Genomic DNA, 72,089 nt, shown 5'->3' with positions numbered 1-72,089 from the left:
AAGAAGAAGAAAAAGAATAAGAAAGTACAAGAAACAAAAGCCGTAGAAGTAAACCCGGTGAATACAGTTCCACCAAAACCTCCACCTAGGGTAGGTGATCCGGGTGAATTTATTGTTCCTTGTCTACTTAGTGATTGTGTCATGTATGATGCACTAGCAGATTTAGGTGCAAGTGTGAGTGTTATGCCTCTTTCCTTATATAAGAGATTAGGTGTAGGTAAGTTAAGTCCAACGGATATGAGTGTTCGACTCTTTGATCAAACCATTAAGCACCCAGTTGGAATTGCTGACAACCTACCCATTCAAGTAGGTAATTTAACCTTTCTAGTCGAATTCATTGTCATTGACATAGAAGAGGACCCAAACATTCCTCTAATTTTAGGTCGACCATTCTTTGCGTCCACCGGGGCGTTATTTGATGTAGGAAATGGAAGAATGACACTTAGTAGTGGTAACAAATCGATCACCTTTATGATTCGAAAGTCTAAATCTCCACCAACCAAAACCATTGAACCAGCAAAAACGATTGGTAACAACCATGTTGTTTTACCAACTCCAACGGTAGTGCTTAATAATAATGAAACGCCTAAGTGTGGGGAAAATGAAGTAACACCTAATGATGACATGATAACAAAGAACCCCGTTGTTGATACGAAATTAAATGATCTCGTTATTAATAGTTCAATGAAGAAACTTATTAAACGGATTCGCGATGCTAGAACCAAGGGGAATTTTAAGTTATGTAACCGGTTAGTATCCAATCTATCACCTAAAGAAAAGGAGAAACTAGTTGAAATTGTGGATATTACACAGGAATCCGACCAATGGCTTAAAGAAAAAGTCACGGATATGCAAGTTGATTATGGACCAAGAGAAATTAACGATGAAGTTAATCACAATTTTGACACCACGGCTACCTAAGTGTGGGGAGATTCAAATGTTCTAAAAAGAAAATGCTATCTAGAGTTAGTTGTTCTGTTCTCGTGTAGTTCCGAGAATGGAACCCGATTGGTCTTTTCCGCTAGCAGACACTAAAGAACTAGTTTTCTCCCTCCATTCTGAATTTTTGTTTTGTAGGTTTTTTTTTATGAAATTAATATGCATTTTAATTTAAGTTTTTAAAAACAAAATTTACTTTAATTCATTAAGTTGAAAAAATGATTTCTAAAATTCGTCGTGAGTTGAAGACTAGGTCATTAAGCCGAAATTACTTTACCCGAGGGCGGGGCGACAAATTTTGTTATCATTATTTTTAATTTTATTGATTTAAAGTATGCCAAAAATATTATACTTTATAAATTTTTGAAAAGTGGGGTTATAAACCAAACTTCAAAAATATATATATATATATATATATATATGTTTGTATTTTATCTTATGTACAAAACAGGGTAAAACAGCGCACTTTCAAAGACTGTCATGAAGTTCAGCAAAAGCTACTGATTTTGACAAGACGCAAAAAAATCAAATGTGAAATAACAATATGTTTGCAAACTCGGTATTTTTAATCACTTTTCTACGCTAATCACCCTCATGAATTTAAATTATAGTCTGATTTCATGCAAATGAGGGCATTGCATGATCTTAAGTGTGGGGAAGAGTTATAAATTCTCTCAGATTTATACTTGGTTTATTTGCCAAATTTTGTGAAAATTTGAAAATTTTTTAATTAAATGAAGTCAAAATCATGTTTATACATATTTATGAACGGTGAAAACTAGGTGATAATACCGAAATTATCGTTACATCGGAAAGGACATAAATTGAGAAACAACCTAAAATGCTTGAATTCATTTAAAATGGAATAAAGGAGAATAAAAAGGCAAAGAAAGAAACTAAGTGTGAGGAGAATGTACCAAGTTATTCAATTAAAAACTATCTATCACATATCTTTGTACAAGATTATTGCAGGTACTTTTGTTTTGGATGATACTAATCAGTTTTACCCGGTTTACTGTAATATATTTGAAAGAAAGATGGATCTACACGATGAATCAATTCCATCATTAAAAGGAAGTAAAGTCTTCCGAAAAAGACACGCGCTTCTTGATTTAGGTCAAGAAGTTGTCGTCCAGACCAGCTGTAGGTTGACGAAAAACCTAGAAAAGTCATCACTAAAATCAGCAGGAAATCCACGGACCTCAGCATCAAACAGGGTCGCCAAGTGGTCAGATTTATCCTAACCATGAGAAGGATTTATCTCGTACAATGGGGAGGCACCGTGCAAATTAGCTTGATAAGACTAATGAATCAGATCCCCAGAAAAGGATAATCTCCTTAAAGATTAAAAATCAGCTTTTAAGACTGATATTACTCAATCCTTGAGATTGACCTTAAAGATTGAGAATTCAAACTCATGGAATTCAATGATATCTAAACTCGAGCTTGAACGAGAAAATATTTTGATCAAAAATACAAACCGATTTGTTTTCTGAAAACCCATTTTCAATGCGTTCATTACCATTGAACGTAAAATCCTAGGAATTCACATGGAATTCATTAGGTCACCTGAACCAAATCGGGTGTCAACCGTAAGAACGGTGGTTGCATAGCATGGTCGGAGACAGGACCTTGTGCCAGACCGAAAAATTATAGGATGATCTTTACTATCGCTCCTACCAAGGATAGTTCTAGCATCCGACACGTTAAAAGACCATAATCATCTGCATGTCATGGGACATTACCTTAACAGTTTCTTGTTCATCGCTTTCCTTTACAACCGGACGGTAGTTTACCGAAAGGTAATATACGGAACAAGTAAACTGGATGTGTGCTTTCCGATACCGGGATAGCAGTGGATTACACGAACCTAAATGTTTTTAGCCAAAATATTGATCCACAAATATATTTTGCAACACCGATGGTGGGTCAAATCAGAAAACTTGTCTAGGGTAAAATCTAGCTTGAATTTTTAAAAGATCAAATGTTTTCATAAAGATCCAATTTCCTAAAGGATCTACATTTTTATAGTCATGTGGGACTGTAAACCGCCTTTTAAATGTACACTTTGCTTTGGAAACCGAAAGTAAATCGGCTATTTGATTGCAAGTGTCGTTGACCTAAACCCAAGGCAACTGTGGATGACACACCCACCTTTAACCATGGTTCTATTGTTAATATCATTGTTTATACCGCTCTATCAAAATCACTGATGTACAAAGTGTGAAGAATAAAGAAGTGATTCGTGTGATGTATTATATTATTTCAAGACTGTATTGCTTGAGGACAAGCAACGCTCAAGTGTGGGGATATTGATAAGGCTAAAAAGGAACATATATTTCATAGCAAAATCCCCCAAGAAAGACAAGATTTTAGTTGCAATTGTTCCATTTTCAAGTGATATTCGTTTATATTAAATAAGTGCGAAGACAAAAGGTGAAAACGACGAATTAAAGACACAAAGGTCCAAAAAGCTCAAATATACAAGATACAAATAAAAAGGTTCAAATTATTGATGAAGAACGTCTAAAAATGACAAGAGTACAAGTTGCGGAACGCAAAGTACACGATATAAAATAGTACGAAAGGACGTCCGAAAATCCGGAACCGGGACCCGAGCCAAGAAGAAACGCCCGACGCAATGGACCAAAAATATCTAGTCTACTATGCACATAAATATAATATAATATATAAATAATTATTAAAATTATTTATATTTTATATATATTTAATAAATATGTCGACGAACAAGAAGACAAAAGATATGTGAGCTGTCCAGCGTGGCAATGCGAGTCGCATGGCAAATAGGCATAAACCCATGCGAGTCGCATGGCAGTAAAAATTTGGCCAAATGCCTATAAAAAGGCAGTTTATGCACGAACTCAAACACATCTTTTTCTTTTCCTTCTCTGTAAACATATAACATAAATAAATAATTATAATTTTAATTATAATTTTAATAATTATGATTTAGTTTAGTATTGTAACAAATGATTTACGGGTTTTAAGTCAAGACTCTGCCCGTGTAATACTACGATATTAATACCCACTGTAAGTTATGTCTTTCCTTTTTAATTTAATGTCTCGTAGCTAAGTTATTATTATGCTTATTTAAAACGAAGTAATCATGATGTTGGGCTAATTACTAAAATTGGGTAATTGGGCTTTGTACCATAATTAAGGTTTGGGCAAAAGACCGACACTTGTGGAAATTGGACTATTGACTATTAATAGATGGGGGGTATTGTCTAATTGAGTGACAACTCATTGGAGTCTGTCGAACCTATCTTCAAATTAATTATCCTAATAATTAATAATGATTATGGTTGTCCTATTTAGCGACGTTCATATGGAATCTATTATAATCATTTAATTAATTATTCGGGTTGGGTAATTGATTATTCAAACTGATCAAGTGGGTAAATTAATATTCATATCTAATCAAAACAGGGGTGGATTACATACAGTGATAACTGGTGTAATTGTTGACAGAAGTGATAACTGCGTCACAGTTTAAATCCTTAATTAGTTGGAATATTTGACTTCGGGTATAAGGGTAATTTGACGAGGACACTCGCACTTTATATTTATGACCGATGGACTATTATGGATAAAAACCAGATAGGTATCAAATAAACCATGACAAAGGACAATTAACCCGAGTAACAATTAATTAAAATCAAAACGTTAAACATCATGATTACGGAAGTTTAATTAAGCATAATTGTTTTATTGTATTTTTCATCGCACTTTTATTTTCTGTCATTTTATTTTATTTATCGCAATTTATTTTACGCACTTTAATTTTTGTCATTTATTTTTACGCTTAAAATCGACAAACCGGTCATTAAACGGTAAAACCCCCATTTTATAATAATACTACTACTTATTTATATATATATTTTTACAAATAAACTTAATAATATAGCGTTAACTTCACCAGCTCCCTGTGGAACGAACCGGACTTACTAAAAACTACACTACTCTACGATTAGGTACACTGCCTATAAGTGTTGTAGCAAGGTTTAGGTATATCCCATCCGTAAATTAATAAAACTTGTGTCATATTTTGTAGTATTTTGTATTAAAAATTCAATAGTATTTTATACCCCTCCGCTACCACATCACCTACAAAACAACATTCTTGTTAACAATAAAAGGTTTCACAATTCTAGCGATTAACCACTCATAAAGCTTCTAATATCAAAGTATTATTAGTGATTGAACCTCTTAACCACCTCAAAATATCTAAAATTTAATCCGATTTATACATTCATCAAAGTGTTAATGATCAATCGCGTATACACAGAAGATTCTGCATTCATCATGAAATACTCATGATAAAATAATAATACTCTATCGTCTTAAAATAATTCTCACATTTGACTTTTAAAAATCTTTATTTTCAAACTTTGACTTCAAATTTTTATTTATATGATTTTGTGTGTATTGTTGCTTGTTGTAAATAGTTCCATATATCAGCATAAAAGCATGCTACAGTTTGCTCAAACAAACGTACATGAGCAAATATTAAGACGTGTAAGGAGTGCAATCGCGTAGGGCCAAATATTCAAAAGGGCTTAAAATATTGCCCAACATTACCTAGGTTCATTTGATTTGATATTACTTTTCCTACTATTGTTATTTTAATTGATGCCGATATTTTTTTGTATTATTGATGTCATAACCCGACCTTAACCATAAGGACGAATACAATAACATATGATTTCATCGCGAGGTATTGACCTCTATATGCGACATTTTTCAAAAACTGCATTCGTTTTTACAATACAAACCATAGCTTTTATTACAAATACAAGGTTTAAACAACTTAATAATGATTATCGTTTAGCGATAATCTTAGACTTACAAACTTTACATGTGATAATAACAATACGACCTCCAACATATTTTACATTACAAATCCTCCGATATGCAGTTTTATTTTTGACACAAATATGCATACTCAAGATCTTGCTTAAATTCAAGATGTTGCAGCGGAAGCTTTTAGTTATCACCTGAGAATAAACATGCTTAAAACGTCAACATAAAGTTGGTGAGATATAGGTTTAATGCCGGCAGCGTTATAAATATAGACCACAAAATTTCATATATATACATTTTAATAAAAATATTCTAAGTTGTTGAGCACTTGATAACCATACTTAACATTTAATCAACGTCGCATATTCCCTTTATTATGAAATCTTACTACACCGTACCAAGTGTAGTTACCGAAATGAAGTACTGTGCAACCGTTGAATACTGGTCATCCAGTCCGGTTGGGGTTGTCAGGCCCGATAGATCTATCAACAGGATTCGCGTTTACAATACCTCATGTAAATAATAGTTACCAAGTTACAGGGAAGTATGCCAGTGGTATAACTCAACGTAGAATATATATTTTTAATCACTTGTGTCCATAACGTAAATCATAAAATGCATGTATTCTCATCCCGAAATATTTAGAGTTTAAAAGTGGGACTATATACTCACCTTTTCCTTGAAGGTATTTAACTCGACTTGGTCTCCGATAGATATCACGAACCTAACCATATATATAATATATCAACATATTTTCTTTTCAAGTAATCATTACATATATATATATATATATATACTTATAATACTTTTAATATTTTCTTAGTCCGTAGTTAGCAGTCTGTTGTTAATGGTCCACAATTAGTTGCTCAATAAAATAAATAAAGACCCCATCGTATTCGTATTGATCAGAATTAATCTCGACCCATGGTACCATGTTGTCAAATGACGTGTTGCGTACATAAAGTACCGTGTTGTCAGATGACGTGTTGCGTACAATCATGAGGTCTTATGATTAATCTTCTCGTGTTGTTTACGGGTGGTCCTAGAATATATAAAATCAAATCATAAGTAAATATACATTAAATATTATGTTAATTAGCCAAGATATGATTAATCCGATTTTGTCATAATATGATATATTACAGGTTTTGAAGTGTTTTAAAAATTAAATTAGAAGGATCTATTTAGTTTGCGAACAGGTTTGAAATCATTCAAACTATGTTCTTGTTAAAAATTTTATAACACAAAATAAGATAGCTATATAAATATGAATCGAATAAGATTATGAATAAGGCTACTACCTCAAGTTACTTGGATAAAGCTACTGGAAAAGATAGAAAATAATCTTGATCAAACTTTCTTATGATGATTATAGGTTGTTCATGAAGCTAGTTCTTCATGAGTATTTGCTGAGATTGTGAAGAACACTTAGAGTTCCTAAGAGTGTGTTTTTTTTTTTTGTTAGAGAAAGATGGTTGTAAGAATGAATTGAAAAACCAAGGTGATGGTGATACTTATAGGACAGTCTGGTTGTTGAGGGAACAAGGACAAATTATTGTGTTGAATTTTTGAGTAATAATGTATGCTAGCTTACAAATAAGATTCCCTCTTATCTAGGGCAGATCTAAAGTTGATAAGGATATTGATTTAATGTGTATTTACCAATAGTAAATACGTATGGATGATGGGTATGATACGGTAAAAGAAGCTCAAAATCGGGCTTTTATTTTGGCTCTGCCCCTTGGACCCCGCCAGGGGTTGCCACCCCTTGGACCCCGCTTATCCGGGGCGCTGCCCCCGAACCCCCGTCATAATCAAGATAAGTTCAAACAAGTGTGCACTCCACACTTCCCCAAACTTGTTCGATATTTATCAAGATTGTTTTGGTTACAAATTAATCCCATTACACTTAAATCATATTGGTGACATAAATCACAACACATTATAGATTGTAAGTATATATGTCAAAGAACGTTACATATAGTTATCGTTTTGAAAACTTAAGTTAGTGGTCTCAAAGTATACTTATAACTCATTGTTGTTAGTTCACAATGAAATGTTAAACCATCCTTAAATCATGTTAAATATGTATAGATATGTACATATACATAATCGTATAATTATCGTGTGTTATATAGTTCGTGATATCATCGGTCAAATTGGACGGTCAAACGTTGTGTAAAACTCTTTTAAAAAATATAAGTCTCAACAGTTTGGATTGCTTATCATGTTAGTAAGGTTTAATTTATGTAAATATTAATCTCATAAGTATAGAACGATCGGAAAATTCCGGGTCGTTACAGTACCTACCCGTTAAATAAATTTCGTCCCGAAATTTTAAAATTGTACCTATTTTGCGTTCTCGGGAAACAAATGTGGGTACTTTTGTTTCATCTGATCCTCTCGTTCCCAAGTAAACTCGGGACCCCTTCGAACATTCCAACGAACCTTAACGATTGGTATGTTGCTCTGCTTGAGTTGTTTAACTTCACGGTCCATGATTTCGACTGGTTCTTCTATGAATTGTAGTTTCTCGTCGACTTGGATTTCTTCAAGAGGAATGGTGAGGTCTTCCTTTGCAAGACACTTCTTAAGGTTTGAAACGTGAAATGTATTATGTACTCCGGCGAGTTGTTGTGGTAATTCGAGTCGATAAGCTACCGGTCCAATGCGTTCGATGATCTTGAACGGGCCTACATACCTTGGGTTCAGTTTACCTCTTTTTCCAAAACGTATTACACCTTTCCAAGGTGACACCTTTAACTTAACCATGTCACCGATCTGAAACTCTAATGGTTTCCTTCGGACATCGGTGTAGCTCTTTTGGCGACTACGGGCTGTTTTCAATCTCTCCTTGATTTGTACTATCTTCTCAGTCGTTTCGTGTATGATCTCGGGACCAGTTAATTGTCGATCTCCTACTTCATTCCAACAGATAGGGGATCTACACTTCCTTCCATACAGTGCTTCGAATGGTGCAGCTTTAATGCTCGCATGATAACTGTTATTATACGAGAATTCTGCTAATGGTAGATATTTATCCCATCCGTTTCCAAAATCGATCACACATGCCCTGAGCATGTCTTCAAGAGTCTGAATTGTTCTTTCACTCTGCCCGTCAGTTTGTGGATGATATGCGGTGCTCATATCCAAACGAGTTCCCAGGGCCTCCTGTAGTGATTGCCAAAACTTTGATGTAAATCTACTATCACGATCGGATATAATGGAAATAGGTATTCCATGCCTTGAAACAATTTCCTTTATGTATAATCGTAATAGTTTCTCCATTCTATCCGTTTCCTTTATAGGCAAGAAATGTGCAGATTTGGTGAGACGATCAACTATTACCCAAATGGTGTCATAACCCCAGGCAGTCTTAGGTAACTTTGTGATGAAATCCATGGTAATACCGTCTCATTTCCATTCTAGGATTTCTGGTTGTTGAAGTAATCCTGACGGCTTCTGGTGTTCTGCTTTGACTTTGGAACAAGTTAAACATTCCCCAACATATGTTGCAACGTCTGTCTTCAAATTAGGCCACCAATAATGCGTCTTAAGATCTTGATACATCTTTCCAACTCCAGGATGTATCGAGTATCTTGTCTTATGTGCCTCATTCAATATCAACTTCCTTAATCCACCCAACTTTGGTACCCAAATACGGTTTGCAAAATATCGTATTCCATCTTCCCGTATAACGAGTTGTTTCCCATACTTCTTCATTATTTCATTTCCTATGTTTTCTTTAGTAAGAGCTTCTCGTTGAGCCTCTTTGATTTGTGAGTTGAGATTCATGTGAATTTTTATGTTCATTGCTCGTACTCGAATTGGTTCCCGTTCCTTTCTGCTTAGAGCGTCGGCCACTACATTCGCTTTCCCAGGATGATAGCGAATCTCACAATCATAGTCATTTATCAGCTCGACCCACCTACGTTGCCTCATGTTCAGCTGTTTCTGATCGAAGATATGTTGAAGGCTTTTATGATCGGTAAACACAGTGCATTTAACCCCATATAAGTAGTGTCTCCATATCTTCAATGCAAACACTACTGCTCCCAGTTCTAAATCATGCATCGTATAATTCCGCTCATGAATCTTCAATTGTAGGGATGCGTATGCTATAACTTTCTTCCGTTGCATAAGGACGCAACCAAAACCTTGTCGCGAAGCGTCACAATATATCTCAAAATCATCGTTCCCTTCAGGTAACGATAAAATAGGTGATGTAGTCAACTTCTTCTTCAGTAATTGAAATGCACTCTCCTGCTCAGAAGTCCATTCGTACTTCTTCCCTTTTTGTGTTAACGCTGTTAATGGTTTAGCTATTCGGGAAAAATCTTGAATAAACCTTCTATAATAACCAGCTAAACCCAAAAATTGGCGTATCTGCGTTGGTGTCTTAGGAGTCTCCCATTTTTCAATGGCCTCAATTTTAGCTGGGTCAACCTGAATTCCTTTGCTACTAACAACATGGCCAAGAAATTGCACTTCTTTCAACCAAAACGCACACTTAGAAAATTTGGCGTATAATTGTTCTTTTCTTAACAATTCTAATACCAATCTTAAATGCTTCTCATGCTCTTGCTCACTCTTGGAATAGATAAGAATATCGTCAATGAAAACGATAACAAACTTATCTAAATACGGACTACAAACTCGATTCATGAGGTCCATGAATACAGCTGGCGCATTCGTTAATCCAAACGGCATGACCAAAAATTCATAATGACCGTAGCGTGTCCGAAAAGCAGTTTTCGAAATATCTTCTTCTTTGATGCGTAGTTGATGATAGCCCGACCTTAGGTCGATTTTCGAGTAAACACATGATCCTTGTAATTGATCAAATAAGTCATCAATTCTCGGTAGTGGATACCGATTCTTGATAGTTAACTTATTTAATTCACGATAATCTATACACATTCGGAAAGATCCGTCTTTCTTCTTGACGAATAAAATCGGAGCTCCTCACGGTGAAGTGCTCGGTCGAATGAAACCACGGTCCAGTAATTCTTGTAACTGGCTTTGTAACTCTTTCATTTCAGATGGTGCAAGTCTATATGGAGCACGAGCCACTGGTGCAGCTCCCGGTACTAGATCTATTTGAAATTCTACAGATCTAAATGGAGGTAATCCTGGTAACTCTTCCGGAAATACTTCAGGAAAATCTCTTGCCACAGGCACGTCGTTGATGCTCTTCACTTTTTCCTTCGTTTCGACTTTATTAACATATGCTAAGATAGCATAGCACCCTTTCTTCAAGCACTTTTGAGCTTTCAAATAACTAATGAGTTTTAGCTTTGAGTTACCCTTCTCTCCATAAATCATTACTGGCGTTTTATCCTTACGAGGAATGCGAATTGCCTTCTTGATGCACACAACTTCAGCTCCTATTTTGGACATCCAGTCCATGCCGACTATTACATCAAAACTTCCTAATTCTACGGGTATCAAATCAATCTTAAATGTTTCTCCGGCTAAATTTATTTTACAATCACGGCAAATTTTATCGGCTTTAATTAGTTTACCATTAGCTAACTCAATCATGTACTTAGCATCTAGAGGTAATGATGAACAATTCAATTTAGCGTAAAAGTCTCTACTCACGTAACTTCTATCAGCACCAGTATCAAATATAATAGATGCGGATAAGTTATTAATGGTAAACGTACCCGTAACAAGCTCCGGGTCTTCACACGCCTCTCTAGCATTAATAACAAATGCTCTTCCACGTGCAGATCCATTATTCTTCTCTGGATTCGGACACTGGCTCTTATAATGACCCTGTTTCCCACACCCATAACAAGTAACAGTGGCCAAGGCAGTTCTATTTGCATTGGTGGCAGGAGTCTTGGTACCGTTTGTATTTGTAGCAGGAACCCTACAATCTTCAGCAAGATGACCTTTTCGATTACAATTGTTGCACACCACATTACAATAACCAGAGTGATGTTTGTGGCATCTGTTACATAAAGGATTTCGTCCTTTGTAACCTGAGTTTGAACCGCTACCCGCACCTTGCGTGGTTTCTTGTTTCTTGTTAGATTGTTGATGATTACCTTCCCACTTTCTTTTGTTTCCCGATGTCTTGACATCGGTGTTCTTATCCAGAATAATCTGGTCCATCAATTCGTTCGCCATGGTGATAGCTTCATGAATAGTCTTGGGTTTGGATGCTGTAACATTTGCCTTGACCTTTTTAGGCAAACCATCTTTGTATAGTTCAATCTTCCGTTCTTCGGTTGGTACCAATTCGGGACATAGCAAAGCTAATTCCATGAATCGCTGATTGTAGTTGGTGAGTTCAGTACCAACAGCTTTCAGGCTTCGTAATTCAGCTTCCAACTTCCTAACCTCGTTCCTTGGACAATATTCGTTGATTAGCATTGTTTTGAATTCTTCCCAAGGAGTATCATAAGCTACATCTCCTCCTACGGCCTTCACATAGTTTTTCCACCACGTGAGTGCACTATATTGTAGGGTGCACGATGCATACTTGGTCATGTCCTTCTCAATACAACCACTGATTTTAAACACAGACTCAATCTTTTCGATCCACCGGGTTAAACCGACCGGTCCTTCTGTTCCACTGAATGATGAGGGCTTGCAACCTTGAAAAGTTTTGTAAGTGCACCCCACACGAGGATTTGGGTTAACTGCAGCACCTCTTGCAGCCTCGACCCATAACATTCTATCGTTCACTCGCTGATTGATGAGTTCCTGGATTTCTTATTCCGTCATTCGGTTCAATCGCGCCATAGTCTTCAATAAGAATGAAAAAATAATTATTCACATGGAGTATTATAGATGTAGTATGTATTTACAGTACATCGTAGCTTATTAATAATATGAATCAATTATTATTATAAAAGTCTTTTCTTCTTATTAGCGTTTTATAATTATATCTAGGGTAGTACCTACCCGTTAAAGTTCATACTTAATAGCTTAGTACGAAAATCAATGACTACCACCCAAATAATACTTAACCATGGAAAATTATTGCATTTCACACTTCACTATTTTACATATGCTTATCTTACATCAAACATTAAGCAAACCACACTAGTAATATTATACAAAACATTATATAATCCCATGGTTTAAAACAACATCGCATCATTTAACCCCAAGCGTTTGTGTTCAAAGAAATCGCTTAAAGGTTATCCTGGTTGTCTCCCTGCGTTTTGGCTGAGGAACCGAAGAACTGGATGTCAGGATAGAACTAATAGGAATAGCGGGAATAGGTGTGGAAGTATCTGGTGGAGTTGGTGCCACAACATCCTCTCTAGACTCGGAATTTAGATTTTCCATTTCAGTAGCCTTTCGTTTCTTTCCTCGTTCGAACTTGTCTTTAGTAATTTCCTGTATTTCTTCCTCCTCAGGATCACTTTCCGGTTCCTCTTCAATTGATTCATCCAGAACTTGTGAGTCTTCCCCAAAGGTGTCGTTTTCATCATCGGATAGATTAATGACTGGAACACCATCTGAAGAGTCTGGTTCGGAGTCGCTGAATGTGATAATAAGTTCTTAGCCAGACATCTATCACATAACAACTAGCATGTTAATACCACATAATATTTACATATTAATTTTTAACCAACAAGGATAAGCAATAGTTTTCGAAATCAAACACGGTCAAAGTCCAGACTCACTAATGCATCCTAACAAACTCGATAAGACACACTAATGCAAATTCTCTGGTTCTCTAAGACCAACGCTCTGATACCACATGTCATAACCCGACCTTAACCATAAGGACGAATACAATAACATATGATTTCATCGCGAGGTATTGACCTCTATATGCGACATTTTTCAAAAACTGCATTCGTTTTTACAATACAAACCATAGCTTTTATTACAAATACAAGGTTTAAACAACTTAATAATGATTATCGTTTAGCGATAATCTTAGACTTACAAACTTTACATGTGATAATAACAATACGACCTCCAACATATTTTACATTACAAATCCTCTGATATGCAGTTTTATTTTTGACACAAATATGCATACTCAAGATCTTGCTTAAATTCAACATGTTGCAGCGGAAGCTTTTAGTTATCACCTGAGAATAAACATGCTTAAAATGTCAACATAAAGTTGGTGAGATATAGGTTTAATGCCGGCAGCGTTATAAATATAGACCACAAAATTTCATATATAAACGTTTTAATAAAAATATTCTAAGTTGTTGAGCACTTGATAACCATACTTAACATTTAATCAACGTCGCATATTCCCTTTATTATGAAATCTTACTACACCGTACCAAGTGTAGTTACCGAAACGAAGTACTGTGCAACCGTTGAATACTGGTCATCCAGTCCGGTTGGGGTTGTCAGGCCCGATAGATCTATCAACAGGATTCGCGTTTACAATACCTCATGTAAATAATAGTTACCAAGCTACAGGGAAATATGCCAGTGGTACAACTCAACGTAGAATATATATTTTTAATCACTTGTGTCCATAACGTAAATCATAAAATGCATGTATTCTCATCCCGAAATATTTAGAGTTTAAAAGTGGGACTATATACTCACCTTTTCCTTGAAGGTATTTAACTCGACTTGGTCTCCGATAGATATCACGAACCTAACCATATATATAATATATCAACATATTTTCTTTTCAAGTAATCGTTATATATATATATATATATATATATATATATATATATATATATATATATATATATATACTTATAATACTTTTAATATTTTCTTAGTCCGTAGTTAGCAGTCTGTTGTTAATGGTCCACAATTAGTTGCTCAATAAAATGAATAAAGACCCCATCGTATTCGTATTGATCAGAATTAATCTCAACCCATGGTACCATGTTGTCAAATGACGTGTTGCGTACATAAAGTACCGTGTTGTCAGATGACGTGTTGCGTACAATCATGAGGTCTTATGATTAATCTTCTCGTGTTGTTTACGGGTGGTCCTGGAATATATAAAATCAAATCATAAGTAAATATACATTAAATATTATGTTAATTAGCCAAGATATGATTAATCCGATTTTGTCATAATATGATATATTACAGGTTTTGAAGTGTTTTAAAAATCAAATTAGAAGGATCTATTTAGTTTGCGAACAGGTTTGAAATCATTCAAACTATGTTCTTGTTGTTAAAAATTTTATAACACAAAATAAGATAGCTATATAAATATGAATCGAATAAGATTATGAATAAAGTTACTACCTCAAGTTACTTGGATAAAGCTACTGGAAAAGATAGAAAATAATCTTGATCAAACTTTCTTATGATGATTATAGGTTGTTCATGAAGCTAGTTCTTCATGAGTATTTGCTGAGATTGTGAAGAACACTTAGAGTGAGACGACCCGACCTTAACCATAAGGACGAATACAATAACATATGATTTCATCGCGAGGTATTGGCCTCTATATGCGACATTTTTCAAAAACTGCATTTGTTTTTACAATACAAACCATAGCTTTTATTACAAATACAAGGTTTAAACAACTTAATAATGATTATCGTTTAGCGATAATCTTAGACTTACAAACTTTACATGTGATAATAACAATACGACCTCCAACATATTTTACATTACAAATCCTCCGATATGCAGTTTTATTTTTGACACAAATATGCATACTCAAGATCTTGCTTAAATTCAACATGTTGCAGTGGAAGCTTTTAGTTATCACCTGAGAATAAACATGCTTAAAATGTCAACATAAAGTTGGTGTGATATAGGTTTAATGCCGGCAGCGTTATAAATATAGACCACAAGATTTCATATGTAAACATTTTAATAAAAATATTCTAAGTTGTTGAGCACTTGGTAACCATACTTAACATTTAATCAACGTCGCATATTCTCTTTATTATGAAATCTCCCTACACCGTACCAAGTGTAGTAACGAAATGAAGTACTGTGCAACCGTTAAATACTGGTCGTCCAGTCCGGTTGGGGTTGTCAGGCCCGATAGATCTATCAACAGGATTCGCGTTACAATACCCATGTAAATTGTAGTTACCAAGCTACAGAGAAATATGCCAGTGGTACAACTCAACGTAGAATATATATTTTTAGTCACTTGTGTCTATAACGTAAATCATAAAATGCATGTATTCTCATCCCGAAATATTTAAAGTTTAAAAGTGGGACTATATACTCACTTTTGTCTTGAAGATAATAACACGACTTGGTCTCCGATTGATATCACGAACCTAACCATATGTAATATATCAATATATTTTCTTTTTAAGAAATAAACGTTTCATATATATACTTTTAATACTTTTAATATTTTCTTGGTCCGTAGTTAGCAGTCCAATGTTAGTAATCCTCAATTAGTTGCTTAATAAAATAAATAAAGACCCCATCGTATTCATATTGATCGGAATTAATCTTGACCCACGGTACCGTGTTGTCAAATGACGTGTTGCGTACATAAAGTACCGGTGTTGTCAAATGACGTGTTGCGTACGTACATGAGGTCTTATGATTAATCTTCTCGTGTTGTTTACGGGTGGTCCTGAAATATATAAAATTAAATCATGAGTAAATATATATGAAATATCATATTAATTAGGAAAGATATGATTTATTTAATTTTTCTCCAATTATTTTCGTTGTTAAACAAGCTTTGGACACCCGATATTATTTTAGTCGTAGTTTCTTCGTTACAACTCCGTTTTTGTTGATTCAACTTGCCATCTCCTTGGATCGAGTCAAAATTTAAGAATATGAACTGTAAATATCATGGTTTATATTCGGAATCACAGGTTATAGTCCAAACTCTAGGTGAATCTTATGAAAGTAATCATTTTTGTTACAAAAACATCATTTAATGTTTTTCTAAAAATACTTATACTTTGAATTAAACCATGAAATTTTTATGTGTTAACATATTTATAAGAAATATCATTTTTCCAGAACATGAACTTCTAATTCAAAGTTCAAGATGGTTTTTAATTATCCAACCCAAAACAGCCCCCGGTTACACTCCGATGACATAGATTCAGTTTTAAGATATTCTTTGTAAAAACAAGTTGTATCTTGTTAAGTTAACATATCATTATGATATATTACAGGTCTTGAAGTGTTTTAAAAGTTAAGTTAGAAGGATCTATTTAGTTTGTGAACAAGTTTGAAATCATTCAAACTATGTTCTTGTTGTTAAAATTTTATATCTCAAAATAAGATAGCTATATAAATTTGAATCGAAAAAGATTTTTAACAAAGTTACTACCTCAAGTTACTTGGACAAGATTGCTGTAAAAGATGAGTAAAATCCTAGAACCAAAAGAGTGGTGAAGTTGGATTAAAAGGTTGGTAGTAAACTTATAAATTTGGAAGGATTTTTGAAGTGTTTTTGGAAGGATTTTCTTATGGTATTTAAGTGTTGTTTTTATGGCTAGATCTTCATGGATACTAGCTGAATGGTTATGGGTTCCTTATGACTTGTAAGTAGGTGTTTTTAGAGAGTAATTTGGAAGTGAGATGATGAGCTAAAAATGAAATGATGGAGAGCCTTTAAAAACATGAATGGTAAAAACAAGGACAAATTTTTATGTTGTAATCTTGTGAAATTAGTCAACAAACTTCCAAATTCCAATTACCTTATACATAAGGCAATAACATGGCTGATTAAAAAGGTTGATTTGATGTGTATATACCAATAGTAAATACATCTAGAAGATGGGTATGATACGGGTACCTATACCCTAGGTGTACGTATAGAAATCTTTGAGAAAACGGAACGAGGATTCAAATATAGCTATCTTTTGTAAATATACTTATATTGTTTTATGTATGTAAGCCCTTTAAAAGTGATAAAATACATATCTATACAATGCATGTATAAATATTATAGGTTATAAGTATTTATTTCGAAAAACGTTACGTATAGTTATCATTTTGAAAACTTAAGTTAGTAGTTTCAAAATATACTTATAACTCATTGTTATTAATACACAATGGGATGTTAAAACATTCTTAGATCATGTTGAATATATATAAATACATATATATACACAAACGTATAATTATCGTATGTTATATAGTTCGTGATATCATCGGTCAAATTGGACGGTCAAACGTTGTGTAAAACTCTTTTCAAAAACATAAATCTCAACAATTTAGATTGCTTATCATGTTGGTAAGGTTTAATTTATGTAAATATTAATCTTATAAGTGTAAAACGATCGGAAAAATCCGGGTCGTTACATTACCTACCCGTTAAATAAATTTCGTCCCGAAATTTTAAAATTGTACCTATTGTGCGTCATCGGAAAACAGATGTGGGTACTTTTGTTTCATTTGATCCTCTCGTTCCCAAGTAAACTCGGGACCCCTTCGAGCATTTCAACGAACCTTGACGATTGGTATGTTGCTCTGCTTAAGCCGTTTAACCTCACGGTCCATGATTTCGACTGGTTCTTCTATGAATTGTAGTTTCTCGTTGACTTGAATTTCTTCAAGAGGAATGGTGAGATCTTCCTTTGCAAGACATTTCTTAAGGTTTGAGATGTGAAATGTATTATGTACTTCGGTGAGTTGTTGTGGTAATTCGAGTCGATAAGCTACCGGTCCAATGCGTTCGATGATCTTGAACGGGCCTATATACCTTGGGTTCAGTTTACCTCTTTTTCCAAAATGTATTACACCTTTCCAAGGTAACACCTTTAACATAACCATGTCACCGATCTGAAACTATAATGGTTTCCTTCGGACATCGGCGTAGCTCTTTTGGCGACTACGGGCTGTTTTCAATTTCTCCTTGATTTGCACTATCTTCTCAGTAGTTTCATGGATGATCTCGGGTCCAGTTAATTGTCGATCTCCTACTTTGTTCCAACAGATAGGGGATCTACACTTCCTTCCATACAGTGCTTCGAATGGTGCAGCTTTAATGCTCGCATGATAACTATTATTATACGAGAATTCTGCTAATGGTAGATATTTATCCCATCCGTTTCCAAAATCGATCACACATGCCCTAAGCATGTCTTCAAGAGTCTGAATTGTTCTTTCACTCTGCCCGTCAGTTTGCGGATGATATGCGGTACTCATATCCAAACGAGTTCCTAGGGCCTCCTGTAGTGATTGCCAGAACTTTGATGTAAATCTACTATCACGATCGGATATAATGGAAATAGGTATTCCATGCCTTGAAACAATTTCCTTTATGTATAATCGTAATAGTTTCTCCATTCTATCCGTTTCCTTTATAGGCAAGAAATGTGCAGATTTGGTGAGACGATCAACTATTACCCAAATGGTGTCATAACCCCAGGCAGTCTTAGGTAATTTTGTGATGAAATCCATGGTAATACCATCCCATTTCCATTCTGGGATTTCTGGTTGTTGAAGTAATCCTGACGGCTTCTGGTGTTCTGCTTTGACTTTGGAACAAGTTAAACATTCCCCAACATATGTTGCAACGTCTGTCTTCAAATTAGGCCACCAATAATGCGTCTTAAGATCTTGATACATCTTTCCAACTCCAGGATGTATCGAGTATCTTGTCTTATGTGCCTCATTCAATATTAACTTCCTTAATCCACCCAACTTTGATACCCAAATACGGTTTGCAAAATATCGAATTCCATCTTCCCGCATAATGAGTTGTTTCCCATACTTCTTCATTATTTCATTTCCTATGTTTTCTTTAGTAAGAGCTTCTCGTTGAGCCTCTTTGATTTGTGAGTTGAGATTCATGCGAATTTTTATGTTCATTGCTCGTACTCGAATTGGTTCTCGTTCCTTTCTGCTTAAAGCGTCGGCCACTACATTCGCTTTCCCAGGATGATAGCGAATCTCACAATCGTAGTCGTTTATCAGCTCGACCCACCTACGTTGCCTCATGTTCAGCTGTTTCTGATCGAAAATATGTTGAAGGCTTTTATGATCAGTAAACACAGTGCATTTAACTCCATATAAATAGTGTCTCCATATCTTCAATGCAAACACTACTGCCCCCAATTCTAGATCATGCGTCGTATAATTCCGCTCGTGAATCTTCAATTGTCGGGATGCGTATGCAATAACTTTCTTTCGTTGCATAAGGACGCAACCAAAACCTTGTCGCGAAGCGTCACAATATATCTCAAAATCATCGTTCCCTTCAGGTAACGATAAAATAGGTGTCGTGGTCAACTTCTTCTTGAGTAATTGAAATGCACTCTCCTGCTCAAAGGTCCATTCGTACTTCTTCCCTTTTTGTGTTAACGCTGTTAATGGTTTAGCTATTCGGGAAAAATCTTGAATAAACCTTCTATAATAACCAGCTAAACCCAAAAATTGGCGTATCTGGGTTGGTGTCTTAGGAGTCTCCCATTTTTCAATGGCCTCAATTTTAGCTGGGTCAACTTGAATTCCTTTGCTACTAACAACATGGCCAAGAAATTGCACTTCTTTCAACCAAAACGCACACTTAGAAAATTTGGCGTATAATTGTTCTTTTCTTAACAATTCTAATACCAATCTTAAATGCTGCTCATGCTCTTGCTCACTCTTGGAATAGATAAGAATATCGTCAATGAAAACGATAACAAACTTATCTAAATACGGACTACAAACTCGATTCATAAGGTCCATGAATACAGCTGGCGCATTCGTTAATCCAAACGGCATGACCAAAAATTCATAATGACCGTAGCGTGTCCGAAAAGCAGTTTTCGGAATATCTTCTTCTTTGACGCGTAGTTGATGATAGCCCGACCTTAGGTCGATTTTCGAGTAAACACATGATCCTTGCAATTGATCAAATAAGTCATCAATTCTCGGTAGTGGATACCGATTCTTGATAGTTAACTTATTTAATTCACGATAATCTATACACATTCGGAAAGATCCGTCTTTCTTCTTGACGAATAAAATCGGAGCTCCCCACGGTGAAGTGCTCGGTCGAATGAAACCACGGTCCAGTAATTCTTGTAACTGGCTTTGTAACTCTTTCATCTCAGATGGTGCAAGTCTATATGGAGCACGAGCCACTGGTGCAGCTCCCGGTACTAGATCTATTTGAAATTCTACAGATCTAAATGGAGGTAATCCTGGTAACTCTTCCGGAAATACTTCAGGAAAATCTCTTGCCACAGGCACGTCATTGATGCTCTTCACTTTTTCCTTCGTTTCGACTTTATTAACATATGCTAAGATAGCATAGCACCCTTTCTTCAAGCACTTTTGAGCTTTCAAATAACTAATGAGTTTTAGCTTTGAGTTACCCTTCTCTCCATAAATCATTACTGGCATTTTATCCTTACGAGGAATGCGAATTGCCTTCTTGGCGCACACAACTTCAGCTCCTATTTTGGACATCCAGTCCATGCCGACTATTACATCAAAACTTCCTAATTCTACGGGTATCAAATCAATCTTAAATGTTTCTCCGGCTAAATTTATTTTACAATCACGGCAAATTTTATCGGCTTTAATTAGTTTACCATTAGCTAACTCAATCATGTACTTAGCATCTAGAGGTAATGATGAACAATTCAATTTAGCGTAAAAGTCTCTACTCACGTAACTTCTATCGGCACCAGTATCAAATATAATAGATGCGGATAAGTTATTAATGGTAAACGTACCCGTAACAAGCTCCGGGTCTTCACACGCCTCTCTAGCATTAATAACAAATGCTCTTCCACGTGCAGATCCATTATTCTTCTCTGGATTCGGACACTGGCTCTTATAATGACCCTGTTTCCTACACCCATAACAAGTAACAGTGGCCAAGGCAGTTCTATTTGCATTGGTGGCAGGAGTCTTGGTACCATTTGTATTTGTAGCGGGAACCCTACAATCTGCAGCAAGATGACCTTTTCGATTACAATTGTTGCACACCACGTTACAATAACCAGAGTGATGTTTGTGGCATCTGTTACATAAAGGATTTCGTCCTTTGTAACCTGAGTTTGAACCGCTACCCGCACCTTGCGTGGTTTCTTGTTTCTTGTTGGATTGTTGATGATTACCTTCCCACTTTCTTTTGTTTCCCGATGTCTTGACATCGGTGTTCTTATCCAGAATAATCTGGTCCATCAACTCGTTCGCCATGGTGATGGCTTCGTGAATAGTCTTGGGTTTCGATGCTGTAACATTTGCTTTGACATTTTTAGGCAAACCATCTTTGTACAGTTCTATCTTCCGTTCTTCGGTTGGTACCAATTCGGGACATAGCAAAGCTAATTCCATGAATCGCTGATTGTAGTTGGTGAGTTCAGTACCAACAACTTTCAGGCTTCGTAATTCAGCTTCCAACTTCCTAACCTCGTTCCTTGGACAATATTCGTTGATTAGCATTGTTTTGAATTCTTCCCAGGGAGTATCATAAGCTACATCTCCTCCTACGGCCTTCACATAGTTTTTCCACCATGTGAGTGCACTATCTTGTAGGGTGCACGATGCATACTTGGTCATGTCCTTCTCAATACAACCACTGATTTTAAACACAGACTCAATCTTTTCGATCCACCGGGTTAAACCGACCGGTCCTTCTGTTCCACTGAATGATGAGGGTTTGCAACCTTGAAAAGTTTTGTAAGTGCACCCCACACGAGGATTTGGGTTAACTGCAGCACCTCTTGCAGCCTCGACCAATAACATTCTGTCGTTCACTCGCTGATTGATGAGTTCCTGGATTTCTTGTTCCATCATTCGGTTCAATCGCGCCATAATCTTCAATAAGAATGAAAAAAAATAATTATTCACATGGAATATTATAGATGTAGTATGTATTTACAGTACATCGTAGCTTATTAATAATATGAACCAGTTATTATTATAAAAGCATTTTCTTCTTATTAGCGTTTTATAATTATATCTAGGGTAGTACCTACCCGTTAAAGTTCATACTTAATAGCTTAGTACGAAAATCATTTACTACCACCCAAATAATACTTAACCATGGAAAATTATTGCATTTCACACTTCACTATTTTACATATGCTTATCTTACATCAAACATTAAGCAAACCACACTAGTAATATTATACACAACATTATATGATCCCATGGTTTAAAACAACAGCGCATCATTTAACCCAAAGCGTTTGTGTTCAAAGAAATCGCTTAAAGGTTATCCTGGTTGTCTCCCTGCGTTTTGGCTGAGGAACCGAAGAACTGGATGTCAGGATAGAACTAATAGGAATAGCGGAAATAGGTGTGGAAGTATCTGGTGGAGTTGGTGCCACAACATCCTCTCTAGACTCGGGATTTTGATTTTCCATTTCAGTAGCCTTTCGTTTCCTTCCTCGTTCGAACTTGTCTTTCGTAATTTCCTGTATTTCTTCCTCCTCAGGATCACTTTCCGTTTCCTCTTCAATTGATTCATCCGGAACTTGTGAGTCTTCCCCAAAGGTGTCGTTTTCATCATCGGATACGTTAATGACTGGAACACCATCTGAAGATTCTGGTTCGGAGTCGCTGAATGTGATAACAAGTTCTAAGCCAGACATCTATCACATAACAACTAGTAAATTAGTATCACATAATATTTACATATTAATTTTTAACCAACAATGATAAGCAATATTTTTTTCAAAATCAAACACGGTCAAAGTCCAGACTCACTAATGCATCCTAACAAACTCGATAAGACACACTAATGCAAATTTTCTGGTTCTCTAAGACCAACGCTCTGATACCACATGAGACGACCCGACCTTAACCATAAGGACGAATACAATAACATATGATTTCATCGCGAGGTATTGACCTCTATATGCGACATTTTTCAAAAACTGCATTTGTTTTTACAATACAAACCATAGCTTTTATTACAAATACAAGGTTTAAACAACTTAATAATGATTATCGTTTAGCGATAATCTTAGACTTACAAACTTTACATGTGATAATAACAATACGACCTCCAACATATTTTACATTACAAATCCTCCGATATGCAGTTTTATTTTTGACACAAATATGCATACTCAAGATCTTGCTTAAATTCAACATGTTGCAGTGGAAGCTTTTAGTTATCACCTGAGAATAAACATGCTTAAAACGTCAACATAAAGTTGGTGAGATATAGGTTTAATGCCGGCAGCGTTATAAATATAGACCACAAGATTTCATATGTAAACATTTTAATAAAAATATTCTAAGTTGTTGAGCACTTGGTAACCATACTTAACATTTAATCAACGTCGCATATTCTCTTTATTATGAAATCTCCCTACACCGTACCAAGTGTAGTAACGAAACGAAGTACTGTGCAACCGTTAAATACTGGTCGTCCAGTCCGGTTGGGGTTGTCAGGCCCGATAGATCTATCAACAGGATTCGCGTTTACAATACCCATGTAAATTGTAGTTACCAAGCTACAGAGAAATATGCCAGTGGTACAACTCAACGTAGAATATATATTTTTAGTCACTTGTGTCTATAACGTAAATCATAAAATGCATGTATTCTCATCCCGAAATATTTAAAGTTTAAAAGTGGGACTATATACTCACTTTTGTCTTGAATATAATAACACGACTTGGTCTCCGATTGATATCACGAACCTAACCATATGTAATATATCAATATATTTTCTTTTTAAGAAATAAACGTTTCATATATATACTTTTAATACTTTTAATATTTTCTTGGTCCGTAGTTAGCAGTCCAATGTTAGTAATCCTCAATTAGTTGCTTAATAAAATAAATAAAGACCCAATCGTATTCATATTGATCGGAATTAATCTTGACCCACGGTACCGTGTTGTCAAATGACGTGTTGCGTACATAAAGTACCGGTGTTGTCAAATGACGTGTTGCGTACGTACATGAGGTCTTATGATTAATCTTCTCGTGTTGTTTACGGGTGGTCCTGAAATATATAAAATTAAATCATGAGTAAATATATATGAAATATCATATTAATTAGGAAAGATATGATTTATTTAATTTTTCTCCAATTATTTTCGTTGTTAAACAAGCTTTGGACACCCGATCTTATTTTAGTCGTAGTTTCTTCGTTACAACTCCGTTTTTGTTGATTCAACTTGCCATCTCCTTGGATCGAGTCAAAATTTAAGAATATGAACTGTAAATATCATGGTTTATATTCGGAATCACAGGTTATAGTCCAAACTCTAGGTGAATCTTATGAAAGTAATCATTTTTGTTACAAAAACATCATTTAATGTTTTTCTAAAAATACTTATACTTTGAATTAAACCATGAAATTTTTATGTGTTAACATATTTATAAGAAATATCATTTTACCAGAACATGAACTTCTAATTCAAAGTTCAAGATGGTTTTTAATTATCCAACCCAAAACAGCCCCCGGTTACACTCCGATGACATAGATTCAGTTTTAAGATATTCTTTGTAAAAACAAGTTGTATCTTGTTAAGTTAACATATCATTATGATATATTACAGGTCTTGAAGTGTTTTAAAAGTTAAGTTAGAAGAATCTATTTAGTTTGCGAACAAGTTTGAAATCATTCAAACTATGTTCTTGTTGTTAAAATTTTATATCTCAAAATAAGATAGCTATATAAATTTGAATCGAAAAAGATTTTTAACAAAGTTACTACCTCAAGTTACTTGGACAAGATTGCTGTAAAAGATGAGTAAAATCCTAGAACCAAAAGAGTGGTGAAGTTGGATTAAAAGGTTGGTAGTAAACTTATAAATTTGGAAGGATTTTTGAAGTGTTTTTGGAAGGATTTTCTTATGGTATTTAAGTGTTGTTTTTATGGCTAGATCTTCATGGATACTAGCTGAATGGTTATGGGTTCCTTATGACTTGTAAGTAGGTGTTTTTAGAGAGTAATTTGGAAGTGAGATGATGAGCTAAAAATGAAATGATGGAGAGCCTTTAAAAACATGAATGGTAAAAACAAGGACAAATTTTTATGTTGTAATCTTGTGAAATTAGTCAACAAACTTCCAAATTCCAATTACCTTATACATAAGGCAATAACATGGCTGATTAAAAAGGTTGATTTGATGTGTATATACCAATAGTAAATACATCTAGAAGATGGGTATGATACGGGTACCTATACCCTAGGTGTACGTATAGAAATCTTTGAGAAAACGGAACGAGGATTCAAATATAGCTATCTTTTGTAAATATACTTATATTGTTTTATGTATGTAAGCCCTTTAAAAGTGATAAAATACATATCTATACAATGCATGTATAAATATTATAGGTTATAAGTATTTATTTCGAAAAACGTTACGTATAGTTATCATTTTGAAAACTTAAGTTAGTAGTTTCAAAATATACTTATAACTCATTGTTATTAATACACAATGGGATGTTAAAACATTCTTAGATCATGTTGAATATATATAAATACATATATATACACAAACGTATAATTATCGTATGTTATATAGTTCGTGATATCATCGGTCAAATTGGACGGTCAAACGTTGTGTAAAACTCTTTTCAAAAACATAAATCTCAACAATTTAGATTGCTTATCATGTTGGTAAGGTTTAATTTATGTAAATATTAATCTTATAAGTGTAAAACGATCGGAAAAATCCGGGTCGTTACATAGAGTTCCTAAGAGTGTGTTTTTTTTTTGTTAGAGAAAGATGGTTGTAAGAATGAATTGAAAAACCAAGGTGATGGTGATACTTATAGGACAGTCTGGTTGTTGAGGGAACAAGGACAAATTATTGTGTTGAATTTTTGAGTAATAATGTATGCTAGCTTACAAATAAGATTCCCTCTTATCTAGGGCAGATCTAAAGCTGATAAGGATATTGATTTGATGTGCTAGCTTACAAATAAGATTCCCTCTTATCTAGGGCAGATCTAAAGCTGATAAGGATATTGATTTGATGTGTATTTACCAATAGTAAATACGTATGGATGATGGGTATGATACGGTAAAAGAAGCTCAAAACCGGGCTTTTATTTTGGCTCTGCCCCTTGGACCCCGCCAGGGGTTGCCACCCCTTGGACCCCGCTTATCGGGGGCGCTGCCCCCGAACCCCCTGCATAATCAAGATAAGTTCAAACAAGTGTGCACTCCACACTTCCCCAAACTTGTTCGATATTTATCAAGATTATTTTGGTTACAAATTAATCCCATTACACTTAAATCATATTGGTGACATAAATCACAACACATTATAGATTGTAAGTATATATGTCAAAGAACGTTACATATAGTTATCGTTTTGAAAACTTAAGTTAGTGGTCTCAAAGTATACTTATAACTCATTATTGTTAGTTCACAATGAAATGTTAAACCATCCTTAAATCATGTTAAATATGTATAGATATGTACATATACATAATCGTATAATTATCGTGTGTTATATAGTTCGTGATATCATCGGTCAAATTGGACGGTCAAACGTTGTGTAAAACTCTTTTCAAAAATATAAGTCTCAACAGTTTGGATTGCTTATCATGTTGGTAAGGTTTAATTTATGTAAATATTAATCTCATAAGTATAGAACGATCGGAAAATTCCGGGTCGTTACAATTGAAGTTAGTATTATTATATGTGAAAATATTTTCAAATATAAAATGTTCACTTTTTATTTAGTGTACATGACCCATAAAAATGACAGAACCACCATACAAACATACTTATTATAATCACATAATAAACTTTCTTATATCATGAAATGAATGACTTAACTTTAATTTGTTTTATTTATCACTTATACGTAGAGACATCCGATCCGATCCATTTATAATGGATATGGATGATGCAGATGGACGATTAACGGATATGAATATGGTTGATCTAAATATTTCGTGAATTGGATATTGATGACATTTTATCATCCACAAATATATATTCATTATCACCCAAAATACATCTATATATATATATATATATATATATATATATATATATATATATATATATATATATATATATATATATATATATATATATATATATATATACATACATATAGTAACAATTTAATAACTGTGACTATTACAACTCTTATTTGCGTTATAAATATAAGAATTTGTAGGTTATATGTATGTATGTATGTATGTATGTATGTATGTATGTATGTATGTATGTATGTATGTATATATATATATACATATATATATATATACATATAACCTATAACAATATTCAAAGTTACATATTTAAATTATATTATAATGCATTTTGCCCAATTAAATTCATAATCGACGATAAATTACAATCAAAACATGTGTAACAAATTACAAACATAAAGATTTAATATTTACATTTTGTTATAATCTATAGGGATGGCGCCCGCGGGCAACGGGTACGGGTTCTATATACCCGTGACCCGCCCGTCGGGTTATTTTTTTACTCGTTGAGACCCGTTACCCGCCCGCGGGTAAAACATTTTCGCCCATGCCCGTGACCCGCGGATACCCGTGACCCGCGGGTAATAATAATATACAACTTCGTTAATTATTTTATAGAAAAATTAGGTAATTTTATTAATTATAAACAATATGTGCAATTAACATGTGTAAAATGACTTGAAAGTCGAGTTTTTTTACTTATATGTAATATTATATTTTTAATCATTGTTGCATTACAAGTAAATCCCTTTTAAATTAATAATTGTATGTATAAATTCGCGGATAAATTACAAAAAGTCTCATGAATTAGCAGATCGGGTTTTACCCGCGGCGGGTAGTATGCACCCGCGACCCGCCCGCGACCCGTTGACGGGTATACTTTTTTACCCGTACCCGTGCCCGCGGGTGGAATTTTATAATTTTACCCGCCCGTGGCGGGTAGAATTTTATAATTTTACCCGCCCGTCACGGATTGGGTACCCGCGGGTCGCGGGTTTTTTCTCGCCCATTGCCATCCCTTATTAATCTATACTAAATAAATAAAATTTTGGTTAGATTACATTTAATTTAATATCCAACGGATTTCTATTAACCCGCTTAAATTATCGAATATGAATATGAACGGATGAAATGAAATTAAATGGATATAGATATGGATATGGATATGGAAACAAAACTTAAATGGATATGGATGTTGATATAACATTATCCGATCCATATTTGATCCATTGTTATCGTTACTTGTACGTATATATTTATGCTATCAAGTTTAAATAAATTTCATATGTTATTGCGTAAACTAATTGTACTAATTTCAATTTTTTAAAATTTTTTTTGTATGTTTAATCTAAACCTTTTAAATAATACATTTAGAACCTAACATCACTTAGAAAACAATCCCAAACACCATCCAAAAGGCCCCTCCTAGTCCACAAACATTAATTTGTTAGCTTAAACTATTTTTTAATGAAAGTTTAATATTACAAAAATATATGTGAAACGGACAGGGTATCATATTTTATTTGGGGACAATTAAGGAAAAAATTAATTTTGTTTAACGTAAGATTTTCTCCAACTTTTACACCTCCCAAAACACACATACACCATTACCCTCTTCCCCACACCGGCCCACCCAACTCATTCACACACAACACACACTCAACTGTGTGTATTGTTTCCATCACTTTTGCCCAAATCTCACCACTCCCCCTTCCCCTCTTCCAAAAAGCTTCCCTGAATCTTGAAACCCCATCACTGTACTATTGTTACAACTGTTCATCTGGGTTCGCCAAATCAACACCCAAAATTCAACAAAGTTACCCAATTTTAGGTCCCCATGGTGTTTCTAGATCTTTATGTTAATATGTTTTCGAAACCCATGAATAAAAATTGCAATTTTATTGATCGTTTGTTTGGGTTCAATTCAACAATGTGAGGTAAGTTTTCAATTTTTCAAGATTTTGTTGGGGTCTTTTTAAGTTTGTGTAATTACCCTTTTCATAGATTAATAGATAGATGATGGTGGCTGCAACTTCTGAAACAACTAACCAAACAAGACCCCCATTATTACCTTCTGAGAAAGATAATAGTAATAAATCATCAACAACAAGACCTAAATTAAGACAAGTTTCTTCAAGATATTTATCTCCTTCACCATCAACTTCAAATTCAAATTCAACATCAAATTTATCATCTTTACCCACACCCACCTCTTCTAGAAGGTTCCCATCTCCTTTGGTTTCAAGAAACACAACAACTCCGGCTGCAAAACGGTCAGTTTCTGCTGACCGCCGGCGATCTACTAGACCGGATCTTAGTTTGAAACCCAACAATGCTGCTAGTGGTGGTGACGTGTCAGCAGCTACTAAAATTTTGGTTACATCTACAAGAAGTTTATCAGTTTCATTTCAAGGTTCAGCCTTCTCATTACCAATTAGTAAAACAAAAGAAACACCACAGTCCCCTAATTTGAGTAGTGTGAGAAAAGGTACCCCTGAAAGGAAAAGATTTGGTACTCCTGTAAGGGGTAAGATTGATTATGGTGCAGGTGATCATGGTGAGAATACTAAACCGGTTGATCAGCATCGGTGGCCTGCACGAACCCGGCAATCGAATCAAACGGTTTTGTCAAAAAGTTTGAGTTTAGATGTTGGGGTTGAGAAAAGTAACATAATTGGATCGGGTAATGTGATTAAAGCTTTACACCAGTCTATGAATTTGGATAGCAGAAGGTCATCAATTGATGGTGGTAGATTGAGTCTTGATTTGGGTAATTGTGTAATTCAACAGAATCCAAATGGGAATTCGGTTAATGATTCGTGTATGGTGCAATCTGATCTTACTTCGGATACGGATAGTGTGTCTTCGGGTAGCACATCCGGGGTGCAAGAAGGTTTCGGGTCAAACCGGTTACATGGTGGTCCAAGAGGGATGGTGGGGTCGGCTAAGTTTTGGCAAGAAACGAATAGTAGAATGAGGAGATTGCAAGACCCTGGTGCACCATTTTCAACTAGTCCTGGTTCAAAGCTAGTGACCCCATCCAAAATGGCTCTTGCCAAGAAATTTTCGAGTGATAGTCCGTTATCTTCACCAAGAACCATGGCTTCACCTAACAGAATGAGACCCGCATCACCGAGTAAGTTTATGACATCATCAGGGGTGTTTTCGCCATCACGTGGAATGGTTAGTCCTAGAAGGAATTCGGTTTCAGGAACCATTAGTACTAGTTTTAATGAGACCCCTTCGGTACTTAGTTTTGCTGTTGATGTTAAAAGAGGGAAGGTTGGCGAGAATCGAATTGTTGATGCACATTTGTTGAGGCTTTTTTATAACCGACAATTGCAGTGGCGGTTTGTTAATGCTGCAACTGAAGACACATTGTTGAAGCAAAGACATAATTCAGAGGTATGCTTAATTATCGTTTTATGTTAAGTTGCGATACTCATATGCTTTTTTTTGTTATATGAAATGACATTATTTTATTGTGCTGTTTAGTCACAACTCATAATTGCTTTGAGGGATTACAAATTCTTAACTATGTATTTGTAGTTGGAGTCGGAGAGATTAGGGTAGAGTTCATGGCCGTGTACATGTATGGTTAAAAGAAGGATTAAAGTGGCATTGATGATCTTATATCCCTCTTTAGAGTTAGCCTATATGTTTTGTGAGAAGTTAGATCCAATTAATGGTATGTATCCTTAAAATTAGAAAGAAAAGTTGTACACGGAACTAATTCAGGGAAAGTATACGTAGGGTGTTAATGCGATTTGCTACAATGTGAGATAAGTATGGTATATTGTGTAATTAATCTATTCTTGCCATAGTTGCATACTTGTATTCTCATTTTTTATGTAAAAGGGTGACAAGGATCTTATGTTTTCTATTCATTTTATGGTTCACGATGACATACCACATGTTTTGGATATGCGAACGGGACCTGATGTCTTGGCGAGCCTTTTTGTAGTCTCTTATAAAATCTAAAAGATACTACATAGTAATTTTCGTTGTTGCTAACGTTGATAGCGACAGATCAACTATTTTTGAGTGTTGGTTGGCCTCAAGCTCATCTCTGAGTGTTATATTATGAAGTGACGCTTTATCGATAATAACGAATTTGACCAATATCCTAAGAAAATAAATGGAAGTGTTTAGGCACGGTTTTGTTTCTTGTAGATGCTTATTCAGTGAATCTTTGTATGTGAGTTCTAAGAATCTAAGATTGATTATGTAATTCTGATTGCTATTGTCATCTGCAATAAAACAGGTTAGATATTATTTGAATGTAATTAGCTCTTTGAGTATTTGGGCAATTTTTATTTATGTTTATTATCAAAGAACATATACATAAAATGACCAAAACGAGCAATCTTGTCAAGAGTTTCGTGCCTAACCTCTATAGTAGTATATCCTCACTCATCTCCTTCATTCCTATGCAATATGCTCTAGGTTTGAGCAACTATGGAAAATAGGTTTTTTGCTATGCTATAAATTTGGATTGAGCCCTCTGCTTACTAGAAAATTATATACATAGGAATATATAGGATTGAGCCCTCTGTTGTTTGTATAGTTATGCTCTTGAAATATAGTTCTCTTATATTATCTTCATACTTGCATGTTTTTTATTTTTGTCTGCTCGAACACATATGTTTTTGTTAGACTATATGTTATATGTTATCTATTTTATAACTATGCGTTATATATATGGCATAACGTGTGTACGTCTATATCTGGTTCTAAATATTTTTTGGTGCTTGCTTTATTGATGCACATTATAATTTATTTGTTCATATCTATTAGGCTTGTATATCTTCCCTGGTATTCATCGATTTTTATTTCCATACTTATCTTTTAGGCTTGCATATCTTCCCTCTTCCAAGCATCATTGTAAAAGTACCCCGATTAGTCGGGAGTTTGAAGTAGTCCGACTGATCTTTAACTAGTCTCCGACTTGCCGATTTATTCGGTCAAAGTTGTCAAAAGTTCAATTTAGTCGGTCAGAGTTAGATTTATTATTTCAAACTCTGATTTATTCCGTCAAAGTCGGTCATTAACAGTCACACTAAAAGTTGGTCAAAGTCAGACTAGTCCCCAACTAGCGACTTTTACAACCTTGCTTCCAACATCGCTATATGTTCTATCTTTTATTCTGGGTTATTTAAAGAAATCGTTGACATAGTTATTGGTGAAAATTAATAACCATTGAAGCTTTTATTATGGGTCATTAGCTAAAATTTTCAAGACCATTGATGCTAAATTGACACCCACTTAAAGTATTAGATTCTGCATCGAATGATATTTCTATGTGGGGCTAGATTGATCAAAATAAGTTATGTTTTCCACATACTTAGATCTATTCTCATTTATAGTCATATTGCCAATCGCAGTTTATATTGCATTGTATTATAAAATTAAACATATCTGACTTGATGAGTTTAATGTTTGCGTTGTGTTCAGAAAAATCTGTGGAATGCATGGATAACAATCTCCGATTTACGTGACTCGGTCACCAAAAAGCGACACAGGCTTCAGTTACTGAGACAAAAACTCAAGTTAGCTGCTATTCTGAAGGAACAAGTAAGTTATATTCATCGAAAACAATCTGTTATTAAATTTTCTTTTAATGTAAGTTAAGTTATATTATTATTACGTTATTATATTATTTACGAATGTAGATAGCTTTTTTGGAAGAGTGGGCTTGTTTAGATAAAGACCATTCTATATCGTTGCTTGGAGCAATTGAAGCTTTAAAAGCTAGCACTCTTCGTCTTCCAGTCGGTGGAGCAATCGTACGTTATCTTACCATTTTTTTTCCTTCTTACTATTTTTGACTTGTCAAAATGTTTTTTTTTTTCTTTCCTCAAAGGATTACGTTGTTGTTGAACTGTTGATCTCGTCAGGCTGACCTCCAAAGTATGAAAGATGTTATCGGTTCAGCAGTTGATGTCATGCAGGCGGTGTGTTCGTCAACATGCACACTCGGTGTGAAGGTAATTTTTACTTTCTTATGTTATTAAAGCATTAATTGAACGAGTTCTGGTCTCTACAGTTTAGCTTAAAAACGCGTTTTTAGTAAATTGATGTATTAATAATATTGAATTATTGATTAATCAATGCGCGTCAATCAACCTCTAAATGGCAAGTTACCTTATTATAACTCCCTCTTGTCCAAAATAAGTGTCCACCTTACTATTTAGATCTGTACCAAAATAATTGTCCATCTGCACAAAATAACTATTAAATATCATTAAACACTCTAATTTACCTTCATTTATTACTCTAAGTTACTCATTTTTTTAAATAAATTCAGTCAAACTTACCGTCAATACAAGGGCAATCTGACATTTCCATGCATATCTTAAATCCAGCAAAATTTTCTACATGACACTCTGTTTGGGACGGAGGGGGAGTACAACTCTAAACAACCAATACACATCCAACAACTAAATTTCACATGTTTGACTACTTTTGTTTATTTGATTCTGACTGCTTAAAAGTTCTACGGTTTCCCTGTTCGGGTTACCCGGGAGGGCGGGCAATCCAACCCCATACTCTACTGCACGTAGTCAAGTTATACCTCTTGGGCCGTTTCCAACCCTTCCCTGACATTGGGCAGTTATGTTTTTTAGGTGGAGGAAGTGAATTCGAAGGTAAACGAGCTTGCTAATGTCTGTGCAAAAGAGCAAGCTTTGCTTAGGTTATGCAACGGCTTATTGTCAACCTTAGCAGCCCTCAAGGTAAATAAAGAAACTTGTACATTGTTGCAGTTTCCATGTATGTTTGTTTTTCTGATCTCTCTTTTTATTTTATAATTTTTTCTTTTCTGAACCAATCTAACAGGTCAAAGATTGTAGTTTGAGAACCCATATGTTACAACTGATAACGCCAAATGTGTTCAACTGATCTAATATTCAAGAAATGCTAACATTACATCAAGTGAAGAATGAAGTTTCCGGAGGTAATAAAGTAGGTGACTTTTTGGCTTGTGACTTTTGGGTATTTTTTTCTTTATTTTGGGGAGTTTGTTTTAATATTCTTGTAGCGAAATTTGCAAGGGAAAAAAAAATGTAGTTTGTGTCTAACTAGTCTAGGTTTTTAACAGTGATTGTAAATATATAGGATGTATAATTGGTTAATTGCACTTATTTTAATTCTCTTTATATAATTTGGCAAAGTTTGAACATTGAGCATAATGAGAGTTTATGCTTGTTCAGGCTGTAAGTTGTTGCTATTGAATGATACCATTTTTGTACTACCAATTCCCTCAAGTTGCATTCAATATATTGCATAAAGTATGAAACTTTACACTTAGATTTCAAGATAATGTTTGATTTCATTTGGGTTCATACATTTATACCCAATATACCTAAGTGATCATTACACAATTTGATAATAAACCTACCAACAAGACTATTAAGATCTGGTCTAGTAGATCAAGATACTTAAGACACCGAATATCGGCCTTTTCTTGAAGGTGTCGATTTACCTTCATCAGGATTAGGAGAACCAAGACTTTCGGATGAATCCGACCCACTATTCTCTTTAATCCCACCTTTACTTGACCAAATCTTTGAAAATATTTTTAGCCCTTTGACTCTAGGTACCAAAGGCTTATCCGAAACAGTGCTCTTAGGGCCATGGTGTCTCATTCTTAAGGCGGCAAGCTCCTCCTTCAAAGCCTTGAGTTCCTCAGCGGTTGCAACACCGTCCCAATCATCTTCTTGATGAGTTGCAGGTTTTGCGTTATTGAGTGCTTTCATCGATTTGGGAAGATCAGGTGTGCTGCTACCGGATGACGTGGCAGCTCTAGCTTGCTCAAAGAAGAGAACTTGAACAACAACGCGCATCGGAAGCCTCTCGTTTTGAACGGCGTGCGCACATGCATCTACCGAAAGCTTCTTGCAGTCCATCAGCCTGCATATTCTCTTCCTTTCACTCTTACTAATCCCAGGATGTGTCTGCATCAAATATCAAAAAATTCATTAGCAAATCACTATCATTAGTATGTAGAAACAAGTATAATGAGTGCAACTAGATGTGACAATATGGGCGGGTCGGACAATGGTCCAAAATAAAACTTTTACCTTGAGATACATATCGATGGCTCGATATAGCCCATCGTGAGAAGGTCTAGAAAAACCCGACACCATCTCCGCCAGATCAACAAACGACCCAAACGGCAGATTCGGATCTTTTGATATTTCGGCCAAGTATCCATCGACCAATTTCGCCACCATTAACTTCGAAGCAGCCGATAAAATACATCCATTTGTTCTTCCTGTTTCATGGATACCATCTTCAAATTCACCAATTTCATCTTGAACAATGAACTCCTTAACAATTTCATGAACTACGTTCACATCATAAACCACACCCTGTATCTCATCATCTTCTTTATTAACTTCAATCAAAAGATCTTTCACAGTTGCTTCTTCTAACTGTTGACCAATCCTTTTAACCAACTCCCGTTTCAACGTTTCACCCGAATCAACCAACATTGCAATTTTCAACAACTTTAACAAAAAATCACACGAAACACAACCTTTCTCTAACGGTAACAACCAAACAATTATGTCAACTACAGACCGAGCTTTCACGATATCACCACTGTGCACAATCCCCTTGTTTAAACCCGGCAATCGTCTTAAAGCAAAAGCCTTTAACGCCTCGCCAATAACTTCATTACATACAAAACCTTTACTTTTAATGCTTACAAGAACTTGTTTATATAAACCGATTTCCAGCTCAGCTAAATCCTCAACCCACCAATCTTTTGGAACCATTCGGCTTCTAATCGCTCCGTTTACCTCATCTGTAATTTCGTTTTCTTCATGCAGTTTTTTACGGTTATAAGTATAAGACCAGTCAACTTTCGAGACATCAACCGATGCTTTTGAAGCTATGGAGTTAATGCAAAGGTTGACTAGCTTTGGTTCTTCAGATAAAGATTGCATATATTTTGTACTCTGAAGGACAATAATTGAATCTTTCCAGCTTTTGAAGATACTCGAGTTGAGGAAAACGCTGATTTTGTAAACGAGATTTCCCTTATCGATCGTTTCATACATTTCGAGGTAGTCAGCAGCGTAATATGTTGAGACAACATTGTACGCGTTTAAGGTTACTGTCATACCGTAACAGAACTTAGCACATATTTCAAACGCTGAAGAACCACCGGGGATTTCATGGATGTCAACCTCTTCGTTTGTGCTTCCGACTAGTTTTTGTAAACGGCCACTTTTCGACAAAAGTGGAAACTGAAAAACAAACAAATGTTCTCCGTTAAAGATAGCCCAGTGGTTGGGGCCCTGACTTCCTTGCAACAGGTCTCAGGTTCGAATCCTGTGTAGGACGAATATTTAGTGGTGACCAGGGATGGGGTGGAAACAGCCAGGTAGTAATACTGCTGGACTGCATACATCAAGGGTCAGATGACTCGACCTCTCGGGTAGCCCAAACAGGGAAAACCTTCTACCTTTTACCTTTTTTTTCCCCTACCTTATTCGTTATAGGGTACCAGATTGTTAGAAACTTTTACATGTTTTTTTTCTTTACATAATATGATACGATTTTATCTGTTTAAATTAGCATACCTTGTGTAGATAGAACTTAGAATCTCCTACATTGATGACGACATCCGTTGCCAACTCAGAATTTACAATCCTGCATAACATATGTATTTTTTGTTGATCATTAATTAATCAATAGTCCAAAAGAAACTTTACACTTGTACGTAAATATCGATCCTTTTATTCGTTCCCGCTTTGTTACACCAAAACCTTGATGTTTTGAGCAATCTGTCACAAGATGCTTGCATACAATTCTTATTTCTTGGACAGAATCAAATAAACTCATTTTCCATTAAAATCACAAAACAGTTTCATTTTTTTGGTCCAAATTATATGATCTTGTGAGGAGACATGTAGATCCATCCTTAATCTTGTTTAAAGGGTGTGATTCAATTCAAAGACAAAGTCATGAAATTTTAAATTTTGTTTTTTTATACATGAAATATATATAAATAAATAATCATGAAACCATAGGTGGACTATGGTCAACCTTATTTCTCAATAGTTCCAAACAGTAGGGAAATGGGTCCTAACTCATATGAAGTATAGTAAAACAGTAACAAAGATTGTACTAACATCTACAATCATGACCCAAATGATAATAATAAAAAAATGTTACTATCAACCAAAATAATAATAATAATAATAATAATAATAATAAGAAGAAGAAGAAGAAAAAGGCAAAATGAAATATTACCAGACATTGTTGTCATCAGTCTGAAATGAATCAGGTTTGGATCCAAGTTTCATAAACTTCATCTTCAAACACCTTCTAACTTTCCACTTAATTAATCAACTTGAAAACACACTAATCATATCCCAAAATAACTTGAAATAAGGTCCAACTTTTGTGTTGAGAAAAAGTGAAAGAAGAAATAAGATCTTAGAAATGGGTATGAATATATAGTTGTTTTGAAAGAATCTTGACACAACTATGTTTGTGTGTGAAAAGATATATTAAGTTTAAAGAGAGACTGAAATAAATTATATAATTAAATATATTAATAATTAATACTAATAAATATATATATTTGTGAAGGTGATGAATGAAGACGGTGTATCCTGGTTAAGCGGCAAAGCCCACGGTGCACGGTCAGCTCAGGAGACAAAGCCAACAGTAATTCACACTCTTCCACACTTGTTTATTCTTTCTTTCTTTCACACAAAACTCAAATCTGACTCAACCATATTTATTTCAAATTAAAAATTAACTAAAATAAAATCTTCAAGTTTCAACTTCAGATTGGAATAAAACCTGCAAAATGGAAAGAATAGCATCTTGGTATCAGTTGAAATATAACCCACCTAAACTTTATAAAACAATTAGTCAAACAGCATCTTTTACTCTGTTTTTTACATAAATATTAAGTACTTAAAAAGACTTGAAATTTGAAGCTAAATCTTGGTAATCAAAATCAAAGATTTAATCTTGCATGAAACCCATTTTAAATCAGGGATTTTTAGACAAAACCCATGTTTTTTTTATTTTTATTTTTTTGTGTGAACCGAAACAAAACCAAGATTTTTACCTATTTTGGTTGCATGAGGATGTAGGCAACTTCAATTTAGTATAAGCAAGGGATGTTCACAAATGGTATTCCTATATATAGATAAAAGATATATAGATATATAAAACACACATAAGTAAGTATGGGTGGTGGTGAAAAGGGGTAAAATGCCAAAACTGATAGAATGAAAGGCTTTTGCAGGAAGAAACAGAGCACTCAACATGCACAAATTTTAAGTTAACATAAATGGACCCATCAACAATGAAACCAGATAAATAAGGGAATAACAAAAATATGCAAAAGTGACAACATCCCCCTTTATTATAATGAAAAGACATAAACACCCTTTGAATGAATGCAATAAGTGATTTTTCCCTTTTTCATCCATATCTGATTTTTCTACTAAAAATAACATAAAACCAATTTGAACCACCACCCAACTTATTCTGCCTGCTTCAATGTTTGCCCAGTTTTGTAAACATCCCCTTAAAGCACGCTAAGTCAATAAGCTCACCCCAACACACATGATGATAAGAAATCATTATTTCTTGAAAATAAATTTCCTTTCATTAAATAAAATATTACTCCGTATTTTTTTTGTAACTATTCTTATGCGTAGTTAAATTTGTTATGGATGAGTAAACAAAGTTTGTTTATTGTGTTACAAGTATATAAAATAGGAGATGATTCTAACACACCCTTTTTTGATCCTCACACACCTGTTTTAACCTTTTACTCTTCTAATAATACTCCATTTCTTTAAATTGGTGTGTGAGGATCAAAAAAGTATGTGTGAGAATCATCCCCCATATAAAATAGCTGATTTTAAACATAAAAAAGAAAAGTAATACATGCACCAAAATGTATGTGAGTTTGGATAGAACAATTATAATTATATTTTGAGAAATAATACCTTAAATATAATACTACGAGTGTGTTTAGCTTCTTGAAGCTTAAGCTTATGATTTTAATAAACTCTTATGAAAATCACAAACTCTTGAAAATAAACTCATCATAGTAACTTATAAAAAAAAAGGTAGAGTTTATGAATTGCAAAATAAGTTCCAACTATTTTACCAAACACTTGTAAAACATAATAAACTCCAGTTATCAACTTTAAAATAACATCTTGCTCTAACTCTAACTCTAACTCTAACTCATAAGCTCTAGTTCCAGCTATTTTCATCAAAACACATCCTGCGTAATTCAGGTCGTCTTTCTTACAACACATAAGTTCACGTATCACATCTACATTGTTTGGAGTAGAAAGTATTTTATTTATTTATTTATTTATTTATTTTAAGAAGTTGGACATATAGGTGGTCTTAGACTACTACCTATGGTGGGTTACGACTCTTTGTGAGATGCATCCGTCATAACTTTTGTACCATTGGCACCATTTACGTTAGAGCTTTCGCTATTCGGATTTTGTTTTCTTCATCACTTTTCATCTCTCATCGGTTATGTATTATAGTGAGCGGTATTTATATTTTTGTGAAATTATTTGTGGGCATTGTTTTGTTATGAAGGGTAATATTTAATTATGAGTTCTTGATAATATTTGATGTAAATTGCCTAAAATACACTTTTTAAAATTTTTTTATCACGAAATACACTTTTTAAAAAAAAATTGTCAATATACACCATCAGGGCGATCAAGACTTTGGTCGACCACCATTATAACATGGTTGACTGCGTAGTCGACCAACCCTAATAAGATAGTCGACCGGCCATTACAAGGTGATCGACCACTCTTATTCGAACAAAAATTGGGTCGACTACCATTATATCATGGTTGACTACGTAGTCGACCAACACTAACAAGGTGGTCGACCAACCATTACAAGGTGGTCGACCATAAAAAAAAATAAAATAAAATGTTGAACACGAACATGAACTCAAAAGTTGAATTTGAGATTCGATGTGTTTTAGGCTATGATTCCTTCATCAAAGTTGCATCTAAGCATACTAGGAACACTCGTGAATCATCAATCAAACCAAAAACATTAAACTGACTTCGAATTTGAACAATGAAAATTCAGTTGACTTTTTCATCTAAACTTTGACTTCGAAATTCTAGCTCGATTCTTCAAGTTAGATCTTCAAAACTTGCAGATAGCTTCACGAAGTGATTTAGAACACAACTACATTAATGGATTTGAACAACTCATTACCTGCAAATATGCAACTGTGATGATTTGGTTAAGTATCTGCATATTTATTTATTTACAAAATTGTTTAATGGATTTGTATACATGGCCAGCTGTTTTGGTACAACTTTCCACCCTCACCAGTTCATCACAAATTTTTTTTCCAGCAAAGTAATATCATGGTCGACCACCTTGTAATGGTTGGTCGACTACTTTGTTAGTGTTGGTCGACTACGTAGTCAACCATGATATAATGGTAGTCGACCCAATTTTTGTTCGAATAAAAGTGGTCGACCACCTTGTAATGGTCGGTCGACTACCTTGTTAGGGTTGGTCGACTACGCAGTCAACCATGTTATAATGGTGGTCGACCAAAGTCTTGGTCGCCTTAATGGTGTATATTGACAATTTTTTTAAAAAAAAATGTATTTTGTGATAAAAGTTTTTAAAAAGTGTATTTTAGACAATATCCTGTAACACTTAAAAAGTTTCAGTTATATTAGTCACGTTAGATATTAATTTTACACTACAAAACTAAAACCAATATAGCACGAAAATCTTTAGGACGATTTTTGTGATCTATATAACATGTACTTAAATTGCACAACTTAAATTACACGGAGTTTAAGAAAAAAAGAAATAATCGGTATATTGTATTAAGAACAGAAATCGAAGAATTATTACAACTTGTAACCGACTGGGAACTAAAAGCTGAAATAAATGATCTTTTCGAGGAGCAACTTCGTAAATGGGCACTAGACAAAGAAGAGCTTTTCTTAAAAGAAAAAAAATCGAACATAGATGCTTAAACAGAAAGCTAGATATAAATGGGCTCTTGAAGGCGACGAAAATAGAAAGTTCTTTCATTCCTTCATCCGTAGAAGACAACAAAAAAATAACATTTTTATGTTAACGGGTTGCGGTCCACTAATCCTTCTGACATAAAAGCCAAAGCCCACTCTTTTTTTAAGAAGCTGTATACCAAAACAAATTCGAACGGTTTTGAGCTAAATAGCTGGAATGGGTACACAATAGATCAATCAATGGCTAAGAATCTCGAAACAAATTTTACCGAAAAAGAAGTGTTGGAAGCAATCAAAAGTTGTGGAAAAAAAGGCGCCGGGTCCCGACGAGTTCAATCTTCTCTTTTACTCGAAATATTGGAATATTATCAAAGATGATCACATTGCACACTTAACTGGTTTTGGGAGTCGGAATCTATCTCTAATGGATGCAACGCTTCTTTCATCGCATTAATCTCCAAGGTAAAAGATCCTCTGAACTTCTCAAATTATCATCCTATTAGCCTTATTAATAGTTATTATAAAATACTCTCAAAAATACTTGCCAATAGAATTAAGAATATCATCCCAAGGCTAGTAGGGGTCGAGCAAACTGCCTTTTTAAGTGACAGTTATATTCTTGATGGGGTTTTAATTGCTTTTAGAAACAATAGATGAACTTAAATCAAAAAAGCAAAAAAGTTTTATTTTTAAAGCGGATTTTGAAAAAGCCTTCGATTGCATAGACTGGGATTTTTTGTCCAAAATAATGGGTTTTGGTCTTAAATGGATAAAGTGGATCCAAGCTTGTCTCGGATCAACCTCAATCTCAGTACTAATAAATGGCTCCTCGACTGATCATTTTTTTTTTTTCCGGAAAGAGAGGTAAGGCAAGGGGATCCACTTTCACCTTTCTTGTTCATCTTAGCAAGTGAAGGGTTAAATTACCTACTTAACTTGGCAACCAAAGAAAAACTAATAAAAGGAGTCGAGGTCGGGTTTGATAAAGTTAAGGTGTCTCACCTTCAATACGCCGATGACACAATCATTTTTGGTAAATGGAACAAGTCGGAAGTAAGACACATTTTGAAAATACTTAAATGTTTTGAAGACCTCTCGGGGTTAAAAATTAATTTAAACAAAAGTTGTGTTTATGGTATTGGAAACACAAAAAGTGATTTAAATCTTCTCGCTACATGGTTCGGATGCAAAGAAGGTACGTGTAACGACCCTGGATTTTCCAACGTTTATTTATTAATAATTGTTATTATTAATACTTGTGATTAAACGAATGTATGTTATTACATTTACATGTTGCCATGATTGCCCGTACTTGACTTTAATTTCCCGAAACGTCTTTGTGACACACGAAACTTTCACGAATAATATTTTTAGAATATTATTTACATTCATGATTGATTTTATTAATCATTTTAATTAACTAAGACTATTAGTTGATTACTTGGGCTTTTATTGGATTACTTGTTAATTACTTACAAACTTGGGCTTTATATTTGTACATGGACTTAAAGAGCCCACCCTACATCTTATATGGATTAACTAGCCCAATACTACATGTAAGGATCATCATTTAAACTTAACTAGTTAGTTTAAGAGTAATTGGAATCTAGTTACTTGTTCTCCCCATGCATGCACCCATTTTATCCAACTTTTAAAGACTTTACCATGCTTGATCTTGTGGACAACTCCCTCCCCCTTTATGCTCGTGAAACCGTCGGCCAAGAGTACACAAGGGGAGAGTTTTTCATTTTTTTTTGACTACTTGTTCACTAGTATCTTTCATTTATTTCTCATTCTCAAAACACACACTTAATTCCTCTCAAATTTCCTCTCATTTTTCTCTCTAAATTGTAAGTAGCAAGAACTTCTTCCTCTTCCTTTTCTTTGGCCAAAACCGTGGCCTAACACCACTCTCTCATCATCATCATTGTTTGTTTTAATCACTTGATCTTGGTTGTTGTTTAGTTACATGTATTTGTTAGTTAATTACTTACTAGTTTCAAGAATCAAACTTACTAGTTTCATTCTTCTTTTATCTTGTATTTCAAGAACACACAAGAACTAAACTTACTAGTTTATGTTCTACATATGTTGTTTCAAAAGATTGTAAGTTCATGGTTGTAAATCATACTTGAAGTTCATGAAGTAAACTTTAAAGTTTACTTTCTAAAGATCAAGACTTAGGCTTGAATCTTTAAAGTATGAACAACCTTGAACTAACTACTTGTTTACTTAGTTTATTTCTTTATATTATGCACTTTAAATTCATGTTTGTTGGTTAAAATTGGTCAAGTGTTACTAGTTGACTTTGATCTCATTTATCTTGAACAAAAGTTAACTTTAAAAGTTCAAGAACATGTAAGTAAGTTTTCTTTAATTATAACTTTGTACACTTATGTTAGATCTAGACTTTTGAGTCTTGGATCTTCAAGATCAAACTAAGAACTATGTTCTACAACTTAAGATCTTGATTTCATAAGTTCACTTTCAAGTTTGTAACTTATTATTAGTTTTAAAGTTCATGTATGTGTTAGATCTAAGACTTTGATGTAACTTTGGTTCATCAAAACACTTGCAACACTTAAGTGAGTTGTGCTTCATGTCTTAGACTTACACTTGGGTTATGATGGTCAAAACTTGGTGAAAATGATGCAAACACATCAACGAGTTGTACACTTGAAGCTATATGCATCAAGGATGAGAACCATGATAAGCATCGAGCACCAAGAACCACCGGAACCTACTGACCCTACTGTTCTACTGTTTCTGTGTTTGACCTGTATGACCTAGGCTACTGTAATTATAATTTTCAGATAGTTCTGTTCTAGTAGATAACTTTTCATATAGGACTCGTCTTAATCCGAGTTACGGTTTAGGATTTATGGCCCTCCGATCGTCACTATGTCCATTTAACGTTGTGCTGAAAATTCTGACCTACTCACACTTAGACCGTCGCCACGGTCAAACGAAGACGAGTTTGCTTCTGGGATTTTTACCACAACTAAAAGACTCATTTACGGAGCCATGGCCACTGGTCTCACCTTATTTCAGTAGGTATAGAGGCCGTGGTGACTGACCGAACTCAGCCTTTGTTTTAAACTCTATATTTGAACGAAACTTACTTTACACCTTTTGTTTGATGATGAATGATGATGACCTTTAAGACCTTATTTACATACTTTTAAACCTATTTGGACGATTTACTGACTTAGTACTATTTAACTTAGGTTGAGGACCCGTTTGGACAACCTTCATTACTTGCTTACTTTCCGAGTCATACTTTACCGCTACTTTATCATTGTGAGTTATAGCATTCCCTTTTTACTTTAACTTATTTTGGGAACTGAGAATACATGCGGATTTTACGTTTTATATACTAGGACGAGTACTTAAACTTATATATGTGTGGGTTATACAACGGCATAAACATTCCCTTTAGCTCGGTAACGTTTAATCATTGGTTTTTGAACCGTGAACGCGAATCTTAGATATGGATCCATAGGGTTTGACATCCCCACTCGGGCTAGTAGCGCTAGCATTTAACGAGTGTTTAATACTTCGTAGACATACGCACTTTCCAAGTGTACTTTCAGGGGGTATAAACGTTAAGTTAGTTACCAAGTGCCCACGGTTAACATATACTTTATCATACTGTTTTGAAACGCTCTTTGTAGCACTGAAATCTCGTGGCCTACCTTACATACTGTTATACTTAAACTATAGCTCACCAACCTTTGTGTTGACATTTTTAAGCATGTTTTTCTCAGGTGCTTAAGGTTATTTGCTTCCGCTGTCGTGCTAGTCTTGCCGTAGACACCCGCTGCTCTAGTGTTATCACCGCATGAACTGTTTATCTTGCATTCAAACTTTTATACTTTTGAAACTATGTTTTGTAACGACCTAAGGGTCACATACATTTATTCATGCTCGCTATTATTAGAAGCATACTGTTGGTGTAAAACATTTGATGTCAGTTATGACGTCACATTTTTATCGTGAATGCAACTTCTTTTATTACAGCATATAGTACTTAACCTTGTAATGATCCTGTTGTTGATGATTTGTACACGATGGTTTTGTACGGGGCATCACATTTGGTATCAGAGCATTGGTTGTAGGGAATTAGGATGCATTAGTGAGTCTAAGACCGACCGAGTCACTAATAGGACTAATCTACAACTTGCTAGTTTACTTGTTTCCGCTGAACTTACTGCATGCTGCTGCTTACTTTTACTGCTATATGCCGTATGCTACTACATGATTTCACTACCGTATGATATTACTTGCTTTCGATTGCATGCTACTTCTGTACGATTCGTTATTATTGCCATGCTACTTATTGTTATACATGATTTAAACTGTTGGCCTAATACGTGCTTGCTTTATGACTTATTGACATGGAAAAATTTATTTTTCCTTGTTCAGATGTCAGATATTCCACCTGCTATCGTTTTGGGCAGTTCAGACTCGTCAGCCACCCCACCTGCTGCTGCTGCCGACACACCGATCCCGCTACCCACGAGTGACTCCGGCGCTTCATCTTCCGGGACTAGCAGCCAGGCGCCTGCCCCAGTGGTTACTTCTAGCGGAGCCCAGGACCCTTCGGAGATTCCAGCTCCATCTGCCCCCGGACCTTCAGGATCACAGCCCCGCTCCGGCGAGATTGTGATTCCCGCGGAGTTCGGGGAAGGTCCTTTCCGTAACCGGTATCGCCATTGGTGCCGACGCGCCCCTGATGGACGTCTCATTCCGATCGGACCCGCTCGTTACCAACAGATGATGGCCGCTCAAGGACGGCCAGTTCAGCCACCCGTACAGCCACCACATGATTCGGACGACCCGTCATCCACTGATGCTTCAACCGACGACACCTCCTCAGACGACTCCAGTGATGATGAGGACCCTGCTGATATACCTATTCAGCCACCCTCCACCCCGCCGAAGAAGCGGTATCGCTTCGACGGTACCATCATTCCGGGGATCAACGGAGGACGAGCCTTCACTGACGCGTTTGGTCGACGTCGTAGGGTTACTGCTCGTAAGCGGCTTGTGCCGTACCCTGCCGACCCACAAGTGCGTAAGGCACCCCGTTACGTACTGACTATTTCTGGAGCCGGAACATCTGCACCCCTTATGTAATGTCTGCACCACCGGCACCCCCAGCACCACCTGCCCCACCATCTCCCACTGTCGAGGAATTGACAAGGGAGGTGGAGACCCTCCGAGCTTGAGTTGCTGAGCTAGAGGACCAGATGGCCCATGTTATGGACATCCTTCACCCACCTTCACCGTAGGACTTTTGTATTTAGATTTCATTATGTAATCTAGTTGTAGTTTTATGTTTCACTTATGTATTGTACGGACTTATTCAGATGTATGAAACTTATTATTATTAATGGAACTTTGCGTTATTTAATTCTTGCACGATGTTCTATTTACATTACTGTACGATGATTCTGTGGTATTTGTACCTAGATGCGTTATTTAATAACATGTGATGTTTTGACTCCGTGTTGGTTACTATATACTGTATTATTATATATTGAATGCTGGATTTTGACTTGAGTCAAAATTTTTGTTTAGAACACCATGGCTAACGGTCGATCCACACCTACTACTGCTCAAATTGAAGAGATGATCCAAGAACGTGTAGCTGCAGCCATTGCGGAAATGCAACCCCAAGCTCCACCGCCACTGCCACCACCACCGGTTGTTCAACCCGTTCGAAATGGGTGTACTTACAAGGAATTCCAGAGCTGTAAACCACATAACTTTAGCGGAACTGAGGGACTGGTTGGTCTCACGAGATGGTTCGAGAAACTTGAATCAGTATTCCGAGTTAACAACTGTTCGAAGGACAGCAAAACCAAATTTGCTTCTTGCACGCTACCTTACGGTGCGCTCACGTGGTGGAACACAATGGCACAGGTGATGTTAAAGCTAAGGGGTATAAAATACTATTAAATTTTACAAGGAAATACTATTAAATACGATACAATTTTACACAAGATATTTATTTATTTATTGAATGGATATACTTAAACCTTGCTACAACACTTATAGGCAGTGTACCTAATCGTACAGTAGTGTAGTTTTTAGTAAGTCCGGTTCGTTCCACAGGGAATCTTTTTCACAAAGTTTAACGCTATATTAGTTTAAATTTATAAAAATACAAATATATATATAAGTAATATTATTATTATAAAGGGGGGCTTTTACCGTTTAATGACCGGTTTGTCGATTTTAAAACTTTAGTCACAGTTAAAATCAAATGTAAAATATTAAAAAAATAAAAGACTTAATTTAAAGCGTAAAGTAAATAACGATAATGAAATTGCGATAAATAAAAGTGCGATAAAATAAACTTGCGATAATTAAAAAGTACGATAATTAAAAGTGCAATTAAATACAATAACAATAAATAAAAGTGCTATAATTAGAAGTGCAATTAAATATAAAATAAAGGAAATTAAATATGAAATAAAAGAATTATGCTTATTTAAACTTTTCGTAATCATGATGTTTGACGTGTTGATTTTAGTTTTATACCCATGGGTTAATTGTCCTTTGTCCTGGATTATTTAATATGTCCGTCTAGTTTTTTGTCCATAACAGTCCATCAGTCATAAATATAAAGTGCGAGTATCCTCGTCAAATTATCCTTATACCCGAAGTTAAATATTCCAACTAATTGGGGACTTAAACTATAACAAGATTTTAATACTTTGTTTAATAATTACATCAGGATGTCGACTGAGTGTAACCCAAGGTTTTAATACTTTGTTATCAATTATGCCAAGTGTCCTTGTACATAATTTCACCTCTGTTTTAATAATTCTAGTGGCTATTAATCCATTCCCGTGTCCGGTTAAATGAACGATTATTCGTACATATAAATATCCCGCCCATCGTGTCCGATTGAGTGTATATGGTTATTTATAGGGACGTCCAATTGTAAATCTTTATATTAAAATTAACAAACTATCATTTAGTTAAACAAATATAAAGCCCATTAATAGCCCATAGTCTAATTTTCACAAGTGTCGTTCTTTTGTCCAAACCCCAATTATGGTACAAAGCCCAATTACCCAATTTTAATATTTTTAGCCCAACATCATGATTACTTCAGATTAAATAAGCATAATAATAACTTAGCTACGAGACATTAAATTAAAAAGGTTGAACATAACTTACAATGATTAAAAATAGCGTAGCGTTACACGGACAGAATTTCGACTTACACCCTTACAACATTTGCTAACATACCCTTATTATTAGAAATTAAAATTAAAATTAAAATTAAAATTAAAATATATATATATATATATATATATATATATATATATATATATATATATATATATATATATATATATATATATATATATATATATATATATATATATTACGTATATATTTAGAGAGGATGGATATATTCTTATATTACGTTCACCAAACTGCGAATTTATAGGCCTGTGAACTGAAAAAGGAGCTCATGCGATCGCATGAGCTTTGTTCTTCAAGGTCATGCGATCGCATGGCCAGCTGGGGAGGCTCACATTTGGTTGTTTTCTTCTGCCGACGGTTTTATAATATAATATAATATATATATTAATTTTAAAAATTAATTATATATTATATTATATTCATGTGCATAGTTGACTTGTAATTTTTAGTCCGTTGCGTCGAGCGTTGAGAGTTGACTCTGGTCCCGGTTCCGAATTTTCGAACGTCCTTGCGTACAATTTAATATCTTGTACTTTGCGTTTTGAATCTTGTACTCTTGTAATTTCGAGACGTTTCTTATCAATAATTGGAACCTCTTTGATTGTATTTTGTTCTTTTGAGCTTTTTGGTCGTTTGCGTCTTTAATTCGTCGAATCTGTCTTTTGTCTTCACCTTTTATTATTTAAACGAATATCACTTGTAAATAGAACAATTGCAACTAAAAGCTTGTCTTTCTTGAGGAATAATGCTATGAAATATATGTTCGTTTTTAGCATTATCAAATATTCCCACACTTGAGCGTTGCTTGTCCTCAAGCAATATAGTCTTGAAATACTAGAATCACTTCTTTATTCTTCACACTTTGTACATCAGTGATTTCTTTACGGCGGTATAAACAATGGTAGTAACGATGTGGTTTACAGTCCCACATGACTATAAAATTTAGATCCATTAAGGAAATTGGATCTTTATGAAAACATTTGATCTTTTGAAAATTAAATCTAGTTTTTACCCTAGATAAGTTTTCCGGAATAACCCTTCACCGGTGTTTGCAAAATATTTTTGTGGGCTTGGTGGGTTTCAGATTTGAAAATTTTAGCTCAAAACTTGTGGTTTTATGTCACCCACTTGCTAACCTTGTATTAGGAAAGCAACACATCCAGTATACTTGCTCCGTATATTACCTTTCGGTAAACTACCGTCCGGTTATAAAGGAAAGCGTTGAACAAGCAACTGTTAAGGCAATGTCCCCTGACATGCTTTTAATTATGGTCTATAACGTGTCGGACGCAATTACTATCCTTTGTAGGAGCAATAGTAAAGCTCACCCTTATGATTTTTGGGTCTGGCACAAGGTCCTGTCTTCGACCTTGCTATGCAACCACCGTTCTTACGGTTGACACCCGATTTGGTTCAGATGACCTAATGAATTCCAGGTGAATTCCTAGGATTTTATGTTCAATGGTAATGAACGCACTGAAAATGGGTTTTCAGAAAACAAATCGGTTTATAATTTGATCAAAATATTTTCTCGTTCAAGCTCGAGTTTAGATATCATTGAATTCCATGAGTTTGAATTCTCAATCTTTAAGTTCAATCTCTAGGATTGAGTAATATCAGGCTTAAAAGCTGATTTTTGATCTTTTAAGGAGATTATCCTTTCTGGGGATCTGATTCATTAGTCTTATCAAGCTAATTTGCACGGCGCCCTCCCCATTTTACGAGACAGATCCTCTCATGGTTAGGATAAGTCTGACCACTTGGTGACCCTGTTTTATGCTGAGGTCCGTGGATTTCCTGCTGATTTTAGAGATGACTTTTCTAGATTTTTCATCAACCTACAGCTGGTCTGGACGACAACTTCATGACCTAAATCAAGAAGCGCGTGTCTTTTTCGAAAGACTTTACTTCTTTTTAACGATGGAATTGATTCATCGTGTAGATCCATCTCTTCTTTTCTTTCATCGGGTAAAACAGTTAATTATCGTCCAAAACAAAAGTATTTTCAATTATTTGTACAAAAATATGTGATATGTATTTTGAATAACTCGGTGAAAATTTCCCACACTTGGCTTTTATTTTCCTTTTTATTGTCCTCTATTCCATTTTAAATGAATTTTAACATTTTGGTTTGTTTCTCAATTTATGTCCTTTCCGAGGTAACAATAATTTCGGTGTTAACACCTAGTTTTATCGTTCATAAATATGTATAAACATGATTTTGAGTTCATTTAATTGAAAATTTTGAAAAATTTTACTAGAATTGGGTAGTCAGTATATAAGACTAGGGCTGTTCTTTATTATCAGAGAGCACTAGATTCTAATACAACTACTACTTTACTAGTATTTCTAATGGTAACCAAGTGTTTAAAGTAAAAAAATTTAAAAAATCCGAAAGAATTTAACCCCTTCCCACACTTAAGATCTTGCAATGCCCTCATTTGCAAGAAATCAGTAACAATTTAAATTATTGAGAGTGATTAGCGTAGAAATGATTAAATTTTACCAAAGTTTCCAAAAATATTGGCGTTTGTTTGCTGAATGATAAATGGTACATATCATTTGTCCATTCCGTCTGTTGTTACAGCACATTTATCTTGTCGTCAAAATTAATAGCTTTTGCTGAACTTAATGCCAGTCTTTGAAAATGCGCTGTTTTACCCTGTTTTGTACAATTTACCATATACATACATACATACAAATACAAACATGCATGGCAATTTGAAATGGGACTTAATATCCCACTTTCAAATCCTAAATGTGAAATATTAGTACACAATAATAATAAAAATGATAAAGATTACATAAGTATATTCAATAACATAAGTTTAAACATGAATAAGTAAAAAGATAAAAACATAAAAATCATATAAATAACCAAATGGAACTAAATCAGTCTGGATATGGGTTCCAGTTCATCTCGTCAGGTGGGTTCCATTGTTGGTTATAGGTGTTCTGATAGGCTTGATTATAGTCATACCGGTTAAAGGGTGGTCGGATATCAGGGCTGTGTGGCGGAAAATGAGTAGGTCGAGTAGGTACGTAATAATTTGGTACCTGATATGATAGCTGGCTCATGATTTGGTGCTGATGAACTAACCAGCTATCGTGTTGGCGTCGCCTATAATCCTCGTATACTCGCTCGGAGTTCCACTGCTCATACATACTATGTCTGGCCGCGTTCGTCATTGCTTCCTCATCTATACGAACGTGGACGTCAAGAATAGCATCTCGAAAGACATCCCTAATGTCTTCCGCCTCCTCCATTTCCTCGTCTGAGCCTCTCTCTACCTGAGGATGAGATCCCTCATAGGGTACTGCCTGGTTACGTCTACTTTTCAATACCTTAGCACCCACATAAACTTTCAATCCTAAGGGCTCAACCTGTTCTCTACAAAGCTGTAATGGACCCCCTTGGTTCTTATCAACACCTAAATACTCTCCAATGAGAGTAACAAAAATACCTCCTCCTATTATACTCCTGTCCTGCATTCCCTCTACCATTTTAGATAAATAAAAAGCAACACAGTAAGGGATATTGACAAAGCTTATAGGATCCCGAATACACTTTAGGTAGAATAAATCATGTAAGGTAATTTTTTCTTTATTATGACCTCTCTGTGTAATCGAGTTAGCCAAAAATCTATGAATAATACGAAGCTCGTCTCTGTCAATATGTGTATAGGAGTGTCCTCCTGCTCGTGTAAAAACATCAAAATGTGACATACGCCTCCAAATGGCGTCAGCGTCAAAGTTACTATCTACCCTTTCACCATAATGAATCAAATTTGTACAATCGGGTAATAGCAACTCACCAGGAGTATATATCTGTAAGGCCCTGTCCATGTCCAGCATGGACATTCTGTACATCCTACCGCCAAGGATAAACCTAAGAAATCTTCTATCATCTATTCTAACTATATTTGTATCAAGTGATACAGTACTCATCAACTCAACACACCATTCCTTATATACAGGTCTACGAATGGTGAAAAGACATTCCTAATCTGTAAAAGAAGAACTGCCATACCTTTGAACTAAAAGCTGTCTAACACGGTCAGCTAGATAGACCGTTTCCAAAGGGGCCCAATCGATTACCCTTGGCACCTCTACATTTTTTGTTACCAATTTGAATTTGTTCCTTTGATATGTCTCGTAATCTCTCCATCTCCTATCAAATCTCAGATTAGGATGCAGAGTGTGCTCAGGAATCATTGGGAATTCTACTGGCGGCCTCATTGGGAATACTATGAATTCATCAACAAACTGTACCGGATCATAATAAGGTACGTGCTGATCAGGCTGTTGTTGTTGTTCCTGTTGTGGTTCTTGTTCGTGTTGCATTTCTGGTTCTGGTTCTGGTGCTGGTCGTCTAGATGATGATGCTCCTGAACCTCCAGTATCGGCTTTCTGCAAAACACATTAAACACAAAATTTGTGCATCCAAATATGCATTAGTGTTAGCAAAATAACAACTTAAAACAATCACTATAACATGTTAAATCAAAATTAAACTTATACACATTTTCACAATTTTTCACAATTCTACACTTTTCAAATAAGCAAATATGAGAATGTATACAAAGTTCATAAGCTTTTAACTCAAATAACATGTCAAAATATTCATTACTAATAATTAAACAAGTCTCAAACGGCAAATATATCAAATTAATCAAGTTCATGAATTTTGGACTTAAAAAGTCCACTATAATCTCCAAAAATCATGTTTAGGATCAATGTTTGGATCATTTAACTATCTAAACATGTTACACTACTCAATTTAGCAATAATTCATGACAAAAATTGGCCATAACCTGTTTATATCAAAAAGCTCCAAATTGCTCAAGAACACAAACCCTAGATTTCTAAAATTTTTGAAGTTTTTGGCTTCAAATCATGTTAAATAGCATCAATCTAGGTTATACATGCATATAATACTAACAATTTAACACTAATTACACTAGAAATTAATAAAATTGCATTAGGTAAAAAATTGGTAATTATCACAAAAACTAGGAATTTATAGAGTTTAGGGGTGTAATTTTTACCATTTTGCTGAAGAATGAGAATCTAGGCATGATTAGAGCAAGAAAAATGACGAATTACGGTGGAAAATTGTGAATTATAGAGGTGATTTGGGAGTGTTTTCGTATGTGTTGTGTGTTTTGTGTGTTGAAGAACAGAACAGGCGACTGCTTGTATCAGGCCTGATTTTACTCCCCATGCGATCGCATGGAAACAAAGGCCTAACTCCATGCGATCGCATGGAGCCCCGGGTACAGTACTTTTGCAATTTTTTTTTTTTAATAAAACCTTATACTTTATAAAACTTATAATTAATTAAATTCTAAAAATTTTGTTTTCCTTTAGGAGCGAGGGTGTTTCAGATCGTTGTCCTAGTCCGTCTCTCGACAAAAATTTAAAATTTGTCAATTTAAAGCGCGGTTTTAAAAGTAAAGATTTTTGGATTTTTTTAATGTTTTTGGCATACTTTAATTCAATAAGATTAAAAATAATGATAATAAAAGTTCTCGTCCCTCCCTCGGGTAAAGCAATTTCAGTTCAACGACCTAGTCTTCAACTCACGACGAATTTTAAAAATCATATTTTTAACTTAGCGAAATAAAGTAAATTTTTGTTTTTAAATTCACACCAAACTTAAATTTAAAATATGCATAAAATTAAAAATTCACACCAAACTTAAATAAAAATTCATATTATAAATTCACACCAAACTTATATTATATTTTTGTTTTTATACATACAAAATTATATTAAAAAGATTAATTTTTTAAATATTTACAATTTTAAATATATTGATTTTATAAAGTTCAAAATATTAATTTAATATTTATATATTAATTTTAAAAACATGGTAAAAAAATAAAATTAAAAATCTTTTTGGCTTTTATCCCACTTTAATCAATCAAATATTATCAAAAATATGCGCCTCTCTTTTCGGTAAAGTAATTTCGGTTCCATGACCTAATTTAACTCATGACGAATTTTTGAAATATTTTGGGTTGATTGATTAAAAATATTTATACCTTAAGAATAAACGTTAAATTTCGCAGTGATGTAATAAATTTTTGTATGATATCAATAATTTCGGTCGCCAAACCTAATTTTATTCAATACCAATTTAATACTTTATAGCGAACAAATTAGCGTTTATTATCAAAAGGTTAAAAATAAAAATAAAATAAAAATAAAAACTGTACAGACTTACCTGTGAGATAGTATTCTTAGTTATATGATCTATCCCATTTATAAGATAGTCGGTTTAATTGGTTTTCCATAGCTACATAGGCGTAACCTCGAGCATTCAGTGTTTTTTTCTAAACATATGAACGGTCCGTCTCTGCATAAAGTAACAAATTCGGTATTTGAATATGTTTAATTATTTGAACATTTACCTCCATGTGACCATTTTCCGCATTTGTGACATCTTTCAAGGTGTCGTGCTCTTCTTTTAGCTGCGGATTTTGATTTTCCTTTACCAAATTGTAACTTATTATCTTTGCATCTGGATTCTTTTCTTACACCGTCCAATCTTTCTCTGATTACTGATACTATTTCACTCGGAAGTGTGTCATTATTACGTTTAGTGATCAAGGCGTGTAGCATTAGACCATGGTTTAGTTCACAGGAAGTCTTCATTTCTTAAAAACCTAAAAAAAATAAAAATTCAGAATGGAGGGAGAAGACTAGTTCTTTAGGGTCTGCTAGGGAAAGACCATTCGGGTTCCATTTTCGAGAACTATACGAAAACAGACAATCTAACTCTAACAGAAATACATAAAATCCTTAAAAGACTTAATTCTCCCCACACTTAGTTAGCTGTGGTATCAAAATTGTGATTAACTTCGTTGTCGACTTCCATCGGACTATCTATGTAATGTTTAACTCTGTGACCATTAACTTTAAATTCAATTCCATTTGAATTTATTAATTCTATCGTTCCGTATGGGAAAACTCTTTTGACTATGAATGGTCCAGACCATCTTGATTTCAATTTTTCAGGAAATAACTTGAATCGTGAATTGAAAAGAAGAACTCTGTCTCCTTCTTTAAATTCTTTTGAACTTCAGATTCTTTTATCATGCCATTTCTTCATTCTTTCTTTATAGATTAACGAATTTTCATATGCTTCATGTCTTAATTCTTCTAATTCATTTAGTTGACTTAATCGTAGACGTCCAGCTTCATGTAAATCAAGATTACATGTCTTCAAAGCCCAAAATGCTTTGTGTTCAATTTCTACTGGAAGATGACATGCTTTTCCGTAAACGAGTCTAAAAGGTGTGGTTCCAATTGGAGTTTTGTAGGCTGTTCTAAAAGCCCAGAGTGCATCCTCCAATTTAATGGACTATTCCTTCGGATTTGATCCTACGGTTTTCTCTAGAATACGTTTTAAAGCTCGGTTGGTATTTTCATCTTGTCCACTTGTTTGTGGATGATATGCGGTGGAGATTTTATGAGTTACTCCATATCTTTTGAGAACTTTCTCAAGTTGATTATTACAGAAATGAGTACCCCGATCACTTATTAAAGCTTTCGGTGTTCCAAACCTTGCAAAAAGACGTTTTAAAAAGTTGACTACAACTCGTGCATCGTTAGTTGGGAGAGCTTGTGCTTTCGCCCATTTAGATACATAATCAATGGCTACGAGAATATAGAGATTATTATGAGATTTTGGAAATGGACCCATAAAGTCAATACCCCAAATGTCAAATACTTCACATACTTGAATGACATTTTGTGGCATTTCATCACGTTGACTTATTTTTCCGGCTCTTTGACATGCATCACAGGATTTGCAAAGAAGGTGTGCGTCTTTGTAAATTGTAGGCCAATAGAATCCAGCATCATAAACTTTTTTTGCTGTTAGTTGAGGCCCATAGTGCCCTCCTGTTGGTCCTATGTGACAATGGTTTAAAATTTTACTAGCTTCATCTCCGAATACACATCGGCGTATTATTCCATCGGGACAACTTTTAAACAGATGTGGATCTTCCCAAAAATAGTATTTTATATCACTGAAGAATTTCTTTCGTTTTTGGTACGATAATCCTTTTTCAAGGAATCCACATACTAAGTAGTTTGCATAGTCTGCAAACTATGGTATTTCATTATAATCTATCTTCAATAGATATTCATCAGGAAAGTTGTCTTGTATGGCCGATTCATTTAGAACTTCTAATTTAGGATTTTCAAGACGAGAAAGATGATCAGCGGCGAGATTTTCTGCTCCTCTTTTATCTCGGATTTCAATATCGAATTCTTGTAAGAGTAAGATCCAACGGATTAATCTTGGTTTGGCATCTTGTTTCGAAAATAGGTATCTAAGAGCAGAATGGTCGGTATAGACCACCGTTTTTGCTAGAACGAAATATGAACGAAATTTGTCAAAAGCAAAGACAATAGCAAGGAGTTCTTTTTCAGTAGTTGTATAATTTGTTTGTGCTCCTTGTAACGTCTTACTAGCATAATATATAGGTTGAAATCTTTTTTCAATCCTTTGTCCTAAAACGGCTCCCATTGCAAAATCACTTGCATCGCACATTAGTTCAAACGGTAGATTCCAATTTGGTGTTATCATGATCGGCGCATTAGTGAGTTTCTCTTTAAGAATATTAAAATATTTGATACATTCATCTGAAAATATGAATGGAGCATCCTTTTCTAGGAGTTTATTCATAGGAGTGGTAATTTTAGAAAAATCTTTTATGAAACGTCGGTAAAAACCGGCATGCCCTAGAAAACTCCTAACTCCTCTAACATTGGTGGGATGTGGAAGTTTAGCAATTACATCTACTTTAGCTATATCCACTTCAATTCCTTCTTTTGAAATTTTATGTCCAAGAACGATGCCTTCTTTAACCATGAAATGGCATTTCTCCCAATTAAGTACTAGATTTGATTGTTCGCATCTAATAAGCATTCGTTCCAGATTAACTAGACATGATTCAAATGTATCACCGAAGACTGAAAAGTCATCCATGAAAACTTCCATGCATTCTTCTATCATGTCGTGAAAAATCGCCATCATGCACCTTTGAAAGGTTGCAGGGGCGTTGCAAAGTCCAAATGGCATGCGTTTGTAAGCAAAAGTACCATAAGGGCACGTGAATGTGGTTTTCTCTTGATCTTCGGGTGCTATTGGAATTTGAAAGTATCCGGAAAATCCATCAAGAAAACAATAATAACTATTTCCGGCTAATCTTTCCAACATTTGATCAATGAAAGGTAAGGGAAAGTGATCTTTTCTGGTGGTGTCATTTAATTTTCTATAATCAATACATACACGCCATCCTGTTACAGTCCTTGTAGGAATAAGCTTATTTTTTTCATTTGTAATGACAGTCATGCCACCCTTCTTAGGCACGCATTGAACTTGGCTTACCCATGGACTATCAGAGATTGGATAAATTAAACCTGCATCTAGCAGTTTAATAATTTCTTTTTTAACTACATCTTGCATATTTGGATTTAGTCTTCGTTGGCGTTGCACATATGTTTTATGACCTTCTTCCATAAGGATTTTATGTGTGCAATACGAAGGACTTATTCCTTTAATATCATGAATCTTCCATGCAATGGCTAGTTTATGAGCTTTCAACACAGAAATGAGTTGAGATTTTTCATTTTCAGTAAGAGAAGACGATATTATTACAGGTAATTCAGATTCACCATGTAAATAAGCGTATTCCAAATAGTTTGGAAGTGGTTTTAACTCTAATTTCGGAGGTTCTTCTATCGATGATTTATATCGATATCTGTCTTCTTCTTTTAGCATTTGAATTTCTTCTATTGTTGGTTCATATCCATTAGCTATTAGTGTAGCTAACATTTCAGCTTCATCAATTGGTTCATTACCTTCTCCTAAAGAACATTCTCCTGTTCCTTGTAATTCTGGAAATTCTTCTAATAATTCTGCATGTGAATCTATAGTTTGAATATAATAACATGTATCATCTGCAGATTGCGGTTGTTGCATTGCTTTATCAACTGAAAAGGTAACACTCTCGTCCTCTATACTTAAGGTCAGTTTCTTACCGAACACGTCTATCATTGCTTTAGTCGTGTTTAAGAATGGTCTTCCTAATATGAGAGGAACTTGAGAATCTTCTTCCATGTCCAGAACAACAAAATCTACTGGAAATACTAAAGTACCAACTTTAACTAGCATATTCTCCATTATCCCTCTAGGATATTTTATTGATCGATCGGCTAGTTGTATGCTTATTCTTGTTGGTTTCAATTCTCCAAGGTCTAGTTTAGTGTATAGTGAAAACGGCATTAAATTTATACTAGCACCTAAGTCTGCCAATGCTTCTATTGAACTAAGACTACCCAGAAAACATGGAATTGTGAAACTTCCTGGATCAGATAGTTTTTCTGGTATCTTATTCAACAGCACTGCTAAACAATTAGCATTCATAGTAACAGCCGAGAGTTCTTCCATTTTCTTTCTATTCGAGATTAGATCTTTCAGAAATTTAGCATATCTAGGCATTCCTGAAATCACATCAATGAAAGGAAGATTTACATTTATCTGTTTAAACATATCCAAGAATTTGGATTGCTCGGCTTCAAGTTTCTCTTTTTTCATTTTACTCGGGTAAGGAAGTGGTGGTTGGTATGGTTTAACATAAGGTTTAGCCTTAACTGTGTTATCTTCATTAACCTTTTCAACTACCGGTTCTTTTTCCTTATCTTGATCAGGTTGTGGTTCTTGTGGAGTAGGAATAGCTTCATCAGAAGTTACAGGTATTTCAGGTGGTTTAAGTGTTGTACCACTTCTTGTGGTAATGGCTTTAGCTGTTTCATTCCGGGGGTTTGCATTTGTATCACTAGGTAAACTTTCCGGTTTTCTTTCACCTATTAACCTTGCTAGGTTACTTACTTCTTGTTCCAAATTTTGAATAGAAGCTTGTTGATTTCTAAATGCTTGAGCATTTTGTTCATTAGTTTGTTTTTAAGATGTGAAAAACTGCGTTTGAGTTTCAACTAGCTTCGTCATCATATCTTCTAAATTCGGCTTTTTATCATCGGGTTGTGGTGGTTTGTTTTGAAAATTAGGTCTTTGCTGGTTGTAAGTATTATTGGATACTTGTTGATTGCTAGGACCTTGTTGGTTGTTGTATGGAATATTTCGGTTATAATTCTGAATTTGATTATAGATCGGTCTTGGAGGTTGATAATTATTCTGATAATTATTTCCAGGCCTTTGGTTTAGATATGAAATATTCTCTCTTTGTTCCATTGTTAATTCAATAATAAGACAATCTTTTGTCAAATGTGGTCCTCCACACTGCTCACAACTAATTCGTATTGAGTGTATATCTTTAGTCATCTTTTCCATTCGTCTCTCGACAGCATCTATCTTTGCGGAAATGGAATCTAAGTCATGGCTAGAATCGGCTCTAGCTGCTTTAGATGATCTAACGATATCTTTTTCTTGGTGCCACTCATGTGAGTGGGAAGCAGTGTTATCAATAATTTTGTAAGCATCAGTTTTGGTTTTCTTCATAATGGAACCACCAGCTGCAATATCTATGTCTTTCCTTGTAGTGATGTCGCATCCTTGGTAGAATATTTGTACTATTTGACAGGTATCTAAACCATGTTGCGGACATCCTCTTAATAACTTTCTAAATCTTGTCCACGCCTCATATAGAGTTTCATTTGGCTTCTGTGTGAACGTAACAATTTCTCCTTGAAGTCTTACGGCTTTAGGTGCCGGAAAGAATTGTTTAAGAAAATTTTCAACTAAAACGTCCCATGTATCGATCGCCCCTTCAGGTAACGATTCCAACCAATCTTTGGCTTCTCCCTTTAAAGTCCAGGGAAATAACATGAGATATATCTGTTCATCCCCAACTTCTCTTATTTTAAATAGTGTGCAGATCCTATTAAAGGTACGAAGATGTTCATTTGGATCTTCCTTCGGCACACCACTAAATTGGCATTGATTAGTCACCATATGTAGAATTTGTCCTTTGATTTCATAATCTGGCGCATTAATGTCTGGATGAGTAATTGCGTGACCTTGGCCAGTGCGTTTAGCTCTCATTCTGAAATGTCCCGTTCTTATTGATTAAAAACGTTCCATATTAATTGATTTCGTTGCGAGGTTTTGACCTCTATATGAGACGTTTTTCAAAGACTTCATTCATTTTTAAAACAAACCATAACCTTTATTTCATAAATAAAGGTTTAAAAAGCTTTACGTAGATTATCAAATAATGATAATCTAAAATATCCTGTTTACACACGACCATTACATAATGGTTTACAATACAAATATGTTACATCGAAATCAGTTTCTTGAATGCAGTTTTTACACAATATCATACAAACATGGACTCCAAATCTTGTCCTTATTTTAGTATGCAACAGCGGAAGCTCTTAGTATTCACCTGAGAATAAACATGCTTTAAACGTCAACAAAAATGTTGGTGAGTCATAGGTTTAACCTATATATATATCAAATCGTAACAATAGACCACAAGATTTCATATTTCAATACACATCCCATACATAGAGATAAAAATCATTCATATGGTGAACACCTGGTAACCGACATTAACAAGATGCATATATATAAGAATATCCCCATCATTCCGGGACACCCTTCGGATATGATATAAATTTCGAAGTACTAAAGCATCCGGTACTTTGGATGGGGTTTGTTAGGCCCAATAGATCTATCTTTAGGATTCGTGTCAATTAGGGTGTCTGTTCCCTAATTCTTAGATTACCAGACTTAATAAAAAAGGGGCATATTCGATTTCGATAATTCAACCATAGAATGTAGTTTCACGTACTTGTGTCTATTTTGTAAATCATTTATAAAACCTGCATGTATTCTCATCCCAAAAATATTAGATTTTAAAAGTGGGACTATAACTCACTTTCACAGATTTTTACTTCGTCGGGAAGTAAGACTTGGCCACTGGTTGATTCACGAACCTATAACAATATATACATATATATCAAAGTATGTTCAAAATATATTTACAACACTTTTAATATATTTTGATGTTTTAAGTTTATTAAGTCAGCTGTCCTCGTTAGTAACCTACAACTAGTTGTCCACAGTTAGATGTACAGAAATAAATCGATAAATATTATCTTGAATCAATCCACGACCCAGTGTATACGTATCTCAGTATTGATCACAACTCAAACTATATATATTTTGGAATCAACCTCAACCCTGTATAGCTAACTCCAACATTCACATATAGAGTGTCTATGGTTGTTCCGAAATATATATATAGATGTGTCGACATGATAGGTCGAAACATTGTATACGTGTCTATGGTATCTCAAGATTACATAATATACAATACAAGTTGATTAAGTTATGGTTGGAATAGATTTGTTACTAATTTTCACGTAGCTAAAATGAGAAAAATTATCCAATCTTGTTTTACCCATAACTTCTTCATTTTAAATCCGTTTTGAGTGAATCAAATTGCTATGGTTTCATATTGAACTCTATTTTATGAATCTAAACAGAAAAAGTATAGGTTTATAGTCGGAAAAATAAGTTACAAGTCGTTTTTGTAAAGGTAGTCATTTCAGTCGAAAGAACGACGTCTAGATGACCATTTTAGAAAACATACTTCCACTTTGAGTTTAACCATAATTTTTGGATATAGTTTCATGTTCATAATAAAAATAATTTTCTCAGAATAACAACTTTTAAATCAAAGTTTATCATAGTTTTTAATTAACTAACCCAAAACAGCCCGCGGTGTTACTACGACGGCGTAAATCCGGTTTTACGGTGTTTTTCGTGTCTCCAGGTTTTAAATCATTAAGTTAGCATATCATAAAGATATAGAACATGTGTTTAGTTGATTTTAAAAGTCAAGTTAGAAGGATTAACTTTTATTTGCGAACAAGTTTAGAATTAACTAAACTATGTTCTAGTGATTACAAGTTTAAACCTTCGAATAAGATAGCTTTATATGTATGAATCGAATGATGTTATGAAAATCATTACTACCTTAAGTTCCTTGGATAAACCTACTGGAAAAGAGAAAAATGGATCTAGCTTCAACGGATCCTTGGATGGCTCGAAGTTCTTGAAGCAGAATCATGACACGAAAACAAGTTCAAGTAAGATCATCACTTGAAATAAGATTGTTATAGTTATAGAAATTGAACCAAAGTTTGAATATGATTATTACCTTGTATTAGAATGATAACCTACTGTAAGAAACAAAGATTTCTTGAGGTTGGATGATCACCTTACAAGATTGGAAGTGAGCTAGCAAACTTGAAAGTATTCTTGATTTTATGTAACTAAAACTTGTAGAATATATGAAGAACACTTAGAACTTGAAGATAGAACTTGAGAGAGATCAACTAGATGAAGAAAATTGAAGAATGAAAGTGTTTTTAGGTGTTTTTGGTCGTTGGTGTATGAATTAGATATAAAGGATATGTAATTTTGTTTTCATGTAAATAAGTCATGAATGATTACTCATATTTTTGTAATTTTATGAGATATTTCATGCTAGTTGCCAAATGATGGTTCCCACATGTGTTAGGTGACTCAAATGGGCTGCTAAGAGCTGATCATTGGAGTGTATATACCAATAGTACATATATCTAAAAGCTGTGTATTGTACGAGTACGAATACGGGTGCATACGAGTAGAATTGTTGATGAAACTGAACGAGGATGTAATTGTAAGCATTTTTGTTAAGTAGAAGTATTTTGATAAGTGTATTGAAGTCTTTCAAAAGTGTATAAATACATATTAAAACACTACATGTATATACATTTTAACTGACTCGTTAAGTCATTGTTAGTCGTTACATGTAAGTGTTGTTTTGAAACCTTTATGTTAACGATCTTGTTAAATATTGTTAACCCAATGTTTATAATATCAAATGAGATTTTAAATTATTATATTATCATGATATTATCATGTATGAATATCTCTTAATATGATATATATACATTAAATGTCTTTACAACGATAATCGTTACATATATGTCTCGTTTAAAAATCATTAAGTTAGTAGTCTTGTTTTTACATATGTAGTTCATTGTTAATATACTTAATGATATGTTTACTTATCATAGTATCATGTTAACTATATATATATATATATATATATATATATATATATATATATATATATATATATATATATATATATATATATATATATATATATATATATATATATATATATATATATATATATATATATATATATATGTCATCATATAGTTTTTACAAGTTTTAACGTTCGTGAATCACCGGTCAACTTGGGTGGTCAATTGTCTATATGAAACATATTTCAATTAATCAAGTCTTAACAAGTTTGATTGCTTAACAGTTGGAAACATTTAATCATGTAAATATCAATCTCAATTAATATACGTAAACATAGAAAAGTTCGGGTCACTACAGTACCTACCCGTTAAATAAATTTCGTCCCGAAATTTTAAGCTGTTGAAGGTGTTAACGAATCTTCTGGAAATAGATGCGGGTATTTCTTATTCATCTGATCTTCACGCTCCCAGGTGAACTCGGGTCCTCTATGAGCATTCCATCGAACCTTAACAATTTGTATCTTGTTTTGCTTAAGTCTTTTAACCTCACGATCCATTATTTCAGCGGGTTCTTCGATGAATTGAAGTTTTTCGTTGATTTGGATTTCATCTAACGGAATAGTGAGATCTTCTTTAGCAATTCATTTCTTCAAATTCGAGACGTGGAAAGTGTTATGTACAGCCGCGAGTTGTTGAGGTAACTCAAGTCGGTAAGCTACTGGTCCGACACGATCAATAATCTTGAATGGTCCAATATACCTTGGATTTAATTTCCCTCGTTTACCAAATCGAACAACACCTTTCCAAGGTGCAACTTTAAGCATGACCATCTCTCCAATTTCAAATTCTATATCTTTTCTTTTAATGTCAGCGTAGCTCTTTTGTCGACTTTGGGCGGTTTTCAACCGTTGTTGAATTTGGATGATCTTCTCGGTAGTTTCTTGTATAATCTCCGGACCCGTAATCTGTCTATCCCCCACTTCACTCCAACAAATCGGAGACCTGCACTTTCTACCATAAAGTGCTTCAAACGGCGCCATCTCAATGCTTGAATGGTAGCTGTTGTTGTAGGAAAATTCTGCTAATGGTAGATGTCGATCCCAACTGTTTCCGAAATCAATAACACATGCTCGTAGCATGTCTTCAAGCGTTTGTATCGTCCTTTCGCTCTGCCCATCAGTTTTTAGATGATAGGCAGTACTCATGTCTAGACGAGTTCCTAATGCTTGCTGTAATGTCTGCCAGAATCTTGAAATAAATCTGCCATCCCTATCAGAGATAATAGAGATTGGTATTCCATGTCTGGAGACGACTTCCTTCAAATACAGTCGTGCTAACTTCTCCATCTTGTCATCTTCTCTTATTGGCAGGAAATGTGCTGATTTGGTGAGACGATCAACTATTACCCAAATAGTATTAAAACCACTTGCAGTCTTTGGCAATTTAGTGATGAAATCCATGGTGATAAGGCTAAAAAGGAACATATATTTCATAGCAAAATCCCCCAAGAAAGACAAGATTTTAGTTGCAATTGTTCCATTTTCAAGTAATATTCGTTTATTTTAAATAAGTGCGAAGACAAAAGGCGAAAATGACGATTTGAAGACAAAAAGGTCCAAAAAGCTAAAAAGTACAAGATACAATTAAAAAGGTTCAAATTATTGATGAAGAACGTCTAAAAATGACAAGAGTACAAGTTACAAAACACAAAGTACAAGATATTAAATTGTACGCAAGGACGTTCGAAAATCCGGAACCGAGGCATGAACCAACTCTCAACGCTCGACGCAACGGTGTAAAAATTACGAGTCAACTATGCACAAGAATAAAATATAATATTTAAATAAATCATAATAAGAATAATATTAAATAATAAAAAGTTGTTAATTGAGCATAGTTCAGGGGTCGTAAATGAAAATTCAATTTATAATTTCGCCTATAAAAGGAACGATATGTAACGATGAAGAAAGAAGACTTTTTTTTTTCGATCTCTTTTTTTTCTTCTATCTTTTTCTTATTTTTCTATCTATCAATATCAATATCTATATTCTATATCTCTATCATAATGTTAATTTAATAAGATATAACAATAATCTTAATTTTAATTTTAAATTATGATAATAATAAGATTTATGATAGAGATCGTTTGAGTGTGTAAGTCGAAATTCTGTCCGTGTAACGCTACGCTATTTTTAATCATTGTAAGTTATGTTCAACCTTTTTACATTAATGTCTCGTAGCTAAGTTATTATTATGCTTATTTGAGCCGAAGTAATCGTGATGTTAGGCTAAAATATTAAGATGGGGTTATTGAACTTTGGACCATAATTAAGGTTTGGGCAAAAGACCGACACTTGTGAAAACTGGACTATTGACTATTAATAGATGGGGGGTATTGTCTAATTGAGTGACAACTCATTGGAGTCTGTCGAACCTATCTTCAAATTAACTAACCTAATAATTAATAATGATTATGGTTGTCCTATTTAGTGACGTTCATATGGAATCTGTTATAATCATTTAATTAATCAATTGGGTTGGGTAATTGATTATTCATTCTGATCAAGTGGATGAATTAATATTCATAAACTAATTAAAACAGGGGTGGATTACATACAGTGATAACTGGTGTAATTGTTGACAGAAGTGATAACTGCGTCACAGTTTAAATCCTTAATCAGTTGGAATATTTGACTTCGGGTATAAGGGTAATTTGACGAGGATACTCGCACTTTATATTTATGACCGATGGACTATTATGGACAAAAACCAGATAGACGTATCAAATAAACCAGGACAAAGGACAATTAACCCATGGTAATAAATTAAAATCAACACGTCAAACATCATGATTACGGAAGTTTAAATAAGCATAATTCTTTTATTATATTTCTCATCGTATCTTTATTTACTGTCATTTTATTACTCGCAATTTTATTTACTGTCATTTTATTTATTGTCATTATTTTACGCACTTTAATTATCGTCATTTATCTTTACGCTTAAAATATAGAATCGACAAACCGGTCATTAAACGGTAAAACTCCTCTTTTATAATATATTACTACTTATATAATTATGTATATTTTGTATAAATATAGTTGTTAAAAATATAGTAAGTATCACCAGCTCCCTGTGGAACGAACCGGACTTACTAAAAACTACACTACTCTACGATTAGGTACACTGCCTATAGTGTTGTAGCAAGGTTTAGGTATATCCCATCCGTAAATTAATAAAACTTGTGTCATATTTTGTAGTATTTTGTATTAAAAAAATAATACTATTTCGTACCCTCACGCTACCACATCAAGTTTTTGGCGCCGCTGCCGGGGAGCGCTAAAACGCTATATTTTTAATTATAATAATATTGAAATAAAATATAATAATATAATAATATTGAAATAGAATATAATAATATAATAATATTGAAATAGAATATAATAATATAATAATATTTTAGAATTAAATATATTTCTATTGGTTACAAATTAATCTTAAAATATTGATAACGTTTAAGGCTTGCATGCAAAGACTTTATGGAATTTGCCTGCAGAAATTAAGATGATAGTAAAGTAAAGCTTTATTGACTCTTTCTTTAATCTAATTGCTTACTTTTTCCGAAAGTGTGTGCTTTTTAATAGTAGTCATTTTTGAAAAAAAAAAGTTAACAGAGTCGATGGCCTTGATTTTTATGTGAAACCTAAGTGGGTCCTACTTAGCATATCACAAATTGATTTACGTAAATTTTAAAAAAAAAGTCGTATTTATTAAATACTTCAGGGGTATATTATGTAAATTATAATTAATAATTTCTATCATGTCGCTTTCATGTGAATAGTAAATTAATTAATTTCTTTTCATTTACTATTCATGAATAGTAAATGAATTAAAAAAAAAAAGTTTTGAAAAAAAAAAAATAATAATTATAAAAAAAAAGTATTAATTTGTAAAAAAAAAAAAAAAATCATTTTTTAAAAAAAAAAAAAAAAAAATTGTAAAAAAAAAAAAAAAAAAAAAAAAAACGTTTTTTTTTTAGAAAAAAAAAATTCGTTTTTAAAAAAAAAAAAAACGTAAAAAAAAAAAAAAAAAACTTAAAAAAAAAAAAAAAAAAACGTAAAAAAAAAAAAAAAAAAAAACAAAAAAAAAAAACGTAAAAAAAAAAAAAAAAAAAAAAATTATTAAAAAAATATATATATTTTTTAAGATTTTGTCTATAAAAAAAAATGTTTTTTTTAGTTTTATTACCTTTAGATTTTTAGACTATAGTCGCAACTTTTAGTATTAAGTTTAGTTTTGCCATAGTTATTTTTACTTCTAGAATTTTTAGGCTTTGCCGTAAAATCCCTTAAGTGCTTATTCCTTAGACTAAGTTTTAGGTGCTTTAGAATTTTACGACGCCGTATTTCGCACTACTTTCTTATTTTTATTTTTCGACGCCTATTTTTCGACCTTTTATTTTTCGACATTTTTCGACGCGCAATCTATTTCTTTCTTATTTCTCGCCATTCTAGTTTTTAGGACTTAAAATTTTTTTCTACTTCTTCTCTAAATTTCTTAAAATTACGAAAATTTATTTTAAGTGGTTAAATTGATAGACATCAAAATTTTCTGGTTCGTAGTAATAGTTGGATTTGTACGTAGACCGGGTTATTGGAGCCAAACAGTACTCAATTATATTGAGACCAAACGAATCCTGCCCCTCTGCTGCATCTTTTGGCTATTCGAAACGTGGGCAAAATCAGAAAAGTCTATTGATTGGATAACTTATTATAATTTTTCTTTCCTTTTTAAAAACTAATAGGATATTCAGTGAATGCACCGAGCAAGACGTTCACCACCTTTTGTACGTTCACCACCTGTAACTCGATCAAGACATCGTTTAACAAATATAGCTGCCGTTGATTTTTCTTTAGACTCGTCATCAAGTCGACCGAGTACTTCAACTCAAATTTCCGATAATCCAGTTTTTGAAACCAATATCACAATTGAGAATCCGGAGAATACTCAGGGACAATTCCGAGACCCTGATCCATTAATTATTCCTCCGGAACCACCAATCATTCAAACAGAGATTGTTGAGGAAGAAACCATTAAATCAGAAACCTCTAGTGATTCAGATACAACACTTCCAATCATGGAAAATCTAGAACCTCTAAGTATGGAAGACCGAATGAGAGCTACACGCACGGGCCAAGGTCATGCCATTATTAAACCAGAAGTTAATGCTCCAGATTATGAAATCAAAGGACAAATTCTACACATGGTGACTAATCAATGCCAATTCAGTGGTGCGCCGAATGAAGACCCAAACGAACATCTTCGTACGTTTAATAGAATTTGTACACTATTCAAAATCCGAGAAGTGGAAGACGAACAAATCTATCTCATGTTATTTCCCTGGACTTTAAAGGGAGAAGCCAAAGATTGGTTAGAATCGTTACCTGAAGGGGCGATTGACACATGGGATGTTTTAGTTGAAAATTTTCTTAAACGATTCTTTCCGGCATCCAAAGCCGTGAGACTTCAAGGAGAAATTGTTACGTTCGCGCAAAATCCAAATGAAACATTATATGAGGCGTGGACAAGATTCGGAAGGATGTTGAGAGGATGTCCTCAACACGGATTAGATACTTTTCAAATAGTACAAATATTCTACCAAGGCGTAGACGTTGCTACACGAAAAGACATCGACATAACAGCTGGTGGTTCCATTATGAAGAAAACCGCAACTGAAGCTTACAAAATTATTGATAACACAGCCTCCCACTCGCATGAGTGGCACCAAGAAAAAGATATTGTTCGTTCATCTAAAGCGGCTAGAGCCGATTCTAGCCATGACTTTGATTCCGTTTCAGCAAAAATAGATGCTTTCGAAAGACGAATGGAAAAGATGAATAAAGATATTCACACAATACGAATTAGTTGTGAGCAATGCGGTGGACCACACTTAATGAAAGACTGTCACATTGAACAAACGATGGAACAACGTGAGAATGTTGTCTACATGAACCAAAGGCTGGAAAATAGTTATCAGAATAATTATCAACCGCCAAGGCCAAACTTCAATCGAAATCAAAACATTCTTTACAATCCAAAAGGACCCGACAATAACTCGTATAACCAACAAGGTCCGAATAACCAACCAACTCAAAACAACACTTTCAATCAACAAAGACCTGGCTTGTATAAACCACCACAACAAACCGAAGAGAAAAAGTCAAATCTGAAAGAAGTGGTATTTAAGCTAGTTGAATCTCAAACACAATTTATTGAAACTCAAACCCAAACGAACGAGAGGTTTGATCAGTCATTAAGAACTCAACAAGCTTCCATTTTGAATCTAGAAAAACACGTAGGTACTCTTGCTAGCATGATGAGTGAGAGGGAACAAGGAAAGCTACCGAGTAATACTGAAGTAAATCCTCGGAAAGAGAATGTTAATATGGTTTCAACAAATTCTGAAAAACCAGCATCAGAAGATGGGAAGGTTTTAGATGTGAGTAACAATGAAGAAGTTACACCACCACCACCCGAGTATGTAAAGCCAGTGGTGGCACCATACAAACCACCCATCCCGTTTCCAAGAAAAGGAGTTGAGTATGAGCAAGTGATAGGTAATAAAGATTGTGATACCTCTGGAAAGAAGAAGAAGAAAAAGAATAAGAAAGTACAAGAAACAAAAACCGTAAAGATAAACCCGGTGAATACAGTTCCACCAAAACCTCCTCCTAGGATAGGTGATCCGGGTGAATTTATTGTTCCTTGTCTACTTAGTGATTGTGTCATGTATGATGCACTAGCAGATTTAGGTGCAAGTGTGAGTGTTATGCCTCTTTCATTATATAAAAGATTAGGTGTAGGTAAGTTAAGTCCAACGGATATGAGTGTTCGACTCTTTGATCAAACCATTAAGCACCCAGTTGGAATTGCTGACAACCTACCCGTTCAAGTAGGCAATTTAACCTTTCTAGTCGAATTTATTGTCATTGACATAGAAGAGGACCCAAACATTCCTCTAATTTTAGGTCGGCCATTCTTAGCGTCCACCAAGGCGTTATTTGATGTAGGAAATGGAAGAATGACACTTAAAAGTGGTGACAAATCGATCACCTTTATGATTCGAAAGTCTAAATCTCCACCAGCCAAAACCGTTGAACCAGTAAAAACAATTGGTAAGAACCATGTGCTTTTACCAACTCCAACGGTAATACTTAGCAATAATGAAACGCCTAAGTGTGGGGAAAATGAAGTAACACCTAATGATGACATGATAACAAAGAACCCCGTTGTTGATACGAAATTAAATGATCCCGTTATTAATAGTTCAATGAAGAAACTTATTAAACGGATTCGCGATGCTAGAACCAAGGGGAACTTTAAGTTATGTAACCGGTTAGTATCCAATCTATCACCTAAAGAAAAGGTGAAGCTAGTTGAAATTGTGGATATTACACAGGAATCCGACCAATGGCTTAAAGAAAAAGTCACGGATATGCAAGTTGATTATGGACCAAGAGAAATTAACGATGAAGTTAATCACAATTTTGACACCACGGCTACCTAAGTGTGGGGAGATTCAAATGTTCTAAAAAGAAAATGCTATCTAGAGTTAGTTGTTCTGTTCTCGTGTAGTTCCGAGAATGGAACCCGATTGGTCTTTTCCGCTAGCAGACACTAAAGAACTAGTTTTCTCCCCCCATTCTGAATTTTTGTTTTGTAGGTTTTATATAAAATTAATATGTTTTTTTTTTTAAATTTAAGTTTTGTGTGAATTTTAAAAATCAAAATTTACTTTATTTCATTAAGTTGAAAAAAATGCTTTCTAAAATTCGTCGTAAGTTGAACACTAGGTCATTGAACCGAAATTGCTTTACCCGAGGGCGGGGCGACAAATTTTGTTATCATTATTTTTAATTTTATTGATCTAAAGGATGCAAAAAAAAAATATATTGGATTTTATAAATTTTTGAACGTGGGGTAATATACCCAACTTTAAAAATATGTATATATGTTCGTATTTTATCATGTAAACAACAGGGTAAAACAGCGCACTTTCAAAGACTGTCATTAAGTTCAGCAAAAAGTACTAATTTTGACAACAAGACGCAAAATATCAAACTCGGTATTTTTAATCACTTTTCTACACTAATCACCCTCATGAATTTATAATTATAGTCTGATTTCATGCAAATGAGGGCATTGCATGAT

At 34.4% G+C, this 72,089-nt stretch overlaps 2 protein-coding genes and 1 non-coding gene across 3 annotated transcripts; 2 read left to right on the top strand and 1 right to left on the bottom strand.

The window, feature by feature from the left end:
* Positions 1-29,124: 29,124 nt before the first annotated feature.
* Positions 29,125-34,744, top strand: LOC139890913 (QWRF motif-containing protein 2-like). The gene is made up of 6 exons (XM_071873837.1): positions 29,125-30,942; positions 32,992-33,111; positions 33,210-33,323; positions 33,435-33,524; positions 34,164-34,271; positions 34,375-34,744. Exons 1-6 carry the CDS (start codon positions 29,554-29,556, stop codon positions 34,435-34,437), a joined length of 1,884 nt encoding a protein of 627 aa, XP_071729938.1. The 5' UTR covers positions 29,125-29,553; the 3' UTR covers positions 34,438-34,744.
* A 121-nt stretch (positions 34,745-34,865) lies between these two features.
* Positions 34,866-38,664, bottom strand: LOC139890912 (phototropic-responsive NPH3 family protein NPY2-like). Its single transcript, XM_071873836.1, has 5 exons — positions 38,633-38,664; positions 37,801-38,358; positions 37,128-37,197; positions 35,619-36,791; positions 34,866-35,492 (listed from the first exon to the last, which is right to left on the bottom strand). The coding sequence occupies exons 2-5, from the start codon at positions 37,860-37,862 to the stop codon at positions 34,977-34,979; spliced, it is 1,821 nt and encodes a 606-aa protein (XP_071729937.1). The 5' UTR covers positions 37,863-38,358; positions 38,633-38,664; the 3' UTR covers positions 34,866-34,976.
* A 21,751-nt stretch (positions 38,665-60,415) lies between these two features.
* Positions 60,416-60,522, top strand: LOC139895380 (small nucleolar RNA R71). The gene has a single exon (XR_011775834.1). It is a non-coding gene; the product is annotated as a small nucleolar RNA R71 (small nucleolar RNA).
* The last annotated feature ends 11,567 nt before the right edge of the window (positions 60,523-72,089 follow it).

The sequence above is a fragment of the Rutidosis leptorrhynchoides genome, chromosome 2, assembly GCF_046630445.1.
Source record: "Rutidosis leptorrhynchoides isolate AG116_Rl617_1_P2 chromosome 2, CSIRO_AGI_Rlap_v1, whole genome shotgun sequence".
In the NCBI taxonomy this organism is placed as follows: Eukaryota; Viridiplantae; Streptophyta; class Magnoliopsida; order Asterales; family Asteraceae; genus Rutidosis; species Rutidosis leptorrhynchoides.
Note: the sequence above shows the minus strand (reverse complement) of the source record. Positions and strands in the feature narration are given on the sequence as shown.

What these genes read in the sequence shown, in the direction of transcription:
- LOC139890913 (XM_071873837.1), top strand. Translation starts at nt 29,554, where the DNA reads ATGATGGTGGCTGCAACTTCTGAAACAACTAACCAAACAAGACCCCCA. An exon ending in CTGCTATTCTGAAGGAACAA is followed by an intron (nt 33,112 to 33,209) that starts GTAAGTTATATT and finishes TTACGAATGTAG; the next exon opens with ATAGCTTTTTTGGAAGAGTG. An exon ending in CAACCTTAGCAGCCCTCAAG is followed by an intron (nt 34,272 to 34,374) that starts GTAAATAAAGAA and finishes CCAATCTAACAG; the next exon opens with GTCAAAGATTGTAGTTTGAG.
- LOC139890912 (XM_071873836.1), bottom strand. Translation starts at nt 37,862, where the DNA reads ATGAAGTTTATGAAACTTGGATCCAAACCTGATTCATTTCAGACTGAT. An exon ending in CTAAGTTCTATCTACACAAG is followed by an intron (nt 36,792 to 37,127) that starts GTATGCTAATTT and finishes TTTGTTTTTCAG; the next exon opens with TTTCCACTTTTGTCGAAAAG. An exon ending in CCATCGATATGTATCTCAAG is followed by an intron (nt 35,493 to 35,618) that starts GTAAAAGTTTTA and finishes TATTTGATGCAG; the next exon opens with ACACATCCTGGGATTAGTAA.